This window comes from Girardinichthys multiradiatus, chromosome 4 (assembly GCF_021462225.1).
Source record: "Girardinichthys multiradiatus isolate DD_20200921_A chromosome 4, DD_fGirMul_XY1, whole genome shotgun sequence".
Taxonomy (NCBI): Eukaryota; Metazoa; Chordata; class Actinopteri; order Cyprinodontiformes; family Goodeidae; genus Girardinichthys; species Girardinichthys multiradiatus.
The window spans coordinates 49179193-49248803 of NC_061797.1; the positions used below are offsets into that span (position 1 = coordinate 49179193).

General features: G+C 43.9%; 5 protein-coding genes, 1 long non-coding RNA gene and 2 other non-coding genes across 12 annotated transcripts in view; 6 read left to right on the top strand and 2 right to left on the bottom strand.

The window, feature by feature from the left end:
* The first annotated feature begins 16365 nt into the window (after positions 1 to 16365).
* On the top strand, positions 16366 to 19471 carry rpl12 (ribosomal protein L12). 2 transcript variants are annotated; one of them, XM_047363807.1, is made up of 6 exons: positions 16366 to 16524; positions 17624 to 17697; positions 17934 to 18032; positions 18811 to 18892; positions 18975 to 19061; positions 19317 to 19471. In XM_047363807.1, the coding sequence occupies exons 1-6, from the start codon at positions 16488 to 16490 to the stop codon at positions 19433 to 19435; spliced, it is 498 nt and encodes a 165-aa protein (XP_047219763.1). In that variant the 5' UTR covers positions 16366 to 16487; the 3' UTR covers positions 19436 to 19471. The 2 variants fall into 2 exon arrangements, with proteins under 2 accessions (XP_047219763.1, XP_047219764.1); XM_047363808.1 differs by having other exon boundaries at positions 16512 to 16632.
* On the top strand, positions 17732 to 17858 carry LOC124867655. The gene has a single exon (XR_007038118.1). It is a non-coding gene; the product is annotated as a small nucleolar RNA SNORA65 (small nucleolar RNA).
* LOC124867654 lies at positions 19094 to 19220 on the top strand. Its single transcript, XR_007038117.1, has one exon. It is a non-coding gene; the product is annotated as a small nucleolar RNA SNORA65 (small nucleolar RNA).
* Positions 19472 to 20545: 1074 nt separating the features above from the next.
* pole3 (polymerase (DNA directed), epsilon 3 (p17 subunit)) lies at positions 20546 to 24501 on the bottom strand. Its single transcript, XM_047363809.1, has 4 exons — positions 24219 to 24501; positions 22839 to 22924; positions 22601 to 22719; positions 20546 to 21136 (listed from the first exon to the last, which is right to left on the bottom strand). Exons 1-4 carry the CDS (start codon positions 24282 to 24284, stop codon positions 20943 to 20945), a joined length of 465 nt encoding a protein of 154 aa, XP_047219765.1. The 5' UTR covers positions 24285 to 24501; the 3' UTR covers positions 20546 to 20942.
* A 798-nt stretch (positions 24502 to 25299) lies between these two features.
* Positions 25300 to 42508, bottom strand: LOC124866993. The gene is made up of 4 exons (XR_007037965.1): positions 42382 to 42508; positions 40334 to 40426; positions 38566 to 38640; positions 25300 to 25718 (listed from the first exon to the last, which is right to left on the bottom strand). It is a non-coding gene; the product is annotated as an uncharacterized LOC124866993 (long non-coding RNA).
* kmt5b (lysine methyltransferase 5B) lies at positions 28380 to 38325 on the top strand. 4 transcript variants are annotated; one of them, XM_047363141.1, is made up of 10 exons: positions 28380 to 28580; positions 31235 to 31482; positions 31568 to 31715; positions 31808 to 31973; positions 32062 to 32171; positions 32863 to 33029; positions 33124 to 33143; positions 33222 to 33358; positions 33625 to 33824; positions 34137 to 38325. In XM_047363141.1, the coding sequence occupies exons 2-10, from the start codon at positions 31320 to 31322 to the stop codon at positions 35630 to 35632; spliced, it is 2607 nt and encodes an 868-aa protein (XP_047219097.1). In that variant the 5' UTR covers positions 28380 to 28580; positions 31235 to 31319; the 3' UTR covers positions 35633 to 38325. The 4 variants fall into 4 exon arrangements, with proteins under 4 accessions (XP_047219097.1, XP_047219096.1, XP_047219099.1 ...); XM_047363140.1 differs by lacking the exon at positions 28380 to 28580 and adding an exon at positions 28716 to 29137; XM_047363143.1 differs by lacking the exon at positions 28380 to 28580 and adding an exon at positions 28716 to 28937.
* Positions 42509 to 44281: 1773 nt separating the features above from the next.
* Positions 44282 to 46829, top strand: LOC124866658 (G2/mitotic-specific cyclin-B2-like). Its single transcript, XM_047362546.1, has 8 exons — positions 44282 to 44442; positions 44513 to 44626; positions 45029 to 45313; positions 45391 to 45549; positions 45620 to 45856; positions 46128 to 46268; positions 46339 to 46449; positions 46518 to 46829. Exons 1-8 carry the CDS (start codon positions 44416 to 44418, stop codon positions 46626 to 46628), a joined length of 1185 nt encoding a protein of 394 aa, XP_047218502.1. The 5' UTR covers positions 44282 to 44415; the 3' UTR covers positions 46629 to 46829.
* A 6117-nt stretch (positions 46830 to 52946) lies between these two features.
* LOC124867610 (CD82 antigen-like) overlaps positions 52947 to 69611 on the top strand; it is a 25185-nt gene continuing 8520 nt past the window's right edge. Inside the window, exons 1-3 of the mRNA XM_047364145.1 lie at positions 52947 to 53100; positions 64254 to 64326; positions 66401 to 66473. Coding sequence (XP_047220101.1) covers positions 64264 to 64326; positions 66401 to 66473 — 136 coding nt within the window. The 5' untranslated portion in view covers positions 52947 to 53100; positions 64254 to 64263. The remainder of the gene's footprint in view (positions 53101 to 64253; positions 64327 to 66400; positions 66474 to 69611) is intronic.

Below are 69611 nucleotides of genomic sequence, written 5' to 3' on the forward strand. Positions count from 1 at the left end.
TGAACGTTCCAAGGTGGCGTTTGTTATATCTCTGCTGGCAGGAAAGGCAAAACAGTGGGGACTGCTGAATGGCATAACAGGTCTGCATCTTGTGATCTTTATGAAACTTTTTCCAAGGAACTCATTCGAGTTTTTGACCCGGTCATTCCAAGTCATGAGGCCGCAAGAGGATTATTGTCCCTCAAACAGGGTGATCAGCCTGTCTTGACCTATATAATTGACTTTCATTTGTTGGCTTCAGAGAGCCGTTGGAATGAGGCAGCACAAATGGATGCATTCATGAAAGGATTAAACGAAGACATCAAGGATGAGCTAGCGACCCGTGACTATCCTTCTTCCCTGAAACAACTCGAGGATCTGGCTGCTCGCATTGATATTTGGCTGGCAGAGAGAAGGAAGGAGAAGCGCCATGAGAAAGTTCGCTCATCATTAACTCAGGTTTCTGCACACCGGTTTGAGAGAAGGAGTCGGTCACCTCTCACTGAGGAAAATGATAATTGTGAGCCCATGCAATTGGGCAGAACCAAGATTACCCCTGAGGAGAAAGATCGTCTGAGAAGATTCAAGCTCTGTTTTTATTGTGGAGAGAAGGGACATTTAGCACTCAGGTGTCCACTAAAAGGACAGGCTCAGCAGAGGAAGGGAGGTCTCTACTGAGCCGAAGTCAACTATCTGCCTCCTCCTTCTTGTTTCCTGCCCATTTTCAAACCTCTTCTTTGTCTCTCCAGGGGTCCATGTTTATTGATTCAGGAGCAGATACTGCATTCATGGACGAAACATTTGCAAATAAGAACGGCATAAAACCTATTCCGTCAGCTGACACAAGAAACGTGCTAGCATCGGATGGTCACAGCATGAACAATTCACATCTCAGGACGGAGGAGATTACCTTAACAGTTGGAGGTAATCATCAAGAAAAAATAACTTTCATGATCATTAATTCACCTGATCTTCCTGTAGTCCTAGGGTCCTACTGGTTGCAGAAACACAACCCTCGGATCGACTGGAAGAAAAAAGAAGTTCTGGGTCGTCTGAGTCATGTTCCGCTGACTGTCTTTTGTCTGCTGCTACGGAGGTCAGTGTGGAGAATGAGGTTGAGGAGACCTATCCGGATTTATCCAAGGTACCGCAAGAATACCATGATTTCAAGGAGATTTTTAATAAAATCAAGGCCACAGCTCTGCCACCCCATAGACCTTATGATTGTGCTATTGATTTGCTTCCTGGCACATCACCCCCTAAAGGCAGAACCTATTCATTGTCTGGTCCAGAGCACAGGGCCATGAAGAGTTATGTTGATGAGGCATTAAAGGCAGGGCACATTCAACCTTCTTCCTCTGCTGCAGGTGCTGGTGTCTTTTTTGTTGGGAAGAAGGATGGTTCATTGAGACCATGCATTGATTATAGAGGCCTTAATGAGATAACAGTTAAAAATGGATATCCCTTACCACTCATGAACACAGCTTTTGATCAGATCCAGGGAGCCAAGATATTTTCTAAGCTGGATCTAAGGAATCAGAGAAGGAGATGAGTGGAAAACGGCTTTCAACATGCCTACGGGCCATTATGAATACAAGGTCATGCCATTTGGACTTACTAACGCTCCTGCAGTTTTTCAGTCTTTGGTCAATGACGTTCTAAGAGACATGGTAGGTCAATTCGTATTTATCTTGATGACATACTGATTTATTCTCAAGATCTGGAAACCCACAGAAAACATGTCAGAGCTGTTCTCCTGCGTCTTCTCCAAAACCAGTTGTTCGTCAAGGCAGAGAAATGTGAGTTCCACATAACTACCACTTCCTTTTTGGGCTTCATCATTTCCCCAGATCAAGTACTTGTCGACCCCTCCAAGGCTAAGGCCGTATTGGAATGGCCTGTTCCAACTGATCGCAAGTAGTTTCAAAGATTTCTGGGCTTCGCAAACTTCTATAGGAGGTTTATTAGAAATTACAACCTGGTTGCTGCTCCCCTAAACGCTCTTACCTCTTCCAAGGTGAAATTTGTGTGGAATAAGGATGCAGAGAAGGCCTTCAATAGGTTAAAGAAACTCTTCACGTTAGCTCCAGTGTTACGGTCTCCTGACCCAGAGAGACAGTTTATTGTGGAGGTGGATGCCTCAAGCACTGGGGTCAGAGCTGTATTAAGCCAAAGAGGTGAGGATGATCGAGTTCACCCATGTGCCTTCTTTTCAAGGACTCTGTCACAGGCTGAGCGGAATTACGACGTGGGAGACAGAGAGTTATTGGCTGTCAAGTTGGCGTTGACAGAGTGGAGACATTGGCTGGAGGGGACTAAGTAGCCGTTTATGGTGTGGACTGACCATAAGAACTTGGAGTACCTGAAATCAGCAAAACGGCTAAACCCCAGACAGGCTAGGTGGGCTTTGTTTTTCGGTCGTTTTAATTTCTCCCTATCTTACAGGCCAGGGAGTAAAAATGGCAAACCTGACGCCCTATCCCGGATTCAAGAGCCTGAAGAATCTCAGTCTGCGGGTGAAGAGGAGTTTATCCTTCCTGAAACCATCAGGTTGTCTGTGTCCCGAGTGGAGGTGGAAAGGGAGGTCCAGGAAGCCATTAGAGATCTGCCTTTCCCACCATCATGTCCACCTGACCGCTGTTTTGTCCCTGAACGCCTTGTGCCTAAGGTACTGGAGTCTTGTCATTGCTCTCGTTTAGTTTGTCATCCAGGAATCAGCAGAACCATTCAGACAGTTCGAACTCAGTTTTGGTGGCCATCGCTGGTCAAGGATGTCAAAGACTTTGTTGCTGAATGCACTCAATATTGTCGAGCCAAGCCTTCTTGTCGCCCCCCTGCGGGGTTGTTGCACCCTTTGCCAATTCCCCCTCGCCCATGGTCACATATTGCGATGGATTTTGTGACAGATCTACCAGTTTCTAATGGTCACTCTGTACTACTAACCATAATTGACAGATTTTCAAAAATTGTTCATCTGGTTCCCTTGGAGAAACTTCCATCTGCTAAGGAGATGGGTGAGATATTGACCCGAGAAGTTTTCAGGCTCCATGGAATCCCAAATGACATTGTTTCCGATAGAGGACCCCAATTTGTGTCATGTTTTTGGAAGGAGTTTTGTTCGTTGTTGGGAATTTCTGTTAGTCTTTCCTCAGGGTTTCATCCTCAGTCTGATGGCCAAACCGAGAGAGCCAACCAAGAAGCTGAAACCAAACTTCGTATCTTATGTGAGTCTGACCCGACCAAGTGGTCACAAAATTTGCCCTGGGTTGAATACACCATGAACTCTATGCAATCAAGTTTCACTGGTTTGTCTCCTTTTCACGCTGTGTTTGGTTTCCAGCCACCCATGTTTTCAGTTCAGGAGAGAGAAGCTAATGTTCCGTCCGCCCAAGCGGCTGCCCTAAGGTGCCAAAGAATATGCAGAAAGGCCAGGAGATCGATGATCAGAATGTCACTGGTTCAGTCAAGAACAGCCAATCGGAGACGTATCCCTGCCCCTAAGTACCAGGTGGGGCAGAAAGTTTGGCTCTCCGCCAAGGACCTCCCATTAAGGGTAGAATCCCGGAAATTGGCACCCCAATTTGTTGGACCTTTCCCAATCTCCTAGATCATCAACCCTGTCGCTGTACGACTGAGATTACCCAACTCCATGAGGATTCACCCCACGTTCCACGTTTCTCAGGTCAAGCCCTTCGTGGAGCCCCGACTTGGGCCCACCTTCCTATGGTTGAATAAACCTTTCAAACTTTCAGTACTGTGTCCGGCTGAATCTTGGGTCCGCCTTTTTCTGATTCATAGCAGAACAACTATGCCCTGCATAAATTCAAAGTATAAACACGCAAAACTAACACAGCACATCACCCTGAACACGACATCCCTACAGTGAAACACAGTAGTGGCAACATAATTCTGTGGGGATGCTTTTATTCAGTAGGGACAGAGAAGCTGGTCATAGTTGATGGGAAGCAGGACAACAACTCTAAACACACACCTGGAGCTGCAATGGAATGGTTTAGATCAATGCATATTTATGTGTTAGAATGGCCTAGTCAAAGTCCTTCGCTAAATCCAACTGAGAATCTGTGGCTGGACTTGAAAACCGATGTTCACAGAGGCTCTCCATCCAGTCTGATTGAGTTTGAGAAGAAGAACAGGCAGAAAATGTCAGTCAGTAGATGTTCAAAGCTGGTAGAGACAAAGACCTGCAGCTGGACCTGTAGGCAGAGGAGGTTCTACAAAGTTCTGACTCTCTGAGGCTTGTGTAAAACAACATGCATCGTTTTCTTTCAACATCACGGCTCTCTACTGCTTTGTGTTGGTGTGTCTCAGAAAACCCCAATAAAACAATAAAGTTTGTGACTGTAATGGGACAAAATGTGAAAACTTTTAAGGGGTGTCAATACTTTTGCCAGGCTCTGTAAACAAATTGCAGTGGTGGTTTTGACAACACAGATTAAACAGAATAATACTTGTAGATTTCTAAGAACATTTGTTCCTGCTGTGCATCTTAAACATCCATTTTTAATTCAAAGAGAAGCTCTGATCCCAAAATGTGTTTTCATTGTTTAATTTGCTCTTTTATCCATTATAAAGCCAACCTTCAGTGAATTAAAGCAATTCTTCATTAACCCAACCAGTCCAGAACCCCATTCTGACACCAACCTGAACTCTCAAACAGCTCTGAAGGCCCGGCTGACACTCACTTCCCACCGCTGTCCCCTCTGGTCCCCTCAAAGACAGAGACAAACCAGCAGACACATTCAGCCTGATGGCTCATCTGTTCAGGTCTGGAGAACTGATTTCCTCTCCTCCGTCGCCTACTTGACCTTTTTCCTTATCTTTACCAATCAGCAGTAACAATTTCCTCTGATTGACTTTCTGCATCTTGGCTCACAGGTCCCTCGCCTGAGGACACCCCCCCTCCGTCTCAGCTAAGAGCTTCCAGCCAAGAAGAACAAATGGTCTTTGGACTCATCAGCAGTCCCATCGGCTGCTCCAAGTCAGACTGCATTCAGAGGAACTTTAATCTTTGCTTCATTTACTGCAAAATAAAGTCTTGATTAAAGTCATTTAGCATCTGTTTCTCTGTCAAAAACTGACCTCAGTTATGCGTTCATTGCTCTGACAGTTACTCTTTCCTCGCCAGCGTCCTTTAGGTCCAGAGCCAAGTTTTAAACTCTAAGTACAAATAATAATGATAATAAGAAGAAACAAATAAATAAATCCGGTTATTTATAACAGTCTGGATTGAAAACTAAACTTTCTGCTGATGAAGGAAGTTATGTGTCATCATTTAACAGTTTTATTTTCAGCCCAACAGTCCAATGCACTCATCAGTGATTCAGTAATAGTTCAACATCAGAATGCACCTTATATTGTTTAAGAAAAACAGAAACCTTATATATGACTAAACTAAAGGTCAGTTGATTAAATACAGCTGTTTATATCCAGTAAAGTTTTTCTGGAAGAGTCTCCACTCAGCAGAATAAATGGTCGGGCTTGGATATCATGGGTCGAGCCGCACTGCTTTGTTTGTAATTAGTCTGGTAAAATTTAACCTGAACCCTTCAGCGTCCCCAAAACATATTTATAAAGAGCTTATTTTGTTGACCATCATCTCAGAGTCTGATTCACAAAGCAAATAGCACTGAAACTATGCAGTTGTAAATCTTTACTGTTCGATTTATTTTTCATCTTTATTTTGGTTATTTGTCATAAACAGCTCATTATGAAGCAAAGGAAACATCTGGGTAGAAGCAGAGCTCATAGCTGCTCTGCATCCTTCAGCTTTTAACAGATCCTCAGCAATACATATAGACAGAACAAAGGAAGCTAGACAAATAAGATCAATCAAATAATAAATAGATCCTATAAATAAAAAACATAACCATTTAAACCGCACTTTTAGAGAAATTAATCATTTTTTTCTTCCACCAGAATTTGAACCTGTTATGTTTAGCTTGTTTTTAATTAATCGTTAAATAAATTCCTTAAATTAACCCCTGCAAGTGAAACATCTAAACATTCATTCTGATTGTTCTTTTACAAACATACAGTTTCCTGTAACTTCATCCTTATTTTGCCTGATTTGGAATAAGTTCTGGACACAGTTTAGAAGCATGTTGTTTTAACCTAAAGCATCATTTGAGCAACAGAAATGTCTACTAAATCAGGGACTTTATATTAATACATAAGTTATTAGACAGGACGATAATCTGCATTATTAAAAACTCTTGAAGCCAGTTGTGGGGTTTCTATTTGTTTTGTTTGCATTTTTGTTGAGACAACAAGCAACATTTGTAAAGTGTTACAACATCTCAACGAGGACAACTGGAACCTGAAGCAAAAATAGATGCAGTTTCCTCCAACCTGTTGATGGGTGTTTTGCATCTGCTTGTATTTAGAGCTATCTGCTTTGTGACTAAAGTGCAGAAATAAAACATAAAAAATGAGCACATGGTGCAGCTTTTTGTAGGAAGGCTGTACGGGGTTACTGTCCGGCCTCCTGCCCAGACCTGAGTCCTGCTGGACGTGTTGGACCTTCATGAAGAGGAGAATCAGACCAATGGGCTCCTTAAAATCTGAGATCCAGCAAAAATGTATACAAATTCTTCTGGAAAACTGCAACAGTACATGGGTTTGGGTCTGATGTTGGGCTGGATAATGGGATTATAAGCATGAGATCTGTTCTGTTTGTTCTGTCTGTCTACTTAGGCTCCCTGCAGCCACAGACATCTTTCCAGATTATTGATTGCAGTTCTGTGCGTAGATGTCCAGAGTTACTTCCTAGACAACTTCTGATTTTCTGTGTGATCTTGTTTCTGCCATCTAGATTTTGTTGTTCTGCCTCGCCCCTATCAGACTATACGCTTTTCTCTGTTTAATGGGCACAGACCAAGGACACAGATTTAGATTTTTGCCCTCAGCTCGCTCCGTATACCTGATCAGCTTTTCACCTTCCTCCATGTTTCTGACCCTCACCTGCCTCCTTACCCGTCTTCACCTACAGACACTGTTTGAGCCTGGTTAACTCACCAGGCACTTCTCCTGTTACTAACATCTTCTTCATCATCTCAGTTGCTCCTGTGTGTTCCTGAACTGAGGTGTGTCCAATCTGTGGCTCTCACCAGCATTCCAGAGCATTGGTGTGACCAGTCTGAGGCTCCCACCAATGTCCAGAGGTCGTAGCGGCCGGTTTGGAGAGGTCATTTTCAGCTCGACCCCAGGCTCCTGGTCTGACTGGGAAACACTGAAAATGTTTCCAGCTGCAGTTCAGGCTAGCAGGGTCCCAGAAACATGTATTATAGCTTAAATTGTTCCTCAATGTCTATTCTATCCAGGCATGTGAGGCTTGTCCAGCTGTGACCTTCAGAAATCCCACTAGAGGCAGCACAGTACTGATATTTTCCAGTATATTGTCTTTGGCCAAAATATTATAATTCATAATTTCTCCACAAGTGTGGTGTCGTCTTCGTCTTGATGAGACCTACAAAACTATCAAAACTTTCACTGTATCCGTCTCAGAACACGAGATTTTTGAGACAGAGTCCCGAGTAAATTCCCACAGCACATGCGTTGCATTACAACCCTGAATATTAAAATAATTCATAAAAAATCAATATTTTGGCCAAATATCAAGCCCGGGGCATCGGCGCATGCGGAACAAGCCAATGTTCCAGAGCGTGGTTTGACCAGTGTTACAACCCAATTAAGGAAGTTCAGTTATGGCACTGGGTGTAACATAAAACAAGGAAAACCCCTTAAGCAGTTGATGTCAGTGAATGAAGATTCAATTTATTTTACAATATTGAAATGGTAAAATTACAAACATACAAGATTTAAACACAGTGAAGCTTTAAACTTCAGGGTCTCCAAGGCCAAAATAATTAACAAAACACCCCCCACTAAGTATGAAAGCAAAATATCTCTAACTAAGAGTAAACTTAAAAGTACAAAGGCTGAGCTCCCTGCCTGACCACAAAACAGGAGAAAAAGTGTTAGAACAAAAATGACGGAGAACCCCTACCAGCTTCCACTGTGAGAAGAACAAAAAAACAAACTTTCCTATTCAGTTACCCAATGACAAGGTACTCGTACTCGTACTCGTACTTGTTCTCGTCATCTTCTCCAGCAGTCTCCCGCCCCCACTATAAACAGTGTTGGCGAAGCACTGCTTCCCCCTCCTGAGGCGTCAGACGGTTTGCCAGAATCGCTTCGAGGACAACCGGTAGTCCTTCTCCATGGCCTCACCAAACTCCTCCCAGGCCCGAGTTTTTGCCTCTGCCACAGCCCGGGCCGCAGCACGCTTGGCCTCACGGTACCCGTCAGCCGCCTCGGGAGTCCCACAAGCCAACCACAGCCGATAGGACTCCTTCTTCAGCTTGACAGCATCCCTTACTGCCAGTGTCCACCACCGGGTTCTGGGATTGCCGCTGCGACAGGCACAGGAGACCTTACGGCCGCAGCTACGGGCAGCAGCATCGACAATAGATGCAGAAAACATGGTCCACTCGGACTCTATGTCTCCAACATCCCCCGGGATCTGGTCGAAGCTCTCCCGGAGGTGGGAGTTGAATACATCCCTGGCCGAGGGCTCCGCCAGGCGTTCCCAGCAGACCCTCACTATGCGCTTGGGCCTGCCAAGTCTGTCCGGCTTTCTCCTCCTCCAGCGGATCCAACTCACCACCAGGTGGTGATTAGTGGACAGCTCAGCCCCTCTCTTCACCCGAGTGTCCAAAACATGCGGCTGAAGGTCTGATGATACGACAACAAAGTCGATCATCGACCTCCTGCCTAGGGTGTCCTGGTGCCAAGTGCACTGATGAACACCCTTATGTTTGAACATGGCGTTCGTTATGGACAATCCGTGACTAGCACAGAAGTCCAATAACAAAACACCACTTGGATTCAGATCGGGGAGGCCATTCCTCCCGATCACGCCTCTCCAGGTGTCACTGTCGTTCCCCACGTGGGCGTTGAAGTCCCCCAGCAGAATAATGGAGTCCCCGGGAGGGGCACTATCCAGCACCCCCGACAGGGGGGCCAAGAAGGCCGGGTACTCTGCACTACCACTCGGCCCGTAGGCTGAAATGATAGTCAGAGACCTCTCCCCAACCCAAAGGCGCAGGGATACGACCCTCTCATCCACTGGGGTAAACCCCAACACGAGACGGCTGAGCTGGGGGGCAACAAGCAAACCCACACCAGCCCGCCGCCTCTCCCCATGGGCCACTCCAGAGTAGAAGAGAGTCCAACCCCTCTCAAGGAGATGGGTTCCAGAGCCCACGCTGTGCGTGGAGGCGAGCCCGACTATTTCTAGTCGATATCTCTCGACCTCCCGCACAAGCTCAGGCTCCTTCCCCCCCAGCGAGGTCACATTCCACGTCCCTAGAGCCAGCCTAAGCATCCGAGGATCGGGCCGCTGAGGTCTCCACCTTCGTCCGCCACCCAATCCTCTTTGCACCGGTCCCTCACGGTTCCCCCTGCAGGTGGTGGGCCCACTGGGGGATGGCCTCACGTCTCTCGTTCGGGCTTGCCCTGGCCGGGTCCCGCGAGGAGCAACCCGGCCACCAGGTGCTCTCCGACGAGTCCCGACCCTAGGCCTGGCTCCAAGGTGGGACCCGGCTCCGCCGTACCGGGCGACGTCACATGCCTCGATATTTTGTTCTTCATGAGGGATTCTTGAACCACTCTTTGTCTGACCCATCACCTAGAGCCTGTTTGCCATGGGAGACCCTACCAGGGGCATTTAGGCCCCACACAACATAGCCTCTAGGATCATTTGAGCACTCAAACCCCTCCACCACGTTAAGGTGGCGGTTCAAGGAGGGGCCAATGACAAGGTATCCACACAAAAAAAAATGACAAGGTATCCACACAAAACTACTTTATAGCTTTTCAAAGCACACCACTCAAACAAGATCACACTAGATCAAGGCCCAGAGGAAAAGAGGGGCAAGGGACACGTCTGAGGTGAAGCTCTATGTGGAGTGGCTGATGAGCTGCAATACATCACACCTGTGGCAGCAAGGTAAACCTGAAACACACAAGAAAAAATTAAGGTTGCTCCTGAGTCCCCCTGGAGGCCAGGGACCGTAACAACTAGTCTGAGGCTCCCACCAACGTTCCAGAGCGATGGTGTGTCCAGTCTGAGGCTCCCACCAACGTTCCAGAGCGATGGTGTGACCAGTCTGAGGCTCCCACCAACGTTCCAGAGCGATGGTGTGTCCAGTCTGAGGCTCCCACCAACGTTCCAGAGCGATGGTGTGACCAGTCTGAGGCTCCCACCAACGTTCCAGAGCGATGGTGTGACCAGTCTGAGGCTCCCACCAACGTTCCAGAGCGATGGTGTGACCAGTCTGAGGCTCCCACCAACGTTCCAGAGCGATGGTGTGACCAGTCTGAGGCTCTCACCAACGTCCCAGAGCGATGGTGTGACCAGTCTGAGGCTCCCACCAACGTTCCAGAGCGATGGTGTGACCAGTCTGAGGCTCCCACCAACGTTCCAGAGCGATGGTGTGACCAGTCTGAGGCTCCCACCAACGTTCCAGAGCGATGGTGTGACCAGTCTGAGGCTCCCACCAACGTTCCAGAGCGATGGTGTGTCCAGTCTGAGGCTCCCACCAACGTTCCAGAGCGATGGTGTGACCAGTCTGAGGCTCCCACCAACGTTCCAGAGCGTTGGTGTGACCAGTCTGAGGCTCCCACCAACGTTCCAGAGCCATGGTGTGACCAGTCTGAGGCTCCCACCAACGTTCCAGAGCGATGGTGTGACCAGTCTGAGGCTCCCACCAACGTTCCAGAGCGATGGTGTGACCAGTCTGAGGCTCCCACCAACGTTCCAGAGCGATGGTGTGACCAGTCTGAGGCTCCCACCAACATTCCAGAGCGATGGTGTGACCAGTCTGAGGCTCCCACCAACGTTCCAGAGCGATGGTGTGACCAGTCTGAGGCTCCCACCAACGTTCCAGAGCGTTGGTGTGACCAGTCTGAGGCTCCCACCAACGTTCCAGAGCGATGGTGTGTCCAGTCTGAGGCTCCCACCAACGTTCCAGAGCGATGGTGTGACCAGTCTGAGGCTCCCACCAACGTTCCAGAGCGATGGTGTGACCAGTCTGAGGCTCCCACCAACGTTCCAGAGCGATGGTGTGACCAGTCTGAGGCTCCCACCAACGTTCCAGAGCGATGGTGTGACCAGTCTGAGGCTCCCACCAACGTCCCAGAGCGATGGTGTGACCAGTCTGAGGCTCCCACCAACGTTCCAGAGCGATGGTGTGACCAGTCTGAGGCTCCCACCAACGTCCCAGAGCGTTGGTGTGACCAGTCTGAGGCTCCCACCAACGTTCCAGAGCGTTGGTGTGACCAGTCTGAGGCTCCCACCAATGTCCCAGAGCGATGGTGTGTCCAGTCTGAGGCTCCCACCAACGTCCACAGCAGCAACTTTCACTACATTCTAAATGTAGGGCAGCCATATTGGATTTTGAGCTCTGGTTAGCTTGGAGTGCTCAGAGTTTTCCAGATGCATTTCCAACTTGCTTGTTCGTGCTGCAATTCCAGGTACAAAGAAAATGTACAATTGGTTTTACCAATAACAACTACTATATCAAATATAACTGCAACTTTATACTTTTTTCAGTTGATCTAGGAGTCTGGTATCAACTCATTTTTTATCCATGACTTCCTGGTTCCCAGGTAGTGTGGGCAGTAAACAGGGTGATGACCCTGGTAGTTTCCAGGAGGAACCGGTGGGGAACAATGACAATCTGGGATTATAAATACTGAGGTAGGTAGGAAAATGGACCAATGAACCAGGAGAACTAATCAGGAGGAATATGAGGCAGCTGGTGACAAGGGGACTGTAGGGAACTGAGGGAGTGTGACTAATTAACACTGATTAGCAGGGAGTGCAGGGAGGTAAGAGAAAACATCTAAATCAACTGTACACAACGAGACTGCAAAAACAACATAAACAGGGAGGAACCAGATCTATAAAGAAATATAAACTAACATATCTGACAACAAAATCCAGAGAAGTAACAACCTACTAACCAAATGAATCTATTAAACCTGAATGAACTAAAACAAAGCAAGCCACACAAAGTGAGGTGGATGGTGAAGAATGTCAAAACATCTCGAAAGAACACTGCTGTGGAACTGCAGCAAAGTGTGGCGTCTTGGAGTCATCATGTTGGCCGTTAGTTTTTATCTGCATGCCAACTGCTTGTTAGGGAGTCATGCCAGGAAAAAGACTTTACTGTCCTACCATCACAAACGCAAACATATGGTGTTTAATAAACTCTCTTGGGACCTTAACTGGACCTGTGAGCTGTAGTCAAATCAGACTGAGCTTTTGAGCAGCACACACTCTAGGTGGGTCTCCAGTAAGACTAAGGATGAAGATGTGGAAAGGTTCATGAGCACTATTAAGTATTTTGGAAGATCTGTGTTGCTGTGGGCCTGCTTTGCTTCCTCGGGAGCCTTGGTTAGAGTGGATGGGATTAAGAACAGCAACAACAATCTGATGGACTGGTGATTTTATCAAAAACTTTATGTCTAATAAGTAAATGCGACATTATATGTTGGGTTTATTGAATTTCTGTGTCTCTGCTAAGATAAAAGCTGAATTTATTTTACACAACTTTACCAGGGAGCCAATATTGGTGGGCTGGTTCTGGGTTTGGAGCCAACACTCCATCCCTGGATACAACCAAAAGACACATAATAACATTTCCATATTCCCTAAAAATGTATTTTCTTTCTATAAGGTCCAAAGAACAAAGAAAGATAATTCACCAAGACAAATCATCATCAGGTAAAAACCCTCAAACTGGTCTGCTTCATGCATCATGTTTTCTGTGCTGAACCAGTTTGCATGCAGCAGACGGATTCCTTCCTTTGAGGTCAGATGCTAAAAATGAGCAGCAACAGAGTTATTCAGAACCACGTCTGACATCTGTCCCTGCTGTCTCTCAGAAATCTGCAGCTTTCTTATTAGGTTTCATCCTGGTCAGATGAGCAGACGAAAACAGCAGAAAAACCTGTTTATCTGGAACAGAAATGTCCCTCTGTGTGTCGACTGATTTCTCTGCCCATCCGACTAAATTTTTATCAGTATTTTTTCTGAACAGATTAAAGGCTTAATGCTAAGCTTTTTTATCAGATGGAAAACTTCACAAACACTCAAACATAAAAAGGTCAAGCAACCTTAAAACCTGCATAGTGTCCAGCTTAAAGACCTGCCATCAAACAGATTATTCCGATGTGATATTTCCTCTGAAGGATTTCTGAAAACACAAACAAAGCCGTTCTTTTGGAGTAGGAGTTGTGAGATTCTGACCATCCTCACACATTTTCATCATGCATATTAAACAGGCCGGCAGCAATGATCTCTGCTTCTCACCCACTTACTCCCTCTTCTGTTCTGTAGCTATTCCTGTAGAGCGGCTCTGACTCAAACAGTCCTGCAGGACTAGACCAGGAAAACACAGCTTCAACACACAACTCGTGTGCTGATGACACAGACCTGCAGAACTGGCCCAGAACTGCTGCTCTAGCCTCGGATCCATTACCTGCTGGCTGCAGGGGAGGCTCATCCTCTCAGCACCCACATACAGCGCTCAGCCCCAGTCTCAGTTCATGAAGCAGGTGAAAACATTACAAACTGACGGCCAATCAACATCCAGTAAACTCAACCCTACATAAACATGTACTAGAACACAACACTGATGATGGGCTTGTTTTACATTGACATTTTGACAGCTTGCTGTGCACACGCTTAATTTCTGCAGAAACTGCAGCTCTAACAGGTGGATTCACTTTACTGTAAAATGTTAAAATGATGTTACTCCTCATTAATATCAACTCATACAGCGAATAAAATAATTCTGCTAGGTCTGCTGGATTATCTCATATGCCCTAAGATATTCAAGTAATGTTCTTTTGTGCTACATAGTTTTAAGGACCCATACTAATATGTTTGCAACTCTAAAAAACACATTTTAATTCAAAAATATTATTTAATTCCAGCCAATTGTATTAGAAAAAGATAAGGACAAGGGAATAATCTTAGCCAGCTTCAGACCCTGTGACTCAGTAACACCACTTCTAAAAAGCCATACTAATTAAGACCTTTTATTTTACTTTAAATTTAACTCCATCCATCCATCCATCCATCCATCCATCCATCCATCCATCCATCCATCGCCTATAACAGGTTATTCTTATTCAATTGTTTCTTATCTGTATTTGAATTGCTTTAGGTCAGGGCATGATGTGTTGCCTTTTGAGATCTTTTAGCCTGCTTCATGTCGTAAGCATAGTTCTATTTAAGTGAAATCTTGACCTCAGTTTGGTCAGTGGAACTGAACCCATCACCAACCCCCTCCTGGACCCCCTGCAGTTTGCCTACAGAGCCAACAGGTCTGTAGATGATGCAGTCAACCTAGCCCTTCACTTCATCCTCCGGCACCTGGACTCCACAGGAACCTACGCCAGGATCCTGTTTGTGGATTTCAGCTCTGCCTTCAACACCATCGTCCCAGTTCTGCTACAGGAGAAGCTCTCCCAGCTGAGTGTGCCCGACTCCACCTGCAGGTGGATCACTGACTTCCTGTCTGACAGGAAGCAGCGCGTGAGGCTGGGGAAGCACGTCTCTGACTCCGTGACCATCAGCACCGGTTCCCCCCAAGGCTGTGTTCTCTCTCCTCTGCTCTTCTCCCTGTACACCAACAGCTGCACCTCCAGTCACCAGTCTGTCAAGCTTCTGAAGTTTGCGGACGACACCACCCTGATCGGACTCATCTCTGATGGTGATGAGTCTGCGTACAGATGGGAGGTGGACCATCTGTTGGACTGGTGCAGCCAGAACAACCTTGAGCTCAACGCTCTAAAGACAGTGGAGATGGTTGTGAACTTCAGGCAGAACCCAGCCCCACCTGCCCCCATCACCCTCTGTGACTCCACAATTGACACTGTGGAATCTTTCCGCTTCCTGGGAACCATCATCTCCCAGGATCTCAAGTGGGAGCCAAACATCAGCTCCCTCATCAAGAAAGCCCAGCAGAGGATGTTCTTCCTGCGGCAGCTGAAGAAATTCAACCTGCCAAAGACTATGATGGTGCACTTCTACACAGCCATCATTGAGTCCATCCTCACCTCCTCCATCACCATCTGGTACGCCGCTGCTACAGCCAAGGATAAGGGCAGGCTGCAGCGTGTCATTCGGTCTGCTGAGAAGGTGATTGGCTGCAGTCTACTGTCGCTCCAGGAACTGTACACCTCCAGGACCCTGAAGCGGGCCGGGAAGATTCTGGCTGATCCCTCCCACCCCGGTCACAGACTCTTTGAGACTCTCCCCTCTGGCAGGAGGCTGCGGTCCATCCGGACCAAAACCTCACGCCACAAGAACAGTTTTTTCCCATCTGCCACCAGCCTGGTTAACAAAGCCCAGAAACCACCCTGACACTCTCCCTTTCACCCACACCCCCCCCTTTTTTTGCTGACAGGACACCTGTAACCTGTAACTCTATGCGTTACATTAACGCTCAGCTTGGACTCCTGCTTTACTTGCACAATGATCACCTGCACTGTTGTATTGCTCTTGCATCTTATACTGCTCTATATTTACTCTCACTCACTTAAAACTGTGCACATATATTTATATTATATTGTAGATATGTTTATACTGTTTAATTTGTACTGTATTGCACCGACTACGCCAAAACAAATTCCTTGTATGTCCAAAAACGTACTTGGCAATAAAGCTTTTCTGATTCTGATTCTGATTCTGATTCTGAAACAAGTGATGAAACACAGCTAAATATAGATTCAACAAGATGCGTGCCGATTACTTAGGCCCAGGTTGGAGCTAAGTAAATCATCGCTTGAGAACTACAGTTTGTATTTACTCGGCTTATCTTCATCTGATATAAACTAGTTTGAACATTTAAGTGGGACAAAAACCAAAAACAGAAGGAATCTGTATGGGGTAAATACTTTTAACACAGCTGTAGATCAGAAAGCTGGGACTTTGAAAATGAAAATAAGAATAATAGGTTTCCAGTTGTGAACAAACCTAATGCTAATTAACAATGTTACCAATTAGGATAAAAGAGATGAAGCTTCATGTTCTCATTTTAAAAGTTTTTATCTTTTTAGACGGACAAGAGAAAACTGTTTGAAAACACGAATGTTCAATCCTTCGTCCGTTTTTCCTTCCAGGTTATAAAACAACTTTCCATATATTCTCTAGCTTTTTCCCGTCTACAAACAACGTGGATAAGTATAGAAAAGGAAAATATGACGAAGTGAGGGCTGGTCGTCGTCTTCGTCACTGAAACTGAAAGTCTCGCGGTATTTGGTGGAGCTATAAATTGCTCCGCAGCCTCCGTTCGGCCTTTCTTTACCCCTGTAGCGGTGAAGGTGCAACAGTTATCGGTCGTCCCGAAGCCGGGTTCATCCGACACCCTCACCAACCAAGCTGAACTGAGCTCAACCTCCACCACAGCAACATGCCGCCCAAATTCGACCCCAACGAGATAAAAATCGGTATGTTTTCTGGGTAATAAACGCTGAAGTGGGCTCAGAGCCGAAATGGAGCCGCTCTTAGCTGGCTCCCTCCGCGCCTGGTGGCCCGAGGGCCGAGCGCTGAAAACGGTAAAGATGGGACACTAAAACCGGACTCGGAACATCTAGATGACTGTGTGTGTGTGTGTTAATGAGACGAATCGGGTGCATGGGAGGCAGGAGTCGGGTTAAATTACAGATGTTAGCCGGAGAAGGTGCTGTTCCACGTGCAGGGAGACAAGCTAGCCAATGCTAAGGCTAGCTGCTGTTGGCTAGCTTCAACCATGTGCTTGTTTATCAGGTATATTCATTATTAATGTTTTTACTTGCTTGTTACGGATCATTTTTAATAAATACCAACATGTTATTTAGTCGGGAGATGCCTATGCGCGGTTTTAATTTAATAGGTTAAATTGCTTTTAACAGTAAAGCTCCTACTTTCAGGCTGACGTCCTGTATTGAATTTAATGTGTTCAAGTTGGTCCACACACACTTCTGCAGTAGTTGTTGGCCAATATGTTATAAACTTGCGTTTTTCGGGCTAATGTAATGTTTAGCCAGTTGGACAGATAGCAGCAAACCTTCACACCACACTAATGACTTCACCCAAAAGGTATAATCAAAGTTCAGGAGATGAAAAGCATTTGAAAATGAGGTGACTGCAGATAAAATGGGTTGGACGATATTCTAAAGCACTTGTCATTACTGGGAAATGGTTCTGAGCTGTAGACAGAATATTTGACTTCCTGCAACTCTAGAACGGCTTCCTGTTGGTCAGAATGTTTTCGGGTCTGACGCTTCCTGAAATTAATTTCATTTTAAGACATTAAGTTACGAGTAAAGGTCAAACATGTTAGAAAATCAGACCTTACTGGTGTCCCTGTGAGTGAAGGGGGTTACTATAGCAACTGCTTATCTTTCATGTTTTCGGATGTGGATATTGATTGCTGACTGAAATCTGAAATGGACCATTTGTTGATGATGGTTCTGTGGAATAAACCCTACCTTTTAATTTGTGAAACTGCTTGTTTTTACTCCCTCCGTCTATCTGATGATGCCTGAATTGTTTTTTGGCTTTCAGTGCACATGAGGTGCACAGGAGGAGAAGTTGGAGCCACATCTGCTCTGGCCCCCAAAATTGGACCTCTGGGTCTGGTGAGTATCAGAACTGTGCAACCTGAACCAGCCTCCTGCCACTATACCTGTCCATCCCTGTGGCTGAGTATGATCCAGTGGAGGCTCAGAGCGACCCGGCTTTAGGAAACAGGGCTGCCCACACTGATGGACCGCCCTGTGCCGAAAAGTCCGGAACATTAACTGGACTGTTTCTGGTATAAACCCAGCTTGGTCTGTTCGTTTTAATCTGATCCATATTTCCTTTTCATCTTCAGTCTCCAAAGAAAGTTGGTGACGACATCGCTAAGGCTACCGGTGACTGGAAGGGCCTGAGGATCACTGTGAAGCTGACCATCCAGAACAGGCAGGCCGCTGTATGTAAACAGTCACCAGGCCACTACAGAACATTTTAGATCCCAATGGGGGGGAATGGACCTCCCCAACTTCCATCTTTAAAAAACGAAAACTAGACCAGAAGCATACAACAGGTTCCTTGTTTTACATCCCTTGGATGCAGGATATTAAAGGTCACGTGTGCCTGAATCTGAGTAGATTTCATGGAAAACTGCTGTGAACAGATGGAATATAAATCTAAACCCTGCAGTCAATTCTGGAGCGGTTCTGCTTTGAGGGTTTTAGTTTGCATCAGACTGTTTTTTCACAAGTGTTGAGTCACTTGGAGCAGAACATTTAGGACCTGCTGTTCATTTCTTTTTAAATATCAGCTGCAAGACGAATCATTCCTATCTGAAGGACTCCGGCTGTCAGACTCGGATCTAAGTTTGACCTTCAGAGCCAGAAAAGGGTTCTAAATGAGCTCCTTTGAAGATCCACCTCTGACCTTCTCACTGGTTTTGTTCTTGCAGCTCTGAAACTGGTCTGTTTAAACAGATTCAGTAATTAAACCTTCTAACTAGTCCTGGAACCTTTTAATGTCTGCTTCTGCACACCTAAATTTTAATTGTTGGGTCATTAATCGGGTTCTGTAGAACTTGACTGAATGCTGAGGGGGTAATTCGGGGACTTGGTTCAGGTGTGCTGGACCCGGGACATATCAGATGTAGGACGTAACTGCTTTCCTAGTGTATTGTGTAAAACAATGAAGATCTGAGCAGCTGGTGGTGAAACTCTAAACTCCTGGTTTCTGTACAGATCGAGGTGGTTCCCTCTGCTTCTGCTCTGATCATCAAAGCTCTGAAGGAGCCTCCTCGTGACAGGAAGAAGGTCAAGAACAGTAAGTGACTCTTGATGTGAAACATGAAGTTAAATGATGAGGAGCAGCAGCCGATTTCATCTTTGTTTCATTAATCTTCCAGTTAAACACAGCGGCAGCGTGACCTTTGACGAGATCGTCGGCATCGCCCGCCTCATGAGGCCCCGCTCCATCGCCAGAGAGCTCTCAGGTGAGAAGGTCCCTAAAACATCCCGTCAGCCTCCCGCCACTATACCTGCCCATCCCCGTGGCTTGGTATACTCCAGTGGAGGCTCAGAGCGACCCGGCTTTAGGAAACAGGGCTGCCCACACTGATGGACCGCTCTGTGCCGAAAAGTCCGGAACAAATGTTTCACTTAACTGGGTTCTCCAGACTGATCCGGTTTTAACATTTATGCTCCTAATGATCCAGTTCTTCAGTATTCATGTTTCTGTTTCTCTTCAGGAACCATCAAGGAGATCCTGGGAACCGCTCAGTCCGTCGGATGTACCATCGATGGTCGTGCTCCTCATGATGTCATCGATGACATCAACAGCGGGAAAGTGGAGTGCCCATCAGAGTGAACATGGTGGTTTTGGAATAAAATGTGTAGAACCTGAGCAGCTGGTGTCTGTGTGCATGTTGGACCGGGAGCTAAAACAGGAAGTTGGGTTTATAATGATGCAGTGAAACAAAATTATTTTAAACTCAGTTCTGGGCTTCAGGTGGGAAATTTGGACCGGGGTCCTGGTATGGATGGGATGACCCGAGTCTGAATGCTGCAGGCTTTCATGTCCAGTAAAATAACAGCAGTAGTTCATGAGCAGCTGAAGGCTGAGCAGAACACGGTTCCCCTGAACTGATGCACCACATTTAATTCTGCTAGGGAACAAGGTACGGAACCAGAGTTTGGGTTTCCAGCTGCTGCTTTATTAAGAAATCTTTGTGACTGCATACAAAAAAAAAAAAAGTTAATGAAGGCAAGTTTCAGACGAGACATTTTTACCTGGCAGTCAGCGTGCTGTAGCTGCCGAGTGGAAGGAAGGTGATCCGGATGCACAAGATGTTTGATACTTCTGGTTCAGGAGCCAGTGTGAAAATCTCCACACTCTAGAATATGCTGTTCTTTATAATCAGCTGATGGGTGCTGCTATCCCTGTTCATTGTGCACTTAATAGCAGGTTTTTTTCTTCCACCCAACTTTCCATTTAAAATGCTTGAATATGGTACTGTGAAGACCCAGATTCTTTGCTTACCCTCCTTGGGCTCAGGACCGGTCTGCTGGACAGCTGCTGGTGTCCACCCATGGTTGTGGAGGACAGAAAGGGACAGCTAAAAAAGATCTTGATTCAGAAACTCCAACTAAAAACACTGAAATTTTTCAAGCCTTTAGTAAAGTTTATTAATGTAACTGTAGAGCTGAACAACGGTTATCCATAGCTGATGATTGTTCTTGGAGGTCCATCTGAAGGTTCAGAGAACATGGCTGACCAGCAGATGTTCTTCCAGATACCTGTTTTCATGAACTCTAGATGTGCAAAAATCCTGTCATCCTGGGGGGAACCACTACTTTAAATCTGATCACTAGTTTGTAGTCTGTTGAACTCTTGGGTTAAGAGTTCATACTAGGAGGCAACTGGACCTGCAGCTGGTTTCATCCAGGCTTCACATCAGGAAGGAACCAACAGCCTGGCTTCATTTTTCTACAAAACATTTATTGAAAGATCTCAAGGGTCATAGACAAGTCTACAAAAGTACAGGTGATGAACATCAGGTGTGGCAACGACAACCATTCTGACCTGCGTGAAGAACATCAGAACCTCGAGTCTGAAGATCCTTTAAAAGTTAAGTTTCTTTGAGAAACACAAGAAGAACAAAGACCTGACTTCTGACAAATAGTTAATTAGAGACACTGGAGAGCATGACTCCAGTCCAGGTTCTGGACATGTTCAGCTGAAGGTTTCCTCTAAGAATGTATGAAGAAGATGAAACGGATCAGGATCACCAGGTAAGTCTTTCTGTTGTCAGGTCTGGAGAATCCTACTAAAGGTTGAAGATGATCCGAGGCGAGATAACAGCTGTGTTTTTGCCTCAGTTCTCCACTTCCTCTTCTTCAGGTTCCTCCTCAGGTTCCTCCTCCATGCACTGCTGCTGCTCCTCCTCCTCTTCCTCCTCACCCTCTTCGTCCTCTCTGCTTTTCTCATTTCCAGAGTCGACCTTCTTCTCCTTATCTTTGCGCTTCTGCTCGCTCACCTCCTTCTTTCCCTTCTGGTCCTTCTTGTACACTGAGGAGGACAAACCAATGAGATGTTACAAAAGTATTCACATTATTTTGTTGGGATTTTATGGAACAGACAAGTGGAAGGAAAACAAGTTAAGCCTCTAAACTGTTTGTATTCACCCCCCAGAGTCAATGTTTGCAGAACCACCTTCAGCTGCTAAAGAGTCGTTCTGCTCATCTCTTTCTAAGTTAAACTTCTCAAGCTCAGCCTGATTGGATGGAGAACATCTAAGCACATCAGTTTTCAAGTCTTGCCACAGATTCTCGGTTGAATTTAGGCCCGGACTTTCACTAGACCATTCTAAACAAGTGAATCTGCTTTGATCTAAACCATCCCATTGTACCTGTGGTAGGTGAGCCTCCACCCCCAGGTCTACTGCAGCCTCTAACAGGTTTTCTTCCAGGGTTCTCCTGGATTTAGCTCCATCCATCTTACCATCTACTGTGACCAGCTTCTTTGTTTCTGCTGAAGAAGAGCATCCCCACAGGATGATGCTGCCATTGCCATAGGGGTGGCCCCAGAGTTACCATGGGGATCTTGGCTGCTCCCCTGATTAATGCTCTCCTTATCAGTTTAGGTGGACGTCCATGTCTAGGTAGGTCTGCAGGTGGTCCAGCTTCTCTCCATGGTCAGATGATGGATTGAACAGAGCTCTAGGAGATGTTCAAAGCTTGGGATGTTGTTGTAGAACCTAATCCTGCTTCAAACTATATGACAAACGTTTCTGCGACAGCTGGACCCAAAATATGTGATCTCCACACAAACTGGACAGGAAGAAAGGAGGACCAACGGAGGAAGACATGAAGGACACAAAATAAGGAGGGGAGGTAGGAAACAGGAAGGTGAGGCTAGAAGGATGCCAGACATGACAGAGATGTAAGAAAACGTAGGAAAAAATAAATGAAGAGAAGGAAAGGATGGATACAATGAAGGATGGAAAGAAGGAAAGAAAAACAAGGAAGGAGGAGAGGAAGGACACAAAGAAAAATACATGAAGATAAAAATATTTCCTTATATTAATATTTGCCGTTTCCATACTTTTGTAGACCATGAAGGAACCCTAAGCTCTACTCTGAGCTCCCCTCCTCTTCTTAGTTCAGAAGAAGCTCGTTTCTGCTGCTTGTATCTAGGATTTTGTTCTTCTAGTCCTGATCCAGATGTCTGGAGCATAAGGTGAAGGTTTGAACCTTATTTCCAGTTGGGAACCAACTCATCCCAGCTGCTTCACGTTACCTCCAGAGAACACTGAAGGTCGAGGCTTCAGGACGCTTCAGGGAGCCTGGAGAAGAGCTGATCAAAGACCACTTTAAAAGGTTTCAGGAAGGTCTGGTTGTTTAGACAGAACATAGGAAGGAACGAGGGCTGGATGAGGAAAATATGACCTTCTCCTTCAGGACCCACCAGAGGACCAGGACTGAGAAAGACAGCTTGAACATGTTTCTCTCTCTGCTTTCAGGATGTCCTTACCTTCCAGAGCTTCTCTGAGCGGCTCCAGGAATCGCTCGAACTCCATCTCCTCCATCGCTGCTAGCACGTCTCCTGCGTTCAGAGTTTTCCTTTTGGCCTTCATGGCAAAGTTATTGGCACTGAAACCAAGAAGGACACTTTCAGCTTGACTTTCATGAGTAACATTCAGGTCCTTTAAGCTGTGAGAAGCGTGTTAAACACTGAATGTGAATAAAGGGCGTCTTTCCCTGAGTCTCACCAGGAGGTTGCATACAACACAAACACGCTGGCTGCCTGGGAGATGGCTCGCCGGGCTTCTTTGGACACGTTCACCCCATCTGGGAGCTGTTAGAAACAAACGGTGCGGAGGAGTTATCTCCAGGCTGCAGCTTGCAAACACACACGTCTTATCAGGAAACAACAACTGCTCTTTTTCACTCGGAATCAGAAAAAACATTCCCACGTAGATGTGTGAAGAAAATCCTCCCTCAGCTTTAACTGGTTCCTCTCCGGTTTGTCAGCAGGCGGAAACCATTAACCTCAATCTGATGATGAAACTAACAGGTCAGGACCGGGTCGGAACCGTTTTCAGATGGTTCTTTGGTGTGAACCGTTTATTTACAGGCGGATCTCTAATATCGACCCGATCGAATCAGAACATTGGATTGTAAATATCCTCCACAGCCACCGGCTTTTGTTTTAATTAGGCAAATGAAAACAGATTTATTTAAAGTTTAAATCCAGACTGGTGACCTGCAAACAGAAACACAGCAGAGGGAGGATCCAACTGGAAGAGACGCTTCCAGGGACGGAATTACACGGCTCCAAGAGGCGGTTCTTAACTGGTTCTCTAACAGAACCAGTTAAGAACCGCCTCTTATTATAATAAACCTTAGAATGTTTCAAGGCTGGATGTTTTCTCTTGCTGGTCTTAATGGCGAAACTATATTATACACAAATATTACTGAATAAATCCGCTCTGACCAGTCAATTAACAGACATGGATTCTAATCAGTGAATCAGAAAGAGCAACAAAGCATCTATTTGGGGTCGAAGATTTTTACAGGTTGTAATATAAGTTATCCCAGGATTTCAGCTTTAAAGATCTGTGCTGATTTTAAACCTCCACACATGATCTCAGCGTCATTTAAAATCCATTTAATGCTGTTTCAGAGGTTAGCTGCAGCATGTCTTCTAATACCACAACAAGCTTGATGGATCACTGAGAAAAGTTTGTCATTTTCATTTCCAGGAGATTAAACATCTCACTTCTCTGGGAAGAAAAGAGTTGCAAAGACATGGCTGAGAAGAAGAGAGCGTCGGTTCTGTCATGGCCCACGGACTAAACAATGTTTTTCTTACTAGAAAACATCCTGAACCAAAAATCCAGAACTTGGATCGTTTAGATAAATCTGGACTCCAAAGCGAGGTGGGTTGTAGGAGAACATAAGGCTTAACGACCAACTGTGATTGATGCCAGCAGCTTCAGCTGCCCTGACTGATCTCAGAGCTGCAGTGTTGGTGAAAAATCAACTTCTAGTCCCTCCCGCCAGTGATCTAGGCAGAATGGAGGCCGGTCAGATCGTTTCTGACCTGCGGGAAACCTGCCCTCCTCCCCCCGGGGCTCAGCTCCACTCACCGCCTCCTTGATGATGCGGGTGATCACCGCGTTGGGGAGGTTCAGGTCCTCTGGTCGCTCCGCCATTTCTTCCGCTCCGTCTCCCCCTCCTCCTCCGCGAGGCCGTTCCTTACCAGCGCGCGCGCGGTAGCCGCTGCTCTCTAGCCGCGTCCGGATCAAAGAGAAACCGAGCCGCTCACCTTCACGCGCCGCAGGTTTGTTTTTAGACGTTTCCCGCGACTCTTCCAACCACCACGAGCCCGCCTGCGTCAAGATTCAACTTCGACCTCTGACGTATGCGTGACGTATTTCCGCGGCAGCAAAAAACAGTAATCGTGTAAAATAAATATTCAAAACTAAATTTTAGGTTTTAGGTAAAATAAAGTAAAATTGACTAAAACTAAATTGATTTGAAGTTAAATAATATAAATGCACTAAAATACAATGTATTTAATAATTTGCTATGAATAGAACAAAACTACCTTAGGAACCAGAAATGTAGTAAAATAAAATGAAATGAAAAAGAATTCCTTGTACATATATTACAGTTTACTAAACGTATATTGAGATTAAATTACAGCAATAAAACAATTGAATTCAAAAAATTTATACAAAACATACAGAAGTAAAATATACGTAAATACAATAAAACAATAACTTAAAATATAACTAAAATCAACCTACTGTTAATTAAATCAAAATATATTACAATTTAATGTAAATCAAGTTAATTAAGTTAAACCCAATACAAAAATCTGAAAAATATGGAGGCTGTTTGCTCACCAAAGAAAAAATAGACATCTTTTCTCATTGTTAATCTGCAATGAGCTTCCGTAAAAATAAAAATGTTGCTATAAAATAAAAAGAAATAAACATTTTCAACAAATTCAATTAAATATAAACAAAATCCTTTATATTAAATTATAATCTATAAAAATACCAAGAACGAATTAGCATCAAAATACAATTAAAAAAAATCTCAAATACATTGTGTTGCAGAATTCAAATTTAATTACTATATAGAAAAAATAAAGAAGTCAAAGTAACAGTAAAATATCTTAAGTTATTTTAAAGTAAAAAATGTAACTACATTCAATAAATTTGCAACAAAATAAAGTACAATAAAAACTGAATTAAAATCCAGGAATTATGATTAAATGAAAGTTTATGAAAGCTGGAATGAATACTGTGAAGATTGTTAGTTGGAATATTCATCGCTTTTTGACGTTGCTTGAGACTCAAACTAAATTAATTATAAATATATAGTTTAATTATGATTTTATTGAGCTTAGATTCCAGCATCATTTCAGTCAGAGAGGAGAAGGTCAGGAGTCTGTCAGGTGGTTTCCATGGCAGCAGCTAATTCACACAGATGCAGCCCACACGCTAAAAACACGCCGCGCTGCGTAACATCAACGCCCACAGAGTTCAGGTTCCTGCAGATGATTCTGGGCCGCACTCCAGGACAAAAGTAAAGGTTCATGGACTCTTCTGAGAGGCAGGAGCAAGCTTGGCTGTGATCTGCAGATGTAACAACATGTCAGAGCACATCACTGCAATGAGAGGGTTGTTTGACTTTCAGATATTTCACTGAACATCACAGAAACTAGAATATTAAGTCTTTATTTATTTGCATTTGTGTTTTATTAGGGATGGCACAAGGTTTTGTAAAGGGTGGGCAGATGGGGACCACTAATAATCTTGGCTTGGCCATAACTGAAATGTCGGGAGTTTTATTTAGGATCCAATTAACTAACGAACCATATTCCTCCTTAGGATTTGTTCATAATATTTTTTGGGTGTCTTTTTGAAAACAGACCTTATTTAATGAGTTGGGACAGCTAAATGTTATGTGAAGGATTTTAAAGCACTGTAACTTCTCATAGAAAGTACTCCGGGCTTCTCAGCTTGTCTCCTAAGCAGTTTGGAAATGTTTTAGTTGTGAATCAGAATCAGCTTTATTGCCAAGTTCGTACATACAAGCAAGGAATCTGACTGTTGTTGAGTATGGTGAGGGGAGTGTATGGGTGTGGTGTTCTCTGAAAATCCACCACCATTTCCACAGTCTTGAGTGGGTTCAGTTCAAGGTAGTTCTGACCACACCAGTGTATCAGCCGATCCACCTGCTGTCTGTATGCAGACTCATCACCGTCCTGGATCAGTCCAATGACAGTGGTGTCGTCTGCAAACTTAAGGAGTTTCACGGACGAGTCCGATGAGGTGCAGTCATTTGTGTACAGAGAGAAGAGGAGTGGGGATAAAACACACCCCTGGGGGGCACCAGTACTTATTGATCTGGATTGGGAGAAGATGCTCCCCAGTCTCACCTGCTGCTGTCGGTCCGTCAGGAAGCTGTTGATCCACTGACAGGTGGAGGCTGGGACGTTGAGCTGGGTGAGCTTCTGGTGGAGGAAGTCTGGTATGATGGTGTTGAAGGCCGAGCTGAAGTCTACAAACAGGATCCTGGCGTACGTCCCTGGACGGTCGAGGTGTTGCAGAATGAAGTGTAGACCTAAGTTAACAGCATCATCTGCTGACCTGTTTGCTCGGTAAGCAAACTGCAGGGGGTCCAGCAGGGGGCCTGTGATGTCTTTCAGGTGCTTCAACACCAGAAGCTCAAAGGATTTCATGACCACATACGTCAGGGCTACAGGCCTGTAGTCATTTAATCCTAGGATGGTGGGTTTCTTGGGAACCGGGATGATGGTGGATCATTTGAGGCAGGAGGGGACCTCACATTTCTCCAGTGACTTGTTGAAGATCCTTGTGAAGATCGGAGCGAGTTGATTTGCACAACCTTTCAGGCATGATGGGGAGACGTCATCAGGTCCTCCAGTTTTCTTTGTTTTCATGCGCTGGAAGAGCCTGTTTACATCTTCCTCGGAGATCTGAAGGTAGGGGGTTGGTTACTTTATGGGAAGAACTTGTTCCTGAATGGGATGTGGAGGAGATGATTTGAGGTGTGAACGGCTTCCTGTCATGTCTGCAGTAGAAGCCATTCAGATGGTTGGCCAGGCGAAGACATGATGCAAACATGACAACAGTTTATTGGTTCGTAAAATAGTATTTACATAAACTGATCTGAAATGAGATTTCACTTTTTTTAAGATGGTAGAGGTCTGACTAGCTGCTCACCTCTGGATCATACAGAATAAAAACGTATGATACGATTACCCTTAAACAAAACTCCATTTGTTGCCAATGGGTTAACTGGAAGGGGGCCTTCAAGTCAAATTCTGCCCAGTTTCTTGTATAATTTCAGTCCGGCTCTAACTGATTGAATAATGAATATCTCTGTGAGGATTGGCATAATTTCTGTCACAGCTCTGTCCAGATTTAAAACTGCATTATTACCAGAGTTTCACTGAATTTTAAAATAAATTTAAATATATTAAACATTTTCAGTTTGTCATGAATGTTGGTGAGCCAAAGGCAATTCCAATCTAGTGGACAATAGAGATTTATTCTATTCTATTCCATATGTTAAAATAAACAGAATTCAAAATACATTACATAAAATCAAAGTACAATAAAATGTATATGAAATATGGTAAAACAAATAATTTAATTCAAATATGATACAGTAAACTAAAATAAGCTTGAATGCTAATTAAATTCTAATTAAACAAATATACAAAAAGCCTTTAGCTGTAACGTAAAATAGTTCCAATTAAAGTAATTTCACAATTAAAAAATATAAAATGTAAAAATTCTAATTATGATGAATAAAATACACTTTAAATAAAAAATAAAAATGTAATTTAAATAGAATACAGTAATCCCAATTTAAAAAAATATTCTAAAAAAGCAAAGTGAAACTATATTTAAGTTTCAGCGAATAAATGAAATTTGCCAATAATAAAATAAAAACAACAAAATAAATTAATGTTAAAGTTACTTTTCCATAAATTATTTAAAATGAAACGTAATTTAAAACGTATAACATGAAAATAAAATAAATAAAAATATATCAAACATACTAAAATTTGGACAAAGTAAAAGCAATCTAAAATAAATTCAAATATGAGAAATACGCAGACGTACAGGTAAAACATCTAATTACTTGGAAATGATAACACAATAATCCAAAAGAAAAAAAAAAAGACTTTCCAAAATGAAAGAAACTTAATCTTAATAAAACACCTGTCCAAACAGACGGAAGTATCAACCCGCAGCCTCCACCCTTAACAGCGGGTCTGTGCGTAAAGCAGAAGTTAAACAGTCTGTTCATGTTTTAGGACCGAACTTCGTCTATTCTGGTTGGGTTCGACTGCGGTTCTCCTATCAGAACCAAATCTCTCCACCTCTGGACTCTGGAGCGTAAAGATGTTTGTTTATGCAGCACTACTTTTGTGTGTGCATCCGACTGGAAAAAAAAACCCGGTATAAACATATTTATTTCTCTTTTACATGACTAATGAGAAGAAAAGTTGTCCACGGTGTCCACTCCCCGTGTTTTACTCCAGCCGATTCACGCGCAGTGTCTCCTATCGGCGCTGATGAGACAGGACTGCTGGCGTATTTCGGGGATCTATTTTCTGTCGGAGGGTTGTGACGCGGCTCTCTCTCTCGCCTGTGCCAGGCCGCCATCTTGAATTTTAATGTTAATTTCCAAAGAAAAAAACAATAATGTCTTTGCTGTGATATTTTTGTCGCGGATGTCGTGACGGATTTGGAGAAGGACTGTTGTTTCTTTTCGGGATTGTTTTATTTTTATTTTCTTCCTTAACCAATTTTATTGTGAGTACTCTGCGTGTCGTGGACATTTAAACGCGTGGAAGCTCTCAGCTAGCAGGTACTCTGAGGAATAACCGTTCCGGGACTCTCGCTGACTCTGGCGGCCGCTGGAGGCTCGCTCCTCTCGGCTGCAGCTAACCCTTCTGGAAGGAAGACAATTAGCCAGTGGAGTTAACGCTAACGGAGCAGCCGGAGCTAAAGCAGCAGTGAGTGTCGGGGAACAGTCGAACTCCGCCGGGACATAGCTCCGTTTTAGTTCGCTTCCTAACACCCAGAACAGTCCAGCTTCCAGTCTGGATCAAATATTTATCGATGTATTGTTTAAAAATGGAGAGCTACGTCGGTAAAGCTCGTTTAGCATTCTGCCGAGGGTGTAGCTAGCATAGGACGGGTGTTACGGTTTGCTTTTACGGCTCTTTAAATCGGTTTGTTTAGATTGAACCAGGGTGTGTTTGGTGAGCGTTAGCAGCCGGGATGCTCCGCGGGGAATTATGGGGTCTTTTTCTGGGACTGCAGCTGCTGTGTTGTGCTGTCACGCCGGTCCGGATAGACGGGCCTGGGGCTACATTTCTAGCAGTGGTTCTGACGGTTGCTGGTTCGAAAGCAACGCAGCCTGTCAACAGTCGGCCTCACCGTTGTTGTGGCCTTCCGGGTTCCCGGAGCCTCATTATCCTGATCGGAATGCTGTTTGTTTGGTGCTAACGTTAGCCGTGACAGCTAATAACACGAAGCATTCATAGCTTAGACTAATGATTAAACACATTCCTCCATATCTGTGCTTTAAATAAGAAAACTTTAAGTAATCAACCATTTAAACCACAACAAAGCGGGGTTTAAATGGCGAATTACAGTAAAGAGGAGTGTTCACCTGACAGCTGCTGCAGTGCTTGAGGTTACAACTGAGGGGCGCTGCAAGATCACTTAAAATGATCATAACATGACGACTGACAAAGTCAAAACTGGCTGAAATATATATACATAAAATGCTTTTCATTGACGTTAAAATGAATGTTTTAAGAGGAATGAACAATACCAGTTATGTTTGAATGTTCTCAGTCAAAAATAGTCCAAAGAATAAAATGCCAACCCAATCATTCCCAAAGTGTGGGGTCCTAAGATCCACATCATCAATGTAAGTAAATAACAATGATATTTGTTAAGCATATTTGTACCAGAAATATTAGAACAGATCAAAACTGCACCTGCAAATAAATACAAGCAATATATTAGCTGATGTTACAGTTTTTGTTATTTTTCTGATTAAACAACTTGGTAGGAATGCTTGTGTTTTCAAACTGTAGTGGGATCTAAAGTCTTGGCCACAGTTATTTTGTTAGTTGGGAACCCCTGTACTAGAGAACTAGTGTGTTCTGATCCAGCACAAGAGCTGCTGCAGGTCAAACTGCTGAAAAAGTACCTGCTGGTTCTGATAGAATGTGTCAGAACACAGTACACAGAGCATCCCAGTTTGTTGCATTGGGCCTGTCCAGTTGTGATCCGTTCAGGAAGTCCAGGCTGACTCGTGTCCACCACCCTAAGCTCCTATAGTGGACAGAACAATGACAGAAGCTGGTCTGGCAGGATGAGGTCCGCATGTACTGTCTAGGGACGACATGGCACCGGGAGGAAGTTAAGGACAATGTTTTGCTGGGTAACACTGGGTCTAGCATTCATGCAGATTCATGCAGATGTTATGTAGCACCATTCTTACTCTTGTAGCTGACAGTCTGCTCCAGGGCTCATTTAAAGGAACTTCTTGGCATTAATTGCATGGCTATGACCTTAGAGAATCAGAGGATTGAGTGGAGGTGACAGTATCAGGGGTTACCACTGGGTGGCGCAGCAGGACCACTCCAAACTAACATGATGCTTAAAGTTGCAGTTCTTTGGAGTTCCTTCTCTCATGATTGACTGGCTGTCTGATGTCAGAAATTGAGACTGACTCTTGAATCCAAGTGGCTGAATTCTGAATTGGTTTCTTCTTTATCATCAGTTAATATTACGTTTCTTGACATATGTGGTCATGTATATTTAAAAAACAATTCTCTGCTTTCAACTAATGAAGAAAAGTGTAAATTATGTTTGCGAAATTGCAGAATAATTTTTGTCAGCACATTCGGTCATCAGATCTTGATCATTTACCTCACAATCATTAGCAGATGATCATGTTTTTCTTGCTTAGGGAGGGTTTTTAAGCCCTAATAAATGTAAAACTTTCTACCAAAGCTAATCGTCTTTTTACCTGAACCAGTTTTAACGTATGTTGGGTTTTTCACGTCTGCTTTCTGTTTTGCTTCCAGGTTTCTCCAGAGGCCAGTCTTCCCCACTCAAAAGCACCCCTTAAACTGAGTGACTAAATGAAACTGGAGCAGGGGGCTTGTGGGCATGAAGTGGCTGGGCGAATCCAAGAACATGGTATTAAATGGCAGACGACACGGGAACAAGTTGACCAGCGAGCAACCAGGGAGCCAGGCTCGCTCCCAGCATCTGCAGCGGACGTCGCTGCGACACAGAAAGAGCCACCCGAGAAACCGCAGATGTAGCCGCAGTGAGTTCAGAGCAACACTGCAGTGAAACGTGTGAATTATTGCAGGATCAGGAACCTAACATAGGACTGCGTGTGGTTCTTCCAGGGTGTAATGGTGCCAGTCTGGAGGCCGAGCGGCGCTATGTGCCCTCCTCAGGGATGACCGCTAAGGAACTGTGTGAGAACGATGACCTGACCACGAGCCTCATCCTGGACCCATATCTGGGCTTTCAGACTCACAAAATGAACACAAGGTCCGCTCGATCTTCAATGCAGCAGAACACCAGGTTCCCTGTAAGGTAGCTGCACTTATTACATCTGTCTCTTTTCAAATGTTTCCAAACAGATTTAGACCAATCAAAGGAAGGCAGGAGGAGCTGAAGGAAATTATTGAGCGCTTCAAAAAACACGACAACTTGGAGAAGGCTTACAAAGCTCTGACGACAGGAGACTGGTGCCGAAATCTTTGTCTTCACAAGTCCAAGGCTCAGGAGAATCTCTTCAAGCAGCATGTAAACACTTCAAGCAACATTGCCCAGTTTTCCTCCCCGCTGACGGAGCCGTCTGTTCCACCAGGCTCTAACTCTATGTTCCCTGCAGGTGTTTGTCTACCTGCGGATGTTCACAGCGGACAGCGGCTTCGAGATTCTGCCGTGTAATCGTTATTCGTCCGAGCAGAATGGAGCTAAAATTGTGGCCACAAAGGAATGGTGAGATCATGCTACTGCTTGTTGTTTCTGATTAACAATGACTGATCCTGTTCTTTTTTCCTGCTGTCTTTCCTTGCTGTGATCCAGACTTTGGATCCACAGGTCTTCTGGCTTTCTGAAGGTTGTTCAGAGGTTTTCTTGGCTCGTGAAGCTCCCGTTCAGTTCCTAGCATGATGCTGCCATCACCATGTTTTACTGTGGAGATGGTGTGTTCAGAGGGATGTCCGGTTTTAGTTTTCCACTATTTGTAGTGTTTTGCATGAAGATGTTCTGTGAGCAGAACACCTTCTTCCTGTTTCGCTTACATGGCTTGTGGCAAACTACAAACAACTTCTTCTGGGTTTCTTCCTTCCAGTCTTCAGGTTTGTGAATAGATTCTTCCACCTGAGCTGTGAATGTGTGCAGCTCCCACAGAGTTACCCATGTCTAAACCATGTGTCATTTTCCTTCTACTTTACCGTTCTGCACTAGTTTGTGTTGTCACATAAAATCCTAATACAATACATTGCTGCGGTTTTAATGTGACACACATGAAAAAGTTCAAGGGGTGTGAATACTATTGCAAATATCTCTTTAGTTTTATTTACTAAGTGAAGCCAGATGGTCGGAAACTTTGATAAAAGGAAATCCACAGAGGGGGAGCTGGAACACGAAGAGGCTCACCTCTGTGAGTTTTTTTTTGTTTTCTCAGGAAAAGAAACGATAAGATCGAGTTCTTGGTGGGCTGCATCGCCGAGCTGTCGGAGAGCGAGGAGAACCTGTTGCTCCGACATGGCGAGAACGACTTCAGCGTTATGTACTCGACACGTAAGAACTGCGCCCAGCTGTGGCTCGGCCCCGCGGCGTTCATCAATCACGGTACGCATCTTTACCTGCAGCCACGCTCTAAAAACCCAGATCTGCGAGTTTCATTAAATACGGCCTCTAATTTCAGTCTGTTTCTCTGTCTTAGACTGCCGGCCGAACTGCAAGGTAGGCTGCTGGAAGCTCTCTGATTGGTTGTCAGTCCTCAGCTTTAAAAACGGTTTGAACAGGCTTTTCTCTTTCCAGTTTGTGTCGACGGGGCGAGACACGGCCTGCGTGAAGGTCCTGAGGGACATCGAGCCCGGAGAGGAAATCTCCTGTTACTATGGAGACGGCTTCTTTGGGGAAAACAATGAATTTTGTGAATGTTATACGTGTGAAAGGTCAGCAGAAAATCAGGCAGTGTTTTTGGTCCACTGAGATCTGGACGCATCGTTGTCTGACTTTAAAACATCGGGTGCATTCAAATTAGTTTCGATTTTTGTCTGAAGGTCAGAACGATTGTTGAAATTTGGTTAAAAATTCCTCAAAAGTATTTCAAACTGACTGAACGTGATGAAAGACAAAGTCAGAACGTTGAGTAAATATAAACCCAAATTCTGACCCATAACGAAGGAAACTAAACACATTTTTGTTCCGTGTCCTGCAGACGGGGTACCGGTGCTTTCAAATCCAAAGCTGGACTGCCGGTGGAGGTTCCCGTCATCAACAGTAAGTACGGGCTGCGGGAAACGGACAAGCGGCTCAACAGGCTGAAGAAACTCGGAGAAGGAACCAGGAGCTCGGACAGCCACTCTGTGGGCTCCCACACCGACGTAGACTCTCAGGAAATGCCAAAAACACATCAATGTAAGGTTCTCTGATGACTGATCAGAAATAAGTGAATATTTGACTGATATCTACAGACAACCGTTACATGTTTTCATCTGTGCTTCATGTTTATTGATTTTGTCTTCTGTAATATTTAAAAAAATATATTCCCTATTTTATTAAATGTTTCTTTATAATTGTTCTCATTTTCTAATTTAAAATATATTTTCTATTTATTCTGTGCTTCCTTTGCTTTTAGTACTTAATTTTATATTAAATGTTTTTATATTGGTAATGTGTTTTTTATGCTCAGAGGTCAATGTGGGTCAAACGTCTCTGTCTCTCCTGCAGCTGCCAGAACAAGAACTTCATCTTCATCGTCTTCATCGTCAGGCCTGAAGTATAAAAACAGGACTCCAAGCAGACAGACTGTGTCCAGAACCCTTTCTACCTCATGTTCCAAACAGGCCCGTGGAAACAACAACAACAGGGTACCAAAGAGACTAAGAGCCCAGTCCAAGCCTTCTCCCAGTAAAGTCCAGTTACGCAGCCGCAGGAGGGGCTTGGCGGCCCGAGGAGAAGCTGCTCAGCTGGGACTCAGGGACTCGAAGGTGTCGTGTAAAAGCATCACCGTGAAGAAGGAGAATGACGGGTTGGAGCCGGCGCCACTCGGCCAGAGGGGCTGCCTGACCCGGCATGCTGCCAAGGAAAACGGCAGTCTTCCAGCTTTGCAGGGCAGCCAGTGCTCCATGTACAGAACTCGCAGGTCCACACGGACCCTTGTTAAGGACCCAGAACCAACTACGGGTGCCAAGTTGGAGCCCAGTGCTATGGACGGGTTAAGCCCGGTTCCTGGTGGCGTGGTCATCAAAACAGAACCTGCAGACATGGACGAGTACCTCCAACACGGAGTCAGCATGCAGCAGCCGGTTTTAGGCGGCAGCTACACCAGGAGAAGCTCGTGTTCCAGCCGGAAACGGCCGTCGCGGTTCCGGCCCGAACGGACCATTAAATGCGAAGGCTCGGACTGCGAGCCGTTTTCTCTTGGAGCTCCAGGACACACTGCTAACTTCTCCGACAGCGGGAACATGCTGCTGAGCTTCGCGGACAGACACAGGGAGCACAACGGCGTCGCCAACGGCAACAAGTCCTTACACAGAGACAAAAGCAAGAGCGGCTGCCGCTCACAGGACAAGGCGAAGAAGAAGCGTCGGATCACACGCTACGACGCTCAGCTGATCCTGGAGAACAGCACGGGAATCCCCAAACTGACGCTCCGCCGGCGGAGGGACAGCAGCAGCAGCAAGACCAATGACCCCGCTGACCTCGTGGGCTCCTCCACCGTCAGCCCCGCCTCCTCCAGCAAAATCAGCATCAAGTTCAGCAAGGACCACGACAAGGACAAAGGAGGCTCCTACATCGCCAAGCTGAACAACGGCTATGCTCCTGTTGTCCATGGCAACGCCACCAAGCTGAAGATCCAGCTGAGGAAGGAGGACGACGCTCGGAGAGTCCACCACACCAACGGGGATGTGGCTCAGGTTCTGGAGAGCAGGAATGGTGGGCATCGAACCCAGAAAGCCCTGGCAGAACCTTCATCTGATGAGGACGAGGAGGACGAAGAGGATGAGGATGATGATGATGATGATGATGATGATGATGACGATGATGATGATGATGATGATGACGACGATGATGATGATGACTACTTCCACAATGAGTTCGAGGACGACTTCATTCCACTTCCTCCGGCAAAGCGGCTCCGACTCATCGTTGGGAAAGACTCCATAGACATCGATATCTCCTCCAGGAGGAGAGAAGATCAGTCTCTGAGGCTGAACGCCTGAAGCTGCCGAGCTTCTGTAAATACGCCGCCGCTGAAGGACTGGAAGTAACTAAACTAGAATCATTACGGATCTGAATGAGGGTGCTGTTGACCTGAAACAAAGCTCTGCTCTTCACTGAACTTCCAGTTGGTCTCCTCACCTGTCGCTGGACCAGGACCAGGACTTGTTCTGTCCCCTCTCTGACAGAGTCTCGAGGGAAAACTAAGTCTTTGTTTTAGGTTGAACTATTCCTTTAAGAGAATGCACTTGTTCTGTTTCATCATGGACGTGTAGAAAGTGTACAGTTTGGTGATCATGCCCTCTGTCTCCCTGGCAGGTTTTTATTCTCTCTGGTTTTGTCTCTTAGTGTGTTTGTGCTCTGTGTGTGGAGCCGTTTCTCCAGAGGCATTAGAGCATCAGCTCGTCTTTCTGCTGCCATGTTCCCATCATTGTCCTCCTGAAGGTCCACCAATCAGCAGTGAGAAGATCATAACATTCATGTCTGTCTGTAGAGATTATTTTCTCTGAATGGTGCCACTTATCCACGGGCTTAGGTTGGTCTGGGTTTGCCGTTAACATCAGTCTTCTCTCCATGAAGTCCAGCGTCTCCATCCAGTCTGTAACGGCGTTGATGCTGTCAGCCGTGACTCTGTGCAGCCGTCGAGTTGCAGCAGGAGGTTCTGCGGTAACGTTGAGATTCCGGAGCTCCTTTTCTCCTGATTTCTGGAACATCTTTAGGATCGTTCATATTACTTCATGTAGTTGAATAATAAACCACCATTAAATGAAGGGAGCAGCAGTTTGTTTTTTAACATGGGGTCAGCTCTCTTCAAACGGGCTGCACGGTTCCTTTAAGAGAAGCAGAAAGGAACACGACACCCTCCATGAGATGTTTAAACAGGTTCCTTCAGTCTGGAAACCTATGGACACATTATTCCCTGTTCCACGACCTGAAGGTCGGAAGTCCAAATATCCAAAGATAAATTGGCCCGTTTTTCCTTGTCTTTCCAAACAAAACAGGAACACGGGTTTCGGTTGACATTGCAAAAACTAATCAACTTTTAAAATGCGATCTCCAGGTTTAGAACATTTATTTGGTGTCTTCTCATCTGGCTGTTGCTCCAGCCTGGAATCAAATGGACCTTCTGTCTTTTCCAGAGATTATTCGGAGATCCCAGACTTTTCCAAACACAGATTCCTAAATGTTTCATTCTTGCTCCATGTTATACTTCTAAGTCCGAGCGGGTTTGGTGCGCTGTGAAAATCCTGACAGCCGAGGGGTTGTTGGATGAACTTTACTAGAGTCCATCTTTATTTTGGATTTCTCTGCTCTGTGTGGGAACTTTTTTCTGGAGCACAGAGAAGTTTCTAGAAGTCCAAGTGGTTCTAAAATTAGCCAAACAAATCCTGGAATTGAGTTTGGAAAAGTCTGGTATCTTGACATTGTGAGTGTATAGAACTGGTTTGAATTAGTGGCGTTTTGGGTCCAAACAGCCTAAAGCTGACCTGACTGAGCCCAAACTGTGGATAGGACTGGACTCAGAATGAGCCGATTCTAGGAGTGGTTCTGCATGTTGTGATGTAGAGATTTCAGACTTTTGTTGCTTTGCTGTGTGACTGAGCTGCTCTGGGTTCTGGACTTGGGAAATGAGACAACCCGGCAGCTTGGATCAAACGGCAACGTTTCCTCTCATGAAGTTTCCTGTTCCACCAGGTTCTTAGCGTTGTTTTAATGGAACTCCCTCCAGGGGAACTGTTCAGCTCCATCATCTGTAAAACCAAAAACCACTTTAAAATCTGGCCGTGAACAAGCAGCGCTGCTTCCTCTTCCTCGCCCTCCTCATCAATGAGAACATGGCACACGTCATGGCAGAAGCAGCCTGAGCTGATGTTTAAATCTGAAGCTAATGTACAGAACGACCTCTTCCTGTCCCCCAGCTGAGTTATCCCGCTCATCTCTCCCAGATTCCCATTGACTCATCCCGTTTAAAGCAAATGAAGTGGCGTTCACTGACACTACAGTTTGTGTAGAATTATGTTCTCTCTTCTTCTGTGGTGCTACTTAGACTTCCTGTCCAGAGTTGCAGGAGGACGGTGGCTGGAATTGGGCTGAAGACGACCAGTTTGTTTTTGTTTACCAGAAGTTGTCTTCAGTTTCTTATCAACCCATTTCTCCTCAGTGAGGAAAAGCTTCCTCTCTGACGTCCGCTCGGCATCTCGTCCCTCGGAGACGTAGCTGAGTTCGACACCAAACTGACCCGTGATTGGTCAGAGGAGTGAGCCACCTTCCTCCTCCGTCTGTGTGTTGTTTTCCTGTTCTGAGCGGGATCAGCTGGGAATGTTAACCCTGTTTCCGTGTTACTGTTCACATCACCAGCAGCTAATCAGCCTCCTGTCCTCCCTCTACGTCAGCCAATCAGACGTCTCGTCTCCTCTTCACACACTGTAAACTCTTCCAGGTATCCGTGTGTCCGTGTGCTCTGTGTCCGATAGACCGCCGTCACGATCTCCAGTGGACTCAAAACGAAAAACACACACATGTGAATAGATGACATTTTATTTGGCGTGTGGCGTGGATAGTGGGAAACGTGTAAAGAGAATTAAAGATGGGCAGTGCGTATATTGTCCAATATGTAAATCATGTGAACACATCTTGTACTTATTTAACAGTTTTGAATACTTGAAAACTATATAAAGTTTCTTTGTGACTCTTGTTTCTGAGTTTTTCTGTGCAACCTTTACAGATGGGAGCAGTTTCTTCCCTTCGCTTCAAACCCAAAGGTACAGTTGTGGCCTACAGAACTGTGACAAAGTATTTACACCCTTACAGATTCCTGCTGATTTAGTGTTTTGGTCACAATGTTATAGATCATCTAAGTATCATATTGGACCAGAAAACCAGAGTAAATGCAGAAAACGACATTTATTTAGGGAAACAAGCAATCAGAACCAACCTGCTGCAGAATTTGTGTTGTTTGTGAAGGTTCTCCACGGTTCCAGGTTTACTTTTGAGGTCTCCCTGGGTGTGGCTATTCAAATGAAAACAAAAATCTGGTTAATCAGAGTTCAGTCATGACTTGACAAAGGGGTGTAATTACTTTTTAACACAGGACCAAGTTTGGTCAGTTAGATTTTTTTAGCCTAATAATAAAATCATTTGAAAACAACTTTTTTTATTTCCTCACATTAATTTTTAAAGTCCTTGTTTCTCATTTGGAATCCAATTAGAAGCTACACACAAATATTCAGATTATTATTAAAAACTAGTTAAATGCGTGGGTTCTCACCGGGTACTCCAGCTTCCTCCCACAGTCCAAAGACATGCCTGTTTGGTTAATTGGTCTCTCTAAATTGCCCTTAGGTGTATGAATGAGTGTGTGCTTGGTAGTTTGTGTGATGGACTGGCTCCCTGTCCAGGGTGTACCCCGCCTCTCGCCCGTAGACTGCTGGAGATGAGCACCAGCTCCCCCGCGACCCACCATGGAATAAGCGGTAGAAAATGACTGACTGACTAGTTAAATAGTTTAGTTTTTTACTTCAAACAAACCCTAGAGCAGCAAAATTAAACACAAAACCATCTAGAAGTGTATAACAGGGTTCCTGCAGTCTGGAAATATATGCATTTTCTTTTTTGGAATTTCTACATGTGGAAAATATGGAAGATGAAAATAAAACATCTGTGATTTCAAGCATTCTCTCATCCTCTCAGGAAATTCTGCTTTCTGTCTTGCTTTCATTTAAAACATGAACACCTCCATGTAAAATCAAATTAAAATAACTATAACTTTGGAAAATTCAGAATGTATTTAATTCTACTCCATTCTTCCATTCCAGACTGCAACATTTTTCAAAAACAAAATGTTTCTGTGGAATTACCTCCACTTTGTAAAGCTCTCATTCCTCAGAAGCCTTTCCTGCTTCATACCAAGACATGAAGAATACCAGGAGTTATTTTATCCCATTCTGCCTGCAAACATCCTCGGTGTCCCATGGTGCTCCATGGTTTGCTAGGGACCCGTCAGGGTTGTGGGCGGCACCTGTCCATCCTTCTTCCTCAGCCTTGCCTTTAAAATATTTATATTTTCCGATGTCCTGGAGAAGACGCAGAGCCGTCTGAGGGATCACAGCTGTCCAGCTCTGGCTTCTCCCTGAAATTCCTCAAATGCCATCCAGCTATTGTCTTCTCCTTATCTGAGATCAGGCTGCAGGGTAACATTGCCAGGAGGGAAAGCTGGAAATCTCAGCAACATTCCCCAGCTCATTCTGTCAGATCCCATGGTGTACCCTGGCCAGAAGGGATAAATAATCCCTGCAGTCGGTTCTGGGCATGGGTCTCCTCCTAAAGGGATGCGACCAGGAAGCACCCTGATCAACAGACTCCTTTCCATATGGACGAGCAGGAGCTCTAGTCTGATCTCCCCAGAGTGATGGAGCTCCTCTCCTTTTCTCTAAAGCTGCATAAACAGAGCTTTGCTCTTTCCTCCCCTTCTTCACAATGACAGATGTGAGCAAAGCCACTGTCACAGCAGACAAGGCCTTAAACCATCGATTCGTGTCCCTCTCCATCCTATCATCATATTCAAAGTACTTAAACTATTTTTCCAGGGTTAGGAATAGGTGAGACTCCCCAGGGCTAGTTCTGTGGGACCAAGTACTTAATTGTCCAACCTTGGTTGGCTGTGCAAGATAAAAGAAGAGGAATCCACCTCTATGTGGGCTCACCTGCTGCTGGACGTCAAGGCTGGGCTCAGTGTGAGCCAGCTGGGCCTGGGTGTGCTGATTCCCAGCATGTTGACCTCTTGGTTCCAGAATATTCTGCTTGGCAGAAGGAGAAATATGTAAATTCCTGCTAACCTTTTCTATCATTTCAATGATTTTCTTATTTGGTCTCAAATGGAGACCCTGTGGTCCTTGGTTCCCAAGAAGCCAAGGACCACAGGGCTTAATGACTTCAGACCCGTCGCCCTGACCTCTGTGGTGATGAAGACCTTTGAGCGCCTTGTGCTCTCACACCTAAAAGACATCACCGACCCCCTCCTTGACCCCCTGCAGTTTGCCTACAGAGCCAACAGGTCTGTAGATGATGCAGTCAACCTAGCCCTTCACTTCATCCTCCGGCACCTGGACTCCACAGGAACCTACGCCAGGATCCTGTTTGTGGATTTCAGCTCTGCCTTCAACACCATCGTCCCAGTTCTGCTACAGGAGAAGCTCTCCCAGCTGAGTGTGCCCGACTCCACCTGCAGGTGGATCACTGACTTCCTGTCTGACAGGAAGCAGCGCGTGAGGCTGGGGAAGCACGTCTCTGACTCCCTGACCATCAGCACCGGTTCCCCCCAAGGTTGTGTTCTCTCTCCTCTGCTCTTCTCCCTGTACACCAACAGCTGCACCTCCAGTCACCAGTCTGTCAAGCTTCTGAAGTTTGCGGACGACACCACCCTGATCGGACTCATCTCTGATGGTGACGAGTCCGCATACAGATGGGAGGTGGACCATCTGTTGGACTGGTGCAGCCAGAACAGCCTTGAGCTCAACGCTCTAAAGACAGTGGAGATGGTTGTGGACTTCAGGCAGAACCCAGCCCCACCTGCCCCCATCACCCTCTGTGACTCCACAATTGACACTGTGGAATCTTTCCGCTTCCTGGGAACCATCATCTCCCAGGATCTCAAGTGGGAGCCAAACATCAGCTCCCTCATCAAGAAAGCCCAGCAGAGGATGTTCTTCCTGCGGCAGCTGAAGAAATTCAACCTGCCAAAGACTATGATGGTGCACTTCTACACAGCCATCATTGAGTCCATCCTCACCTCCTCCATCACCATTTGGTACGCCGCTGCTACAGCCAAGGATAAGTGTCATTCGGTCTGCTGAGAAGGTGATTGGCTGCAGTCTACTGTCGCTCCAGGAACTGTACACCTCCAGGACCATGAAGCGGGCCGGGAAGATTCTGGCTGATCCCTCCCACCCTGGTCACAGACTCTTTGAAACTCTCCCCTCTGGCAGGAGGCTGCGGTCCATCCGGACCAAAACCTCACGCCACAAGAACAGTTTTTTCCCATCTGCCACCAGCCTGGTTAACAAAGCCCGGAAACCACCCTGACACTCTCCCTTTCCCCCACACCCCCCTTTTTTTGCTGACAGGACACCTGTAACCTGTAACTCTATGCGTTACATTAACGCTCAGCTTGGACTCCTGCTTTACTTGCACAATGATCACCTGCACTGTTGTATTGCTCTTGCATCTTATACTGCTCTATATTTACTCTCACTCACTTAAAACTGTGCACTTATATTTATATTATATTGTAGATATGTTTGTACTGTTTAATTTGTACTGTATTGCACCGACTACGCCAAAACAAATTCCTTGTATGTCCAAAAACGTACTTGGCAATAAAGCTTTTCTGATTCTGATTCTGATTCTGGAGTGCTCTCCAAGGTGTGTTGCTTTCATTGTTAACTTGTTGTTTAGATGTTTTTGGGATAAATGTCTCTTGGTTTGGTTAATTTAAATGTGCCTCTTTGGACCTGAATCAAAACTTCATTAACTTGTGGATGTCATTTGTTTAAAATGACTTGATTCCATTTTTATTTATCCTAATTAACTTGTTTTTAATTGTGATGCAGTTTGTAATTAATTATGTGTTTTCAGACATTTTTTCATAAAATTAAGTAAATCCTACTATTATTAGTAAATAATTTTTGGTATAATATACATAATTATATACATATATACATAATTAGTAAATAACAATAATAAACATAGTTACCTCTGAGTATTTGACTTTAAATGAAGGGTTTTCCACGTAAAAAAAGTGTTTATTGTGTATCAAATAACGTCAGCACATACCACTTTACAAAATGAACACAACCAACTGAAATACAGTTAAAACCAAATTAATTATTAGATGATTACATTGATTTTATTTAAGAAGCTTTTGGTTACCATAGTAACGGGTGTTAAAGCGTAATTTAATAATAACAAACCGTTAACCTACACTTCCGGTTCTCAGCCAATCAGCGGCCTCCCTGCCTCAGCTGTAGCCAATCAGGTTGCCCGCAGCGCTATTTGAATGTCGCTGTTTGGCAGCTGCTTCCTCGGAAAAAATTATATGGTAAGTACATATAGAAAAAATCATAGATAAATGGAAAAAAATATTAAACATTATGAGATGTATGGCTGGTATTGATTAGGGAGCAGATCGAACATCATTAAAAAGAATTTATACAGGATTAATTAGATCAAATATTGATTATGGAAATATAATTTATGGATCAGCAGCAAACACTCATCTTATAAAATTAGACAATATACAACATCAAGCTTTAAGAATTTGTACAGGAGCAATCAGAACCAGTCCAATAGCAGCACTTCAGGTAGAGATGGGAGAGATGCCATTAGATTTAAGAAGGAAACAGTTAGCAATAAATTACTGGATAAACTTACAAAGCAATAATCCAGATCATCCCACACGTGATATTTTAAAACCATGCTGGGAAAAAGAAAAAAAACAAGTTAAGAGTTTTGGTTGGATTATCAATAATATAGCAGAAAAATTTCAAATATATGAAAAAGAAATAAGTTCAATGTTGCCTTTGCCAGCAGTGCCACCGTGGCTGTTACCAGAAGCAGTGGTGGATATGGTGTTGATGGAAAAGAAAAAGGATACGAAATGTAGATTAGATTCAAGTATAATACAAGAATATATAAACAATTACTATCATTATGTCCAGATTTACACAGACGCATCAAAAACAGATGAAAAAATAGGAGTAGCATTTGTAATACCAGAATTTAAAATAAAAGTAGGAAAAAGAATTACAGATGGATTATCGATATATTCAGGAGAATTATTAGTCATATTATTAGCAGTGCAGTGGGTGGAGGATATAAAACCATTAAAAACAATCATTTGTTCAGACTCAAGTTCAGCATTAATAACTATACAACATAATCATTCAGAGGGTAGACCAGACATTTTGTTGGAAATAAAACATACTTTATTTAGAATACAAAGAATGGGATTAATATTAGTGTTTTTATGGGTACCAGCACATGTAGGAGTTAGAGGGAATGAGATGGTGGACAGGATGGCAAAGAAGGCAACACAAAACAACATTAGCTTTATAATAAATATTAGTAGGTCAGAGGCAAGAAATATAATTAAACAGAGAATCAGGAAAGAGTGGCAAAAAAGGTGGGATGAAGAAAAGAAAGGAAGATGGTTTTACAGAATCAACAAGATAGTAGGAGAAGTAAGAACTGGAAGAAGGAGCAGAAAAGAGGAAAGATTAATTACAAGATTAAGAATAGGACATAAAGGACTTAATTCTACATTGTTCAAGATAAAGAAACATAATACAGGAAAATGTGATTATTGTGGAGAGGAGGAAATAATAGAACATGTAATATTGAAGTGTCAGAAATATGAACAAGAAAGAACAATTTTAAGGAGAGAATTTGTAGGTATTAAAGAAAATTTTATTTTGAGAGATACTTTGCAAAGAAGTTTAGGTAGCAAACATATTCAAATTATAATTAGATTTTTCAAAAGCACTAAATTAATAAATAGAATTTGATTGTTGTAATAGTAAATAAGATTTAAAACCATAAAGAACCACACTCCACACCAGTCGATGGCGGTAATGCACATCATAAAGTTATTTGCCAACCGCCAAAAATAATACAAGAAGATGAAGATGAAGCTGCTTCCTCGCTGTCTGAATCGTGTTGTCTTGTGGTTTTAGCTGCTACAGATGATCTGAGGTTCTGTTCGCTTGTTTCCTGCGTCTTTCTTCTCGTCATGTCCGCTGTGGAGGTTCGAGCTGCGGTGAGTCAACAGCTCATCTGTCTCTGTCTCTCTGTCTCCATGTTGTCCAACGTGTCTCGGTGTGTTGCAGCCGCTGCAGGCCGCAGAGGAGCCTCTAAAGAAGGGGAAAAGCTCCGCGGCGGTTCCGAGGAGAGCTGCTCTCGGAGAGATCACCAACTTTACCGGAGCAGCGACCAACATCAAGGTAACAGCTGCACACCTGGACCACCTGTCCACACCCGGTTCTGTGGTTGAACGGGGCTGTTCTGGATTCAAACCACACAGACCGAGTTTGGATCTTAGTCACAGCGGCAGTAAACGGCTGGTTCAGTTTTTACAATCTGGGCCACCTTTGATCATCTCTAGTAGGTCTCTGGTTCTGATGTAACCTTCAGCTTCAGCTTCATTCTGCAAACTTCAGCTCAGTTGGAGAACTCCAACACAAACAACCATTTTATATTTCTGCAGTCTAGATTAAAGAACCCAGCAGAAACACAACTGGTTACAGTTGTTGGTTCTGGTTACAGTTGCTGGTTCTGGTCCAGTTGCTGGTTCTCTGTCCAACATCTAATCCAGTTCCAGTCCAACAGCTCTGATGTTTCCGCAGAGGATGGGAGCTTCAAAGAAGTCCTCCAAAGGATCCTGCTCCCAGAAACCTAAACTGGTCCAGGAAGATGCTGTAGTGGTCCAGGTGGTCCCAGCTGCTGCAGATCCGCTCCCTGCTCTTCCAGAGGAGTTGTCTGACGTGTCCATGAAGGAGGAGCTGGAGCTGTGCCGGGCGTTCTCCGAGACGCTGCTGCCGGTGCAGGATGTGGACGAGCAGGACGCAGAAGAGCCTCAGCTCTGCTCTCAATACGTCAAAGATATCTACACCTACCTGCACCTCCTGGAGGTAACTTCCTTCGTGCTCCAGCTCAGCTGCTCTGGCCGCTGCCAGCTCTGACCTCTGACCTCGGCGTGTCTCCTCAGGTACAGCAGGCCGTACGGGCCGACTACATGAAGGGGTCAGAGATCACTGCTAACATGAGGGCGATCCTCATCGACTGGCTGATCCAGGTCCACTCCCGCTTCCAGCTGCTGCAGGAGACCCTGTACCTCACAGTGGCCATCCTGGACCGCTTCCTGCAGGTGAGCTGGACCAGAACGTTCTCCTCTTCCCGTGTTCAGCTGGAAATGACCCTCTGCTGCTGCACCGCAGGTCCAGCCAGTATCCCGGAGGAAGCTGCAGCTGGTCGGGGTCACCGCCATGCTGGTGGCCTGTAAGTACGAGGAGATGTACTGTCCGGAGGTCGGAGACTTCTCCTACATCACGGACAACGCCTTTACCAAGCCTCAGATCCTGGAGATGGAGCAGGTGGTCCTGAGGAAGCTCAATTTCCAGCTGGGACGTCCGCTGCCGTTGCACTTCCTCCGACGAGCCTCCAAGGTGGCCAACGTGAGTCTGAAGCTGCAGGACAGATGGGAAGGATGTTCCTGGGAATGATGCTGTGAGAAAACTCCTGATCCATCCCTTAGTTCCCTGCAAGCTGCCAGACTTGAACTCCTTTAAAGTGGTTTGGATCCAAAATTCTCCAGGTTTCCTGAAGGTTTTGTCTGCTTGGACGTGAACCGTGACTGTGGGCTGGATCAGGAGTTTTCCACAGCTCTGGGATTGTTTTTTGGAAGCAGTGAGGTTGATTGGACCTGATTGGATGTTTGTGTCTCAGGCTGACGTAGAGAAACACACTCTGGCCAAGTATCTGATGGAGCTGACCCTCCTGGACTATGAGCTGGTCCACTACCGGCCTTCTGAGATCGCCGCTGCTTCGCTGTGTCTCTCCCAGCTGCTGCTGGACGGGCTGCCGTGGGTGAGTTGTCCTTTCTGTCCGGGTCTCTACTGCTGCTGCTGGTTAGCTGAAGACTTCTCCTCTTCCTCAGTCACCCACGCAGCAGCACTACTCCACCTACGACGAGGCCCACCTGAGGCCCATCATGCAGCATGTGGCCAAGAATGTGGTGATGGTGAACGAGGGGAAGACCAAGTTCCAGGTGAGTCTCTGAGACGGCCGAACTTCTCCTGGTGTGTGGATGACCTGTATATGTTGATGTTCCCGCAGGCCGTGAAGAAGAAATACTCCAGCAGCAAACTGATGAAGATCAGCCTCCTTCCTCAGCTGAGGTCCTCCATCATCCAGAAGCTGGCGGCTCCTCTCATCAATGATCCCTGAGACTTTCTTGTTTTATTCTTGAGGAACTTTTTCTCATTTGCACTTTAAAGTTCTAGTTCTGCGGACTGAGCCGAACCTCTGCACTACTTTTTCTGTTTTAGCGCCCCTGTTAAAGGCACCATGTTTTTAGCCTTTAGCAGGGATGATGATGATGATGTTGTTTGAGAAACTTGAATGGTTTTTAATAAAATGTCTCTTTTTTTTTCTTTTTTTTTATAGAAAGCTCACTGCTTACCGAACAGAACTTCCTGGATCCACACTAAACCATACAGAACATTTAGTGAATGTTTCCTGATATCCGTTTGGTTTTCATATGCTGGATTAGGTTTGGGTTTCTGGCTAAAACGTGTATCAACAGCTCATTAGCTACAACTCATTTGCATCATTCTGCACTTTAATTTTTTTATTATACATTTAAGTGTTTCAGATAAATGAATTCATGGTGAACCTCAGGAAATGGGTTTTATTTAAAAGGGAAGAAAGCTGTCACAACCAAGCGGGCCTTATGTGGGGAAAACCTGGGGGGGTTCCATTTCACTACCTAACTCGGACCTGATTACGGCCTGACCCGTAGAATGAAATGTAAAACAGAACCGGCCTGACTACATGAAGTAGGCTAAACTATCTCACATCATGTCCCGATCAAAGATTCAAGAACAGACATCTGTCAGTCTGGAAAGGTTACAGAGCCGCCTCTAAGGCTTTGGACTCCAGAGAACCAGTCAGAACCATTATCCAGACAATATGAAAACATGGAACAGTGGAGAACATTCCCAGGAGTAGCTGACCTACCAGGATTACTCCAAGAGGTCCCAGGAAAATCCCCAGAACAACTAAAGCCCTCCAGACCTCAGTTAAGGTCAGAGGTCATGATACAAGGGCCAAGATGGCCTCCATGGGAGGTTTCCAAAGCTGGAACCAAGGCTGTCAGATCTGGGCTCCCAAGGCTGAAGTCCTGGATGTCCTGAAGGAAGACATATAAAAATTTATTAAACCTCTAAAGCCAGCAGAATTTCAGATGTTTTCTTAAACATGGTTGTGAACATGTGATTGCAGCTGCTTCCATGAAGTCCGAAGTAGAGCTAAGTCTAGAGGAGAGCTGTTGCCTCCTGCAGGAACATCAAAGCTGAGCTGCTTCCTCTATCAGCCTGGAGGGATTTTACCCATCTCCTTTCAGGGGGATTTGGACTGTTCAGCATTTGGATTTCTTTCTTCTGATGAGTGATGTTTCTTCTTGTGGTGATTTCAAGACTCAGCAAAGGTTTTCTCTGGACTTTCACTGCATTTCTGCTCATTTTCTTTTAGACAAGTGGCTGAACAAGCAAAAACAAGTGTAGTCAGTGGATAAATAACATACAAATAAAAAAAACAAAACTCAGACTTTTAATTTGAAAGATTATAATAAAGATTTGACTCCTTGACCAAAAAAATCTAACAATAGGGGGGTTAAAGATGGGTCCAGTCCTGGAGAGCTTCTGTCCTGCAGCTTTTTGATTCAGGTGTGTTGAAGAGGTGCATCTAAAAGTTGCCAGATGGCAGCCCTCAAGGTCTAGAGTTTGGCACCCCAAACTTCTGAACAAAACAAGGTGCTGAGCTGATGGGGCAGCGATAAGCTGTGTTCATGATCAAGGAAAGGAAATTGGTGTCACAAAAGTATTGAAGAAAATATACTTTCTCCCTCAGTTTTCATTTTATTGGGAAATAATTTGTCAGGTTCAACACTGTTTCTGAGTTGTGTTTGGGTTCTGACCTTTATTCAAATATGCTCAGATGGTGGTCCAGGTCTTCGCCAGGGTTTTCTTCTCTTTTTAAAAGGCCACACAGCACATACTGACAGATCCAGCATTGCCAGATGAAGGCCCCGCAGGAATCCATTCGTCCGTGCCAAAATGAGATGGACGCTTCTGATCTGGATGTGGTTTAGTCCAGACAGTAGAGACGCTGATCAGACTGACATAACAGCCACCAGAGGGTATCAGTGGCTGGATCAGAGGTTCTGACGTGAACTTGTGTTTCTCTCCTCTGGAAATGAATGAGGCAGACTCATCCTTCAGTTGTAGGAGATTGAGCAGAACTTGGAATATCTCTTAAAGCCTAGCTTACAAGAAGCAGGAGGTCTTACCTTATAATAAAGTGAGATGTAGAAATAAACAGCAATGAAGGGGAACTCACTGTGGGATATCTGTACAATATGACCCCTGTTCATCTCCATCTGGTGGTGGTGATGCTGTTTGGCAAGTTGGTGGAAGTGTGATGCTATGGGGCTGCTCTGTAACTTCCTGAACCCACTTTTTGTCCTCTGGTTCTAGACCTGACAGCTTCATGTACATCAAACCATTTCCACCCCATCACTGGTATGCATGCAGACCAAATCACTTCTAAATTAGGCGGTTTCTATTGGGTTAAGAACTGTTTTAGTCTATCGTTGAAATTTTCCATAGATGCAGCTAAAGAAATGGGAACAAAGTGTGTTTAACGGCAATCTGCAAAACATCAGGACCTGCTGAGAAGGTAATGCAGCCATTAGAACAAGCTGTGTTGGAGCAGGGACACCTCTAAAACCTGCAGGACCCCAGGGACCAGAGTTGGACGCCCCAGACTCATCTCTCATCGAGGCTGGCCATCAGTTTACTCCTGTAACTGACACATGTAATACTCGTGGTATTCCATAGATGGCAGCACCTCTGTGGACAGACCCCTCATCTCAGAGGGATCATAAGATTTATATTTTAATTTAGTTTTTTAAAGTTTATCTTATGTTTTGTTTTCTGTTCTGGTTTTGATCCCTTTTTGGACTAATTTACTCTTCAAACACATAACGGAACTGGTCCAAATCTGCTTATCAGATCCGACTACGAGGCGATGAGGGGATTATAGTAACTCTGAGTCATAAAACTACTTTGAGAGGTCACAGTAATCTCATTCGGGCCGGAGGAGATTACTGTGACCCATTGAGGTGGGTTCCAAGACACGATCTTTGTTAGAAAATGAAACCAACAGATTTATCTGTTGTTAATTACAGTTAAGGCTTTCTCAGACAATGAGCTGACCCTGATTAGTTAAAGCAGAAGAATATAATGAGTTGAAGATGCTTTCATTTCCAACACACGAATAATCTGAGATTAGATTGATTAGATTATATTGTTTTAAATTAGAGAAACCAGGTTTAAGTCAGCCACTAACCAGGAATGGGTTATTTTAGGTAATGTTTCTCCTTGGAGAAAAAACAAAAGGAACATTTTATGCTGATGTCTTCTGCAAAACCTTCTAAATTTGTTCACACCCTTTCAACTTCTCCACTTTTGTCTCGCTTTAAATACAAACTTTGGTTTATTTCATTGGGAATTTCTGTTGCAGACAAACCCAATGCAGTGCTTAAATGAGAAGTGGAAAGAAAATTCTGATTTATTTTCAAAAATCTGAAAAGTGTGGTGTACATGTGTTTTCAGACACATGTCGGTACTTTATAGAACCTCATTTGGCTGCAGGTCTTCTGGAGCTTTGAACATCTATAGACCAACTTTTTTCTTTGCAAAACTGCTCTTGCTCAGTCAGATTGGACCTAAACCACCCATTGTATCTGGATGGATGTTCAGGGTAGTTGTCCTGCTGGACGGTGAACCTCCACCTTAGGTCTCGGGTCTTCTGCAGCCTCTAACATGTTTTCTTCCTGGATTGTCCTGGATTTATCCATCTTCCCATCAACTCTGACCAGCTTTCTTGTTTCTGCTGGAGAAAACCATCCCCGCAGGATGATTCTGGCATCAACTTAGTACATTGTGGGTATGATGTGTTCAGGGTGATGTGTAGTTAAGTTTAGGGTTAGTAGTATTGATTCTAGAATTGCGTCGCTCAAGGTGGCTGCTGGTTGGAGTAGCTCTGTTACTTTTGATTCTGATTGATTCTTTTTTTGGGAACTATTCCTCTTATGGTGAATACAGTTGATTTTTTTTTTTATTGGACGACTGTCCAGCTGGGAGGATTTTTCCTAATACTTTTCTACTTTTGGACATTTGTTATGATGCATTGCCATGGCGACGGGGTTGTTTCTTACAACCGGCAGCAGCTGATTAATATCTCAAAAGCTCAAATAATACTTCAACTACAACCCCAAATCTCTGATGAGTTGAAAAGGAGACGCCGTGGATGCAGAGCAGAGCAAAAAGAAGAGAGAAGGAAGAAGCCCTACCCATCAGTCCTCAATGACTATAGACCTGTTGCCCTGACATCTCACATCATGAAGGTCCTAGAGAGACTCCTGTTGGCCCACCTGAGTAAGCAAACAGTAAACCATCAGGACCCCCTTCAGTTTGCTTATCGCTGTGGAGTTGGAGTTGAAGATGCCATCATACACCTGCTTCAACAAACCCACTGTCATCTGGACAAAGCCAGCAGCACTGTGAGGATCATGTTCTTTGATTTCTCCAGAATGTTTAATACAATCCAACCTGATTTGCTTTGTCAGAAACTCCAGAAGACTCAGGTGGAGGCCTCAACAATCTCCTGGATCAAAGACTACCTGACAAACAGACCACAGTTTGTGAGACTGAAGGGTTGTTTGTCTAACCAGGTAGTCAGCAGCACAGGAGCACCACAGGGGACGGTACTCTCACCATTCCTTTTCACTCTGTACACCTCAGACTTCCAGTACAAGACAGACTCCTGTCATCTGCAGAAATGCACCTATGATTCTGCAGTCGTGGGGTGGATCAGAGATGGACAAGAAGCTGAGTACAGGAAGATGGTGGACTGCTTTGTGTCATGGTGTGGAAACAATTATCTCAGTTTGAACGTGACTAAAATAAAGGAGATGATTGTAGATTTTAAGAGAAACAGGAATAAGTCAAGGGAGAAAAGGTGGAGGTGATGGAGGAGTATGAACTTTCTTTTTACAAATTAAAAAACACTGTGATGGAGTGTCGACTTGTCCTGGGTTTTCCCCCACCTCGCACCCAATGACAGGCGACAGGCACACCCCCCCCGTCCCCATGACCCTGCAGGGACAAGCGGGAACAGATGATGAATGGATGGATGGACATTTAAAAACGAAATTAATTTTCCTTCCAGTTCACAACCATGTACTGCATTCTGTTGGTCTGTCAAATAAGATCTCAATAAAATATTGAGAGATTTGTGGCTGCAATGTGACAGAGTATGAAAACATTGTACACAGTGTATTTTTTTAAGTAACTTGAGAGAGGTTCGGATATTAGACACCTGAGGGACACCACCAGAGTGAAGTCTTTTGAACCTTGAGAACCATCCAGTCTGATAGTTAAGTTTCTGTTGCTCAAATAAGATGGAAACCACTGCAGAACCTTTAATCCCAGCAACTTGCTCTTATTGACAAATTAGAAGTTCATGATGGATCAAAGCAGTTGGAGTCAGTAAAGACAGCAGGTCATTTCCTTTCAATGAAAAACCTCAGTAATTCTACTGTGATGTTTTGCTGACCGGAGCAGAAGAAATATAACTTTCTACAGTAGCAATTTAGAAATAGGTTTCAAATTAGATCAAACTGTTGGATTCAGACGAGGAAGAGGCTCTGGCCCAGAAAGCCTAAAACCCGCTGGAACATGAACAGACTGAAGACCCATTTACACTGTCTAAAATACATCAACCATCAACCAGCTTTAGGGAATAGTGTCAAACAGAAAATTTGTTTAAAATGAAAACAAACACATTCATGTATTTATTTATTTAAAGATAACTGTACTGAAATCAGCACTGTTGCCTTGCAGCAAGAAGGTCCTGGGTTCGATTCCCAGCCAGGGGTCTTTCTGCATGGAGTTTGCATGTTCTCTCCGTGCATGCATGGGTTCTCACCGGGTACTCTGGCTTCCTCCTACAGTCCAAGACATGTCTGTTAGGTTAGTTGGTCACTCTAAATTGCCCTTAGGTGTATGAATGTGTGCATGGTTGTTTGTGTGTTGCCCTGCGACGGACTGGCAACTTGTCCACGGTGAACCCCGCCTCTCGCCCATAGACTGCTGGAGATAGGCACCAGCTGCCCTGCGACCCACTATGGAATAAGTGGTAGAAAATGACTGACTGACTGTACTGAAATCTTAATAGTTTCTACATTTTAGTCCAATTGATTGGGAGACTTCAGTTGGTAAGGGCCTGGCCCCCTGGCGGCCACCTCTTTGTACCTCCCCTTCTTTGAACCTAAAAATTAAAAAGTCACACATTATTAAACCTTTCTCATTAAACATAGTCGATTAACATTTAGTAAATATGAAATGATAATATTGAAAGCTGCTTTAATCCGGTAATTCCTCTCTGCGCCACACGGTGGCAGCACACCGGAGGGCGGGGAGGGGGGTCCCAGCCATCCAGTCCGCCTTCTGCTTCAGTCTCAACAGACGCTGCTGTCGCCTTGTTGCTCACTTCGATCCGCAGTTTAGGGAATCCGAACCGCAGAGCCCCGCACAGAACCCGCTTCTCTCCGCACCGCCACGCAGAACAACAGGTAAGTGACTCGCAGGTCTGTGGACTCAGACCGTTTCTGTCTGTCTGCCGTGGGTGAACACAAGGCGTGCGTGGCTGCTCGGGTGATCAGGTTCAGATTGATCAGTGATCAGGTTCGGTTCTGGTCCGTTCGGATCATTTTCTGGGTGTAGAGGAGGAGCAGCTCTGGGATCAGAAATCTATCAGTTTCATCTGAAAACTGATGAAGTTCAGCAGGAATCAGGGTGAAACCTGCTGTAATCTGAGGACGGTTCGCTTCAAACTGAAACTGAAGCCAGAGTCCAATCAGGTGGACTTTGTCCCAGGCTCAAAGTTCAGATCATTAAGATCAGAAGCCAGATGATACCTGGTTTCATGCCCTGGTTGTTCAGGTTTGGAGCAGGAGTGGGTTTTATGTGTCAACAGGATCCAACATGAGGTTCTGACTCTAAATCAGAACATTTTACTGTGAAAGTAGATGATTTATGATAAATTCAGCTGCATACATTCAGGTTTTACATCCTGATGTTCCTCATGATCTCAGAGACTTGCTTCCAAACAGCAGGAACACGTTTTAGGACTTATTTTTATGTAAGACATGTAGATTCCTCCACCACAGAAAGTAGTCCCTGATGGGTCCTCTTCGGTCTTCAAACCTCCACTCAGGATCATAAAGCAGTTTGTTACTGGGGTCTCTGCTGATCTGAGTTAAAACCAGTTTAAATGTGTTGCTGTAGACTTGACCTCAGTGATGGGGGACTTGGTTCCAGCAGATGATCGGGAACCTTCACAGGAAACATGTCGGGACTTTATTCAAACATTTCTTTGTGTGGTCATCCATGTGGAGCTGTTGGCTCTCAGAGAAAAGCACTGAAGGAAACTTATCTCCATTTGTTGTTCTTCTTCCATTTTCATGTGTTGGACCCTCACCAGATACGTGCTCCAACTTCTAATAGTTCTAATTTCTTCAGAAAGTGTTAGCGATGGTGTGTTTCGTCAGATTTTACACCTGGGCGATTAAACCTATCTTTGCCAGTGTTTGTCTTTTTATGGATCCAGTGAGGTTCTGATGGGAAGCTTCGGACCGTTTCCAGAGATCACTCCTGAAAGTCATGGTGCTGTCCTAGAGCTTGAGTTTTATGGTGTGCTTGTTCAGAAAAAGATCATCGGCAGCTGTGCAGATCATTTATGTCCAGGAGGTTTAATAACAGTGGTTCTAAGACCGAACCTTGTGGTACTCCAAGATTGATTCCAGAGGTTGCGGGTTTTATGTTGTGTGTACTAACACACTGTATTCTAGATGGAAACGAATGATGCCGTTCATTTCAGTAAGTTCTTGTAAGCTTGAATTTAATTGGGTCAGCTGAAAGTCTCCCTGATCAATAATTATATAGTTATATTAAATGAGGGTCTAGAGCCTGGCTGACATTGGGTCTTGAACTGGGCTCAAAGGTGTTCCAGAACCAATGTGAAATTGTGTCCCAAACCATCCTGAAACATCTTTTTGTCAACTGGGTCTGGAACCAGTCTGAGTCTGGGTCAAGGAGCAGTTTAAATAATCCTCCTCATTTAGCATTAGATGTTTTCTCTTTGAGGTTCTTTCATAGTGTCTTTTGGCCCAAATGGATGAAACAACTGCTCAGTGAAACGTTGCCGTCCCACAAGGCCCGGCTTCACGAAGCGAATCCTAAAATTTCTCCACTTTGCATTGTTGTTCTCCTGTTTGCAGCTCTCCTCTATGACAAGGTTCAGCAGATCAATCAGAAATGTTCAAGTCCTTGTTGGATGTCTTTTTTCTTCTCTGGTGGAAACATCTGAAGAAGGTCAGCTTGGATCCTCAGTCGCTCAGGTCAGGTTGTCCTGAGTGTTTAGCAGATGGACTTCCTCTCTGGATCTCAGAGAAGGTTTTACCTCTCATCTGAAATCAGTTTGGCTTCAGAGGTAACTTGGGAGATGAAGTGAAACATCTTAAAGAACCAAGAGAAGAACCTCCGTTGGTTTTAGCTCAAGCAACAAATGGTGACATCAGAGAATCTGGACTGGGAGACAAAAATGTCTCGGATCAGATTAATGAATGTTTTGTGTGTGACCTGAAGCCAGTGCGGCATTTCGAATCCCTGACTGGGCCCTCAGCGGTTCCCCCGGCCCGGTTTTATTAAAGTGGGTGGTATTTCTGATGGAAAAGTGGGTCAGTGCATTTACATGGTGGCAACGACGTTCAATAATTCAGCCCCAAAACTCCCTCATCTTCTTTCTGCTCCTAATGTTGAGCTGCTCTGACCTTAATTACATTTCCAGCTGCAGAGCAGAGCAGCTGCTGGAGGTGAACCTCTGGATGGAGGTCTGACGTGAAGCTGGAACGGTTTCACCTCCAGGAGCCCCAGCGCTGGTTTGTCTTCACTCTGAGGACTCGTCATGTGTTTGCAACCGACGTCCCTGTTGATTCACGCTCAGAGTTTGGTCCTGAAACACTCCCTGCTCACAACCTGCTCGTCCTGTTTGTAGGAATGTCCCTGCAGGGAATTCATGGCTTTGACAAACTCTGAACTTCTTCTTCACGTCTGTCTGCCTCTGAGTAAAGAGGAGAGGCCGAAACCCTCCTCTTCATCATGTTAATGTGAAGTCCAACTGGAGGTGAGCCCAGTGGAGAAGTTCTTGGAGTCCAAACCATCAGAAAAAATCATCAAACTGCTGGTAATGAATTTACAGCAGGTTTGGACTCAGAACATTTGGGTTTCATGTCAGTGTTTATGTCAGTCTCCTGTCATAACTGGACCTGTTTTAAAGATGGAGGTCCAAAAAAATCACCAACACACAACAATTAATAATGAGATGATCATCAGTCATCAGAAATCTGTTGAAACCAGATACATCATTAGTGCAGAGGTTCTGCAAGACCTGATCTGTAAATATGCTGATTATCCAGAACTCACAGAACCCAGACCAGCCTAGAGCCAAGTCCAGAAACAGTCAAATCCAAGTCCCAAACAGCATAAAACCATGTCTTAATTCAGTCAAATTCCAGCTCCAAAACTGGATCTCAAGTCTCAAATATTTACAAACCCAATCAAAATCCAGGTCTCTGAAATTGGATCTTAAATCAGTCAAAAACTAGGTTTCAGACATCTTTAAAACCATCTTACAAACCAGTATAAAGGTGCATTTATAAACCAGGTCTGGAACTAATCTAAAACCATGTCCTAAAAATCCAGATCCCAGGTATAGAACTCTGGAAGTCTAAAACTGGATTTTTAACTGGACAGTTTTTAAATCATTTTAAAACGGGATCTCGGACCATTGTGAATCTGGCTCTCAGACCATTTCAAATCTGGGTCGTGAAACAGTCTGAAACCGAGTCTGTAACTAACTTCAAGCGCTTTTTCAAACAAGCCTAAAACTGTAAATTGAAACAATATAAAGTCAGATATCAAACCAAACTGAAACTGCGGTGAAACGGTGTCTTAAACTGGATCGAAACTGTTTTTCAAACCAGTCTGAAACCAGTTGTTGACCCAGTTTGAAATCATGTCTCACACCGTTTTAAAACAGGGTCCTAACCCTATCTCTAAAGTAGTCTGAAACCATACCCTGAACCAGTGTGAACCTGTGTCAGGACCAGCTTGAATTGGGTTCCCAAAGTGGCGTCTGAACTTCGGTTGCGTTATGAATCGATCTGGTTTCAGAAACAGGAAGCCTGGTCTCTGACTGTAGATCAGATAAACTGTCGGGTTTTATCTGCCAGATGTTGGAACCAAAGTATGATGACATCAGGCGGCGCCGGGTTTCAGGAGGTGGAGACGCAGTAACTGTGAACACACCTGTGTGTCGGAGGAGCAAACATCACCGAAGCAGAACCCGAGCTTTCAGTCTGCTCCTCGCTTTGTTAGCACCTTTCACTTCAGTGTCTCCATGGAGACTAGCACAGCCCATACCTTTCTGATCAAACTGGTTTTGCCTTCCTGTGGTTTTAAGGCATTGATAAAGGAGAACTAATGAATTATAAAAACAACTCTCAGCAGTCTCCACAAGGAGAAAGGAAAACATTTAGTTTCTTTCATTTAATGGACATTTAACCCCTTTTCAACTCAGTTCAGTTTATTTATCTAGCGCCAATTCACAGAACATGTCATCTCAAAGTACTTATTAATGCCTTGGTTCTAGGACATAGAGTGGGAGTATATCTGTACTGTTTTACTTTCCTTAAGCTCCATGAATCGATGCAACTGTGCTCTGCCCAGTTATCACTGTTTGTTCGGATCAGAACCAGGTGTAAACCACTGTCTGGGTTTTTGTTTGGTCCTGGTTTTGTGGAGCTGCTCTCGACTCTCCCTGAAAGGTTTCACCTCGGAGTGTCTGGTGTCAGCGCCTCGCGGTGAGAAATGGACGCTTTTCATGGAGACAACCGAGAGGCTGCAGCAGCGTGTCGGGTTTCCTCTTTTGTTGAGGTGCAGAAAGTTGGGCCTGAAAGCTGCTTTTGTGTCCCACAGAGTTGGACCTTAGGGCTGGCCTCAGGGTGGACATGGTTGCCTCATGTATTGTTCTTCAGGTGGTTTTCTCAACAGGTTTGTTCTCTGCTGGTAAAATGTCAGGTAGTGGAATTCACATCTTCATTGGTGTTAAAACTTTTATTTGTGGGTGGAAGAAGCCCTACAATTCCCAGCAGTGTGTTTGGGAAGAGGCAACGTGAGGGACAAGGAGTGCTGCATGAAGAACACCTCTTGGTTCCCCTCTGCTGTGTTGTGGTGACATTTACATCTCAGGCTGCAGATATCAGGGAGCTGTTGAGGGAAACAATAGAGCTGATTGTTGCTGCTGGACATTTCCCTGCAGCAGTCGGTGACGTAATGTCAGTGCTCTGGCTGACTGTTCCTCTCGCTTTCTGCTGTAAATGTTCCAGACGTTCTCCAGGTGACAATAAGTCCTGGAGAAAAACTTTAGAATCGACCCAGAATAAGATCCCAAGCACGGCTAAAGAAGAGCGAGGCTACAGCTCGTTTTTTTTCTTCTGACACAGTTTACGTCTTCCTCTCTGTCGTTCACATCCTCAGCTCATATTTGAAGATGAATGGAGAAAGAGTCAGGACAAAGCCATGGAGATGTGGGAAAAACCCAAACATGTTTCTACTGTTGTACTGGTCTCCAGCACAGGAAACATTAGCGGACAGGTACGCAGTGAGCGTCTACATCACTGACTTATCTCCACATGGGCAAACTAAACGTTGATGTTTCAGCTTTCGTTCTGAAGAACTTCATCATTACTTGTGTGAGGTGTCCTGGCTGAACCACATGGGGCCCATCTTGACCAGCCCGATCTTCTCATTACCACAGTTTTATTGTGGTTAATCACTGAATGAAGAAACTGTTTTAGTTCCGATTCTAAAGCCTTCACTGGTTCTGGTTTTATTGGACAGTGTCATTAACAGCCTGGATCAGCCCACACTCGCAGCCAAACAGCTGTGTTCAGAGTTCAGTGCTGCTGCAGTGACACGCTCAGGAGGACTTTCTGCAGGATCTTTAGCTCCTTTCTGAGGTTTCCTTCTGTCGCAGCCATCAGATCTGCTGGAAACTAGTGGCTGATCCATGATCTGAACAAATTAACAAAAGCTGCTGGTTCATTTAGTTCACCTGAACGCTTTTGAGCAAACAGGTTATCACTGATCGGACGATACTTTCAGTTTGATGTTCTGCATGACAGTGGGTCAGATTGTTGACATTTCAGGCTGAGTGTAGATGAAAGCTGATGTTATCTCTGCTGCTGCTTCAGTCTGGGTGGCGTCACTCGGAGCTGCTGAGCTGCCTGATGTTGGTGCCTGGTACCACAGCAGCTGCAGCAGGAGGAGCTCTGAGATGAAGGAGTGGTGATCGGACTCGTCTGTGATGGTGTTTGGTTTGCAGGAACCTGCAGCACAGAGCAGCTAATGTTTGAAGTCAGATTAGTTTCAGATTTAGTTTGTTTCCTCTGAGTTTCAGTGACTTGCTGCAGATCTGGGGAAGCATTTGTTCTGCTGGCTGGATCATTAGAGATCATGTGAAAACATTTCAAGAAGGAAAGAGCAGCCTGTAAAGTTCAGCTGGGAGTAAGAGACAGAAATGGGAAGAAAGAGATTAAGTTTCTCTGCAGGTTTTTTACTTTAAAACAAATATTTTTTCTTCTTTAATAACTCAACTCTGTGTTGTCCACCAAACCTCCTCCAGTATCTCAGGAAGCTGCTAATTTATTTATTTGTTTGGGAAAGGTGATGCATCAAACTGTTTTAGTTTGCTCAATAAAAGAGTCTCTTTCAGAGACTCGGAGACGAGCGTCTCCTCGGAGACGTGTGTCTCCTTCAGAGACTTGGAGATGAGTCTCCTCATTGAAAACTGTCTCAGTATGGTTGCCAAAATAATCAATATTTTGATATAATCGATACTCTCTCTCTATGAGGCAAATGGACAGAAAAAAAATTAAATGCTGCAGGATGTTACATGCTATCTGCGCTAACGCTACAAGCTAATGCTACAAGCTAATGCTACAAGCTAACACTACAAGCTAATGCTACAAGCTAACACTATGACTGATAATTAAAAGCACCTTAAAAAGGTCATTAAAGCTTCTGTTTCTGCTATAGTGAAGTAATAAATCTCTCAGACGACATAAGCTAACGCTATCTGAGTAAATGTGAAGTTCCTTGAGACAACATGTGTTGTGAATTGGCGCTATATAAATAAACTGAATTGAATTAAATGTTAGCTTTATGGACAAGGACGGCCCAATGACTGGGTTCTGTTGGTCTGAACTGCCCCCCATCGAGATGGGCTTTTCAGGTGCAGAGTTCAGAACCTCACAACGCTCTGGTCTACTCCTTGTTTTTTTTTTTAACACAATTTATTTTAGTACAAAATGATCCTTTCTTTATTCCCCTGCAGTAACATTTAATTGTATCAACAACAAATGCACAGGCAAATAGAAGCACACAATGGCACAAGAAAGATAAGAATTAGTTTATTGTAGTCTCCTGACAAACCTACTGCTTAAGGACTTGGAGACAAGTGTCCCCTCAGAGACGACTCGGAGACAAGTGTCTGAACGATATCAACCGATCCTGGCTCGGCTCTGCCAGGTGCCGGTCACCGACCCAGGTCTGTGTTCTTGTTTTTAAAACCACTGAAGTTCTCCATGATTCTGTTGTTGGGTTTATAAAGTCCGTCTAAAGAGATGTAAGAGAAAATTGCAGCTGTATGGAGCGTAGCATAGCGCTGTAATCCCCCTCCACACCCTGTAGCTGCGCACTGCTAGTCAGCTGCCTCCTATACATTTTAATGGAAATAAAGAGAAATTCGGCTGTTTGGCAATATTAGTTGACAGAGCCGATCACCTTGTGGAAAGGTGATCTGACGACTGATTGACCCACTAATATCAGCTCTGCAAAGAGCAGAACCACAAAAAGGTGGAATGTTCTGGTCAATCAGAACACGACTGAGTTCACGTTGTCTTGTTAGAAATGACTTTATTCCACCTGTAATAATCAGTCAGTTGTGTTAATTATCAGTTGCTTTTCTGTTTCAAATAAAAGAAATTTGATGGATCCAAAGTAATCTCACGGGCTCATGCCTGCTGTGTGCTGATGTGTGTCATTCTGGTTCTGACCCGTCTCAGTGAAGTTCAGTCTAGCTAAGTGTTTTCCGACTGTAAAATTATCTGCTGCCTTCAGAGCAGAGCTGACAGAAAGCCCAGTTCCAGCACCTGTGTGAACTGGGTCAGAACTCATACTACAAGTCTGTGACACAGAACCTCTGATTATCGGCTGGTTTTAGCACTGCAGCTGTTTTTAGGTCTCTGCTGGTTTTATTTTAAACATCTGTCAGATTCCAGAACTGCCAACTAATGATTTAACCACAACCTTGCGTGCTTTCCCAGCAGCAGTTTGGACCACTTCTGCTTTTCTCTCCCCAGCTGCAGAACAAATCCACTCCATGCTGCTTCTATATTTAATGTCGCCTTTGTTTCAGGACCCCTTTATCATTTTTTCATGCCATAAAAGTTTTGTCATGTTTACAACCCACCAGAACCAGAACTTAGGGCTTCGGGAGCCTTGCAGGCAACGAAAAGGCAAACACCTGAACTCCACTGAGTCTAGACTGCAGACTTTTTGCTCTTCATTATCGATTCTCACAGGAGGAAAAAAACATCTGAGTATTAAAATCAAAATAACTGCAGATATTTTTTAGTTTTCTTCATGATTAAATGGAAACCTTTAACATCTGTATTATTGGCCCCGGTACCGATCCAACGGCTGACTGCTAGTTTTAGCCCTACAGACGGTACCTCTTGTTGCAAACACTGAGTTAGCGCCAAGAGACAAGAGTCTCTCCTCCAGGACCCAAACCTTCAGCACCAAATCACCAGTCGTCCTCCTTTTTAACCCTTAAAGAGCTAAAATAATCAAGTTACACTTTTATGGGTCCATTTTGGTTCTTCGCTTTCAGCGGATCAAATATTTTCAATTTCAGACCCAATCACAGATAAAAGAAAATAATTCTTAATAAAAATGCAATGTTATAACACAAAATAATTTTTATAATTTTTCCAACAACAAAACACTTTCTAATGAGGTTTTTACAGTCATTACCTGATCAATAATTAATCTCGAAACTGATTATTTTTTGAGTTTATTTACAACTTTTCACCCTTGGGTCCCAAAACCGGTTCTTGTCAAAGTGTAGAAATGTAATAACTCAATATTTCTTTCTTTTACATATTTTTATAACAGCTGCAGACTGAAGCATTGATGGAAAGTTGTTTCATGGGTTTCTGTATTTTTTATGCCCAGTTTGTCATCGAAACCTCTGAGATTTCAGGCTGGTCGTGTTGGTAAGCTTGGGTCGTCTGCAGTCAGTGACTCCACTAACAAAGCTAATTATTATGGTCTGTATTTATTAACAGCTTTGATGGAGAAGTTGATTGTGACGCTGTTTCAGTCTTTGCCTGTTCAGAACCTGCTCTCTGCTCTGGTTTCGGAGGATGGATGAACAATACTGCTCGTCCATCCCTGGAGCCCCCCCCAGGCTATTCTGTAACAGTAACCCATTTACAGTTTACAGTGATGGGAAACTGGGTCGGCTGCAGGGACCTCCATATTTCACCCAGATTCCCATGGATTTATTGGTCAGTAAAGGACATCGCTAGTGATGCATTCAGGTCAGGTTGGATTTTCCACAATTATGAGCCATTCACATGTGTAAATGGTGCCTGCTTGTTTTCAGCCGGCAAAGACGGATTGATCTGAATGAATCACCAGCAACAACAAACCTGGAAAACAAAAGCCACTGGTTTTAATGGGAACCTTTCAGTTGAATGGTTACATTCTTCACTGACTTCTAAACCAAAACAAGGCGACATTCAACACATTTCTACAGAAATAACCTGATGATTTTACAAAGTTTAAAAGATATTTCAGATCATTTTTAAGATTTGCTTATAAAGCTGGACAGATTTTTAACTTGTCATTTATGTTTTCCTTTCATTCATTTAAAAAAAAAAAAACAGTCTTTATTCTCTAAAAGATTCATTGACGTTTTTGTTCAAATATATTATAGCATCATTTAAGTGACATTTTCAATAACAGCAGCCTTTAGCAAACAGGATTATTGTTAATGGAGCTGAAACAGGAAAAGTTTGTTCTGATTTAACGTCAGACAGTGACAATAAAAAGGTTTTATACGGTGGATGAAGTATCTGGTTGTTATCCTTTTATCTACTTGTATTTATACTGTAATGAAGATGAAATCAGATTTGAGACAAACATTAATAAATCTAAAGTTTATCCCTGGCGGTTTGGTGCCAGTGTCTTCTCCTGGATGGAAATGTGTCCCTCATCCATCTTCTTTGGAATATTTGATTTATTCTCACTGACTTATATTATATATGATATATATATTAAATATTCTGATAGTTTGGACATTTGTTTAGCCTATAATGACTTCCACACACATGGAGTTGTTCCGGTTCTGTTTCTGCTGCATGTTGTGCTCTGATTGATTTGGCAGAAAATGCTGGTAGTTTGGTGTCCCTCAGAACTCCCCTGTTAACTTCCTCTGGGAGGGAAGGTGTTATCGAGTCAAAATAGGAGTATGCTTCATAAGCGCGGTCTTTTTCTTCTCTTAGGAATACCGCGTCCAATTTAGTAAGCAAGGTTTCATACCGTTATCTTTGTTCAGATCTTCCACGGATATTTTCAAAGCAGTCTCTCTGGCTCTCCCTTCGAGCCCCAGCGCCACTGCCAGAGCCTGTTTTTTCGGATCTAAGTCCGTAACAAGCTTCCAAATACTAACTTCATTTTGCCAGCACTCGTATGGCCTGGCCTCGACAAGCTTCGGCGGTACTCTGTAATTGGTAACCATCCTCTGCTACCATGAAGATTCATTCAACACCACGTTTATAATTTTGCCAGGTTTATTTTCACCATTCCCAACCTCAGCATGGACCCAGCATGGAATCTCCAGGTTTAAAGGATGCAGCTTGGAAATATTAAATCATTGCACAACCTGTGAGGGTATCCTGTTATTTTGAATCAGATCCCTTGTTCCTTTCTGATGTTCTTCCAAGTCCACCGACCTTCCATAATTCTTCAACGTGGTCTGGATCAGGCTCTCTGAATGTCTCTGGACTTTTACCAACCAGTCTTTTACCAAAACACATTTTACCTTCACCAGTTAGAGTCGGGTTAAAGGATTGAAGAACTTTTCTCTGTCTGTCAGTCGGTACAGACCATCCTGCAGTTCTGGTGGAAAACATCTTCAGAAAAATCCAGGTTTCTGAGGTCATGGTGGAACGTGATCACACTTTAATAAATTACATGCAGGTGTTTTTCCTGCAGAAGCATGATTAGAAATGTGTTGGCCCATTAATCTGGGTTTGTTTGTAATAGTTCTGCTCAAGTCTTTGGAGATTTGGGTGTGAAACACACCACAGGTCGGGTTGAAGACAGACTCCTCCTCACAGATTGAGGTCGTACTGGATCTGTGGGAGTAATCCTGTATGTTTGACCCTCCTCCCCAGTCCTGATCATGATCATCAAGCTCAGCTTATCCACAGAAGGTTGATGTTCTGACAGAATCTGCCACGGCCTGTTTGCTTCTGTGAGAAGATGCCGTTCCTCTGCTCATAGAAACCTCTGTTTTCTCTCCTGTTTGCAGATAAAGCACGATGGGGAAAGGCTGCCTGAGCATGAGCAAGTACTTCCTCTTCCTCTTCAACATCATCTTCTTTGTAAGTATCTCTGCTGTCTGACTCTGAACATCAGGAGGAATAAATATAGTGACATATTACTTCTTTAACTGCTACTATTTAAACGTTAACCTAAAGGTTACAGAACCTTACAGAAGTTTTCCTACCTGTTTAAAAATTTACTTCATTGTGTTCCGTGTTTTTAAGTGAGATACCTGCACAAAATAGCGCATCATTGTGACACGGATGGAAAATAACGGTTTCCAACATTTTTACAAGTACAAATCTAACTAGTGTGGATTTACCCCCTTAACTCTAATACCCTTCAACACCTTCCAGTGATTTCATCTCGGTAAAACACAGATGTTCTGTTTCTGGCCCCAGTCTATTTTTCAGTAGGAAATGTCAGCAGAAGTGTTGGTGAGCCATGCTCTTGGATTCAGAACCAGAACATGTGGCTATTTTAGAGAAAAACAACTTGAACTGAGATCACAGTCAGATTCCAGCTTGGATGAGGTTTATGCCAGTTGTTTGTTGCCACTCTGTGCGTTTGTCTTAATTGTAGTGCAGAAAAATGCTTGTGGTTTAGTGACCATCTGTGAACAGGAAATCTGAGGCTAAGAGCTCCTCAACAGCCCACAGGACACCCAGACACCATGTGTCTTTGTGTTCCTTCAACGTAGCTTCAGAGGAAAGAGCTCGGTTTGTTCTGAGGGACACGTCTGATGACGTGTGAGAGCAGTGACACGACCATCATCTCCACCAGGGTGTTGTTGGGATCTGGAAACATCCTGATCAGAGATCGCTGGGTTTTATGATAGTTTTATGAAGTTTTTAGTAGGAAAATAAAATGTTTTGTAGTGACTCAATGTTACTATTTTTGTACTGAAATGTATATGAAAAATACCATCTGAGCTCTAATTTAGCTTTATTATTTATACTGTTGCCATCAAGAGTAGAAAAAGTACTTGAAAGAAACTAGAAAGTTAAGGCTGATTTTATTCAGAATTACAATTTTAAGCTCTGGTTTTTCTTCCTGTTGTTCACCCCTCCACATCTGATGGGGTTTCCATCAGGATGTTAAACTGCTAGAGTCCAGTTAGATTCACCTTCATCTGATCTGATTTAGGTACAGACCGCTACGAGATTCTGGAGGTAAAATAAACTTCAGCCAAAATATCATGGTTACATTATTACTATAATTAAACAAAAATAAAAACATGTTTAACATGAAACATCAGTTCAGTAAAGCCTCATCTCACTTGTCTTAGGATCAGACAGAAAACAGTTCAATTTTTAAAAGTTCTCTATGTTAAAACAGTTTTTATTTCTTTAAAAGAATATCAGTTTAAAAAAACCGACATGTTACTTTATCAATCAAATTTGAAAAATGCAACTTGAAATTCCCATATTGTTACCTTTAAATTATTTTACAATATAATTTGTTTGTTTAATTACTAAATTAATGTCAATTCTAATTCTAATTTTGGGGAACTCGATAGGAATTTAAGAAAACTAAATAAAACCAAGCAGATAAAATTGTATTTTTACAACTCGCACAACTGACAAACCAAACGTTAATTATAAATTGCAGACATGGAAAACAAGTCACCTCCTTATGCGGGTTATAAAAGCTGAGAAGTTTAAACAGCATAGAGCAGCAATACTAGCTTAGTTTGGCTAGTGCATGTTTGGCTAGCTCTAACATGCTAACAGTTGCCAAACATGACGTTTTTCTACTATTTCACTTTTATTCTTAAATTTGTACTACTTCTCATGTTTAAATAAATAAAATTTTACTTGTTGGATTCCTTTTCATTAGCTAATTTTAGCATGCTTCAGCTAACAGTTAGCTGACATTAGCTTGATGCGGCTTCTAATTTTTCCTGCTCAATTTGTTTAAATGTAAACTGTGTTGTAGTTTTTAAAAGAATGTTTTTAAGATGATGTTATGGATTTGTTTATCTTTTAAATCATTTATTATGTTCTGTTTCTGTTGTTGTAAATGTTTATTAGCTCCAACTAACAAAGGCCTGGTTTTCTTCCACCCTGCTGAGCTGATCCAGTATATTTTCTGAACCAAGCATGATGATTGTTTGTGACGTCTGTTTCCCAGCTGTTTGGGGTCGTCATCATGGGCTTCGGACTCTGGCTCCTCCTGGACAAGCAGAGCTTCATCGTGGTCCTCAGTAAGTATCAGGTGTTCAGTCAGTGTGAGGAACTGGGCTTAAACCGAACACGGATCTGTGTTCAGTGATAAATTCCAGCTGTGAAAAGGCTTTTCATGTCCTGAGCCCAGTCAAACCAGCTTTCTTTGTCTACGTTGGGTAGAGGCAATGTCTGGAATTCAGTTTCACTGAACCACAAATACAACAAGACAATATTTTAGTTTTATTTATTCTAGATCCAGAGAACAGGAAACAAGTAGAACCGAGTCACATAAATTGGACTTTTTAGAAATCTGTACTGATTGTTGGAACTGTGGATGCATGTCGTTAGTACTGCCATGGTACATACATGCCTAACAGATTACTCACATGGTCAATTAATAAATGTATATTTGAAAGTAAAATGCTTTCTGACAGAGTTGTGTTGATTATCTGTCACTTTAAATGACTTTAATGCCCACAACTCAACTCACTTCACTGGATCAAATATGTCACATGACCCAATTAAATGTATTTTATCTGAAGATGGATCCTTAATTTTTCCAGGGACTGTAAACTGCGCTTGAAGAGATGAATAGATCCCTTTTCGGATTCCTTTACAAAAGCTAATGTTAGCATGTTTCAGCTAACAGTTAGCTGACATTAGCTTGATACAATTCAATTCAATCCAAAAATACTTTATTAATCCCAAAGGGAAATTAAATGTTGTAGCTCATATTATGAAGGTTTCTTCAAAGAGCCGTTGTAGATGCTGATGGCTGTGGGCAGGAAGGATCTCCTGTAGCGCTCCGTCTTACAGCAGATCTGAAGAAACCTCTGACTGAAGACACTCTGTTGTTGTAGGACAGTCTGATGAAGAGGATGCTCAGAGTTCTCCATAATCTTCATTTTATGAAGAATCTGACTTTCCACAATGATCTCCAGAGGTTCCAGAGGAGTCCCCAGAACAGAACCAGCCTTTTTTATCAGCTTGTTGAGCTTTTTTAAGTCCCTGGTTCTGATGCTGCTTCCCCAGCAGATGATGGTAGAAGAGATTCAGACTTTCCACAACAGACTTATAGAAGATATGCAGCATCTTGCTGCAAACACCAAAGGACCTAAGCTTCCTCAAGAAGTACAGTCTGCTCTGTCCCTTCTTGTAGATGGCTTCACAGTTGCATCTCCACTCTAGTCTGTTGTCCAGGTGAACACCGAGGTATTTATACTCCTCCACCACCTCCACTTCTTCTCCCATGATAGAAATAGTTTTTGACTTATTCCTGTTTCTCTTAAAATCTACAATCATCTCCTTTGTTTTAGTCACGTTCAAAATGAGATGATTGTTTCCACACCATGCCACAAAGTGGTCCACCACCTTCCTGTACTCAGCTTCTTGTCCATCTCTGATCCACCCCACGACTGCAGAATCATCTGAGTATTTCTGCATACATCTTGTAATTTTTTTCTGCTGCACTTTGCAGCCAATCAGAAGCAGATTTTTTACACAACATTGGTTGTATAATATCATGTAGCCAATTAGATAAAGGGAGAGTGGGATTAGCCAATTAGATTTCTTCCTCTGTGAAATCAGAGAATCTCACAGATGAGATTATATTGAAAATAGTTTAAAATTTACCCAAAGCTGTGAAAAAGCATTTTACATTCATGATTAAGTAAAACATTAAAAAGTAATTTTCCTCCTTGTTCAGTCATTAATTAACTGGGATTAAACACATTTTTAGTTTAGCTTCACAAGGCACAACCTGGCCTGACTACTACTGACATGTACAATAAAGAAATACTTTAAATAGAACCTGTGTGACAACATGAAGTAGGCTAAAAGATATCCAGAATTAATGCAACATGCCCTGATCCAAGGTTTTTATATTTAAAAATGAGATTTTCAAATAGCTGAGTATTTATTTGAAATGACTGGGCTATGACACTGTTTGTGTTGAACACAGAGTTGATCACAGCCGATCTGTGGTCAGGATGAGGAGAAAGAAACGAGCAGTGTCATTCGGACATAAAGGCTTTGAGATGACTTGATGCAGAATTCGAGATGAACACTGAGCGAGTGTAACGGAGAGGGAACAGAGCAGCCAGCGTCACTGAGGACATTTGTCCGCTCAGCAGGTGTCCTCCGTCACACACTGGGCCCTTTCTGCTCCGTCCAGCATCAGCATGCATCACATCAGACCAGTGCGCTCACCGCCTTACTCATCACTACACACACTCGGCCTACTCTGCATCACCGCGGGCTGGATGCCGGGGGTCGACCTCAGGGATGCGGTCATATGATGCAGACGGCACAGAGCAGGGCGCCTCAGTACACTGGGCTGTTCAGCTTTGTTGCCTGCATATAAATAACACGTATTGATATTCAATGGAAAATTTTATGCAGTGAACCAGTTCTGGGGTCAGTGACGTCCACAGTGAATCGGTGAGCCACTGGTGCATCATGTCAGGAGTGAAATCAGACTGAACAAAGATGGCGCCGAGTCAGAAACAGCAAAACTGAACCTGACTTTAGCTCCTACATCATCTCTTGCCCATTATTGTCAAACATTCCTTGATGCTTTTTAAACCTTTTCTTCCGACGGCGTGCTGTTCTGTTTGACCTAAAGTAGGCGTGTCTGAAACACTGATTTTAAATCAGTTTCAGTTACTTTGAAGATCAGGTTTAAAATCCTAATTCAGATTAAAGAAGAAACGGCAGAGTCAGCAGGTTTTAAGCCATATAGACATTTTGAAGCAGCACACAGTGGTGGAAGAAACAGAGTAATAAAGGAAACGTGCTTATTGTGCAGAATAACAGTTTTTTCTTTAGGAGGCTGACTAGTTGACATTAGCTGGTTAATTAACCAGGTTATCTGCTTCATTTACTGGTTAATATTTTAACTCTTTTAAAAACCTTTTCATCAAGACATTGGTACTTTCTATAGGATAGATGGTGCTACTCTGGGAGTCTCTTAAGATTGGAAAATATTTCTTAATGGTTCAATTTGTCTTTCTCTTGGATCTTCCCTCTCCACAGTCATGTGACTGATAACTAAAAGCAACAGGTAGGGGAGGGGCAGCACCACTCTACAATACATTTAACCACAGAAAGCTTTGCTTCCTCTATTTGTCATCTTACTAAAAAGAGTTTAAAAAGGATGTAATGATCATACTTTGTCG

Coding starts and splice junctions, on each gene's coding strand:
- rpl12 (XM_047363807.1), top strand. CDS start 16,488: ATGCCGCCCAAATTCGACCCCAACGAGATAAAAATCG. Junction 16,525..17,623: donor CCCCAACGAGATAAAAATCG/GTATGTTTTCTG, acceptor TTTGGCTTTCAG/TGCACATGAGGTGCACAGGA. Junction 18,033..18,810: donor TCCAGAACAGGCAGGCCGCT/GTATGTAAACAG, acceptor GTTTCTGTACAG/ATCGAGGTGGTTCCCTCTGC.
- pole3 (XM_047363809.1), bottom strand. CDS start 24,284: ATGGCGGAGCGACCAGAGGACCTGAACCTCCCCAACGCGGTGATCACC. Junction 22,925..24,218: donor CCCGCATCATCAAGGAGGCG/GTGAGTGGAGCT, acceptor TGTTTCTAACAG/CTCCCAGATGGGGTGAACGT. Junction 21,137..22,600: donor GCTCAGAGAAGCTCTGGAAG/GTAAGGACATCC, acceptor TGTCCTCCTCAG/TGTACAAGAAGGACCAGAAG.
- kmt5b (XM_047363141.1), top strand. CDS start 31,320: ATGAAGTGGCTGGGCGAATCCAAGAACATGGTATTAAATGGCAGACGA. Junction 31,974..32,061: donor AGAATCTCTTCAAGCAGCAT/GTAAACACTTCA, acceptor TGTTCCCTGCAG/GTGTTTGTCTACCTGCGGAT. Junction 33,030..33,123: donor CGCGGCGTTCATCAATCACG/GTACGCATCTTT, acceptor TCTCTGTCTTAG/ACTGCCGGCCGAACTGCAAG.
- LOC124866658 (XM_047362546.1), top strand. CDS start 44,416: ATGTCCGCTGTGGAGGTTCGAGCTGCG. Junction 45,550..45,619: donor TCCTGGACCGCTTCCTGCAG/GTGAGCTGGACC, acceptor GCTGCACCGCAG/GTCCAGCCAGTATCCCGGAG. Junction 46,269..46,338: donor TGCTGGACGGGCTGCCGTGG/GTGAGTTGTCCT, acceptor CCTCTTCCTCAG/TCACCCACGCAGCAGCACTA.